This window comes from Mesoplodon mirus, assembly GCF_964341445.2.
Source record: "Mesoplodon mirus genome assembly, chromosome: 10".
NCBI lineage: Eukaryota > Metazoa > Chordata > Mammalia > Artiodactyla > Ziphiidae > Mesoplodon > Mesoplodon mirus.
In genome coordinates, this window is record NC_138986.1 from 103,626,759 (window position 1) to 103,698,847 (window position 72,089).

Here is a 72,089-nt window from a genome sequence, read left to right on the forward strand (position 1 = left end):
AAAAGGTCTACAACTGCCTGATACATGGTTGGTATTAATACTACGCTAATTCGGGAGGCACCCATTTCGCAGCGGGATTCTGTGAGCCCAGGAAGCTGAATTGTCCTGGACTCCTGGCCTGTTTTGGGAGGAGAGGACTTGTAGCTGGTACGGGGGCGGAAGGGGGTGCGGTATGAATTAGTGGGGATGGAAACACAGCCCTGGTATTTCACAGTCTCCTTTCCTTCCCCAGCCCTGGCTTCTCACAAAGCACTGCACGGAGGAAGAGGCAACAGAGCCCCACGTGAGTAGGACTTGGCATTCTTCTCCTTAAGGTATTCCTATAAATTGTAGAACGTATGAGACATGGGTAACGATGATAACTGAGCCTTGGTCACTAATTTCCATTCTAAAAGCTTTATGCAAATGAACACTTTTCCATCAGGCGGTGGCTCTGTGAATTGGTACTGCTGTTTTCTCTACTTTAAGGCTGAGGAGCTGGGGGCAGGGAACACAACCCTGTTGGCCCATCCTCACCCAGATGGTAGGAGGCAGAGCTGGGGTTGGGACCCAGGCAGTTTGAGTCCAGCAGCTGAGTTTGCTAATCCCTTTGGTATATTCTCTTTGAGCATAGGGTACTGGCTAGAATCATATCATGAAAGGAGGTCGGGACTTAATTGTGGGGACCTTGAGAGCAAGGTTTAGGCTATTTTATGAGTTTTTAAGATAGTTTTCTCAACTGGGTCATTTATTTTATTTCAAATAATATGTATATCATAGAAGTAGCATAATCATTATGGAAAAATGCAGATATATACATAAAGAAAAATTTTAATTATCTGTAACTTTAGGATGTAAAGATACCAGTTGTTAATGTTTTCGTGCCTTTGTGTCTGGTTACTCTTTGTGTATGTTTCTGTGTAGTGGAGGCTGTTTTTTGTGGGACTGATGTTACACTGCAGGGCTACTCAAATTGTGGTCCACAAACCAGCGGCCTTGGCATCACTTGGATAGAAGTGCCCAGCCTTGAGCCCCATTCGAGACCTTCGGATTTATAATTTCTGCGTAGGGGGTCCAGGAGGCTGCGTTCCAACAAGATCCCGCAGTAATTCACATGCACGTGAAAATTCGAGAAGCTCAAGAGAGGGTCTTTTCTGGAAACTGAGGCCGAGGAAATTGACCCTGCTGGATGTCACAGATAAAACTGAGCTGGACTCACCAAAGGCCTACTTAGTCCAATGATTTTATTCCCCCACTAATTATTGTCAACTGTCAGGGCCCCTTTCAGAATCCTGAATTGAGCAGAAGACAGCTAGCAAGTGTAGAGTCAAAATGGAGGTCGTTAGAAGTTGTGAAGATATCTCTCTCCCAAGCTTTGGGGAGTGGAATCATTGCCATCTTTTGTACTAGATCGAACCCGGGCCCCCTGCATTGGGAATGTGGAGTCTTATCCACTGCACCACCAGGGAAGTCTCCCATTTATTTCTTAAACTTTCCTATATTTATAATGATATAATTACAATTCAGATTCCTGTCTTTTTTTCATTTGAATTAGGTATGGACTGTCAAACTATTTTTTACTGTTGTTGCAGAATCCTGGCTTTTATTAGTTCTCTTTACCTCTGTGCATAATTGTCAAAAGGGTACTTCCTGTTTAAAAGGAAACTTAACGTCTTTTTATACCTTTTGTAAAAAGTTGTCCATGTCAATTTAAATATTATTGTTGCAGTCACAAAATCTTTAGGAAGACAAGCAGAGATTTTCAGAAGTCTATAAAGACTCTCACATAACAGGGCAACAACGTAGGACCTCCACATGTCTGACAGTCTTCTGTTGGTAGAAATCACATCTCTAAGGATAATTTCTCACTAAAATATCATCTGCTTTACCGCAGTTGCTAAGAAATAAGAAACCCTGACAGTGGTGTTCTCAGAGCTTCCTACCTTATGACGATCTCACGAGGTGGATGCCCGTGTTCTCCCCTACTGGCAGAGGACAGAACTGAGGCGAAGAGATGTGAATAACTTGCCCAGGGTGACACTGCTCGTGAATGGCGTAGCCTGATCAGAGCCCACGCATATTGACTCCAAAACCTACTCTGACTTACATGGTCTCTGTTTACACCATACCCAGAATAAGAATGACCCCTGTGGAAGCTGCAGGCACCCTGTGAGGGGGCCACTGTGTATGGATGGGCAGGTCATTCCTCACACAGCCACTGAGGGGGTTCACGGGGGCATCTGGTATCTGCGTGGGGCTCTGCTCATCAAGCATAATCAGCTGTAGCCACCCCGAGGACTGGGAGCCTTGGTAATTCACAATGAGCACCACGTGGGTTAGTGACTTCTTTTTCTTTAAACCAGTTTCCAGTTTGACTTCTTCTTTCCCTGTCTGTCTTGCTAGGACTCTGCACTGCCCCAGAAGGAGAGAGAAAATGAGCACATTCCAGGTGAGTAGAGCTTGCCTTTCTTGCTGTTAAAAACGCCATTTTTGTACTCAGGTTGGACACAGGTTTTCCTCTTTTTTTTTCTTTTTCTTTTTTTTTTTTTGATTGGAGTATAGTTGATTTACAATGTATTAATTTCAGGTGTACAGCAAAGTGATTCAGTTATACATATATGTACATGTATTTTCAGATTCTTTTCCCTTATAGGTTATTACGAAATATTGGGTATAGTTCCATATGGGTTTTCTCTTTCAAGGAGAGTCTAAGCATATGAGGACCTGAGTGTGCCATGTGTGCTTTTTTTAAAAATTCCTGTTAAATTTAATTGGTTTCGGTTTTAATTTTTGTTTTATTTCATCTTTTTTTATTTTACAAGTAAAAGAAAAATTAAGGGAAATGAAGGACATCTTCCAGTCTACTGCTTACCTGCTTACAAATTAGCTGCTTTTATATTTCTGTAATCTCTCCATCATATGTATTCATGGATGTGTATTTGTATTTATAACATAGATACAGTTTTAAATTGTTTTTTTCATTTAATACTAGCTAACGTTCACTTTTAATTGCTTTATCATGTTCCTGCAAACTTATGCACCTTTTTTTTTTTTTCTGGTATGCGGGCCTCTCACTGTTGTGGCCTCTCCCGTTGCGGGGCACAGGCTCCGGACGCGCAGGCTCAGCGGCCGTGGCTCACGGGCCCAGCTGCTCCGCGGCATGTGGGATCTTCCCGGACCGGGGCACGAACCCGTGTCCCCTGCATCGGCAGGCGGACTCTCAACCACTGCGCCACCAGGGGAGCCCTGCACCTATTTTTTAAACTATTCTTTATTCACAGACATTTAGTTTAAAGACTTCTCCTGTTTCAGGAGCACTACAGTGACGGTTTTCCTGATTTAACCTGTTTCTCAAAATATCTGTTCTGAAGAATATTGCCCCTTTTTGCCCTTAACATAGTAGGTTTAGGTATTCAGAATTTAAGAGGTATGTTTTACATGTGGTGCCTTGGATGTTTTTTGGTAGAATATCCAAATACGGCAGAGCACAGCAGGATCAAACTGCTGCTTCACGCAGAAAAAGTCATGTATTGTTAGAAGTTTTCTCACGACCAGAGTTAGATTCAGTCTTCCCCATGCTTGAGTCAGACCCTTTGTGTATTTTATTTACTGGTTTGTTTCTTTTTCCATCTTATATTTTTTTCTAATCAGAGTAATACATGACCTTAGTTGAAAAAGTCCAGTGGTACTTAAAGCACTTGTCACTGCATAGACAGCTCAGAACAATTGTATAAAGAGGTGCTTGGTTTCATCTTTGTTTTAAATATAAAGAATCGGGGTTGTGAAAAAAGGAGGAACCAACTCAGACTCACCCAGAAAACCAAGGGTCTGGAGTCAGAGTATTGCATTCAAGCGAAAGACAGGAACGGGGAAAGAGAGAGTTTTCATTCAGAGACCTGGCACGGCCTTTTGGTTAGTTTCCACATATAACACTCCTTCTCAGCTGGTTCCCACCTCAGTGAGAAAGCAGGTGCCATCAAATACTGCCAGGACTAAATTGGTAACTGTTTCTGGGGCACTTGGCAATAATAATTAAAGAGTGAAAGCTTTTTAGTTCAGGATCCAGTGGTTAGAATTCTAGGGAGTTTACTTATGAGTTGTCTGAGAGCCCCAGGTAAATACACAAAGCTTTCTCTTTCATAGCTGCACGTCCGGTGAGGCTGAGGAAAGTCAGTGTGTGGCATTGGCAGGATGGAAGGAGGGGGTGCTGGGAAGTCTGCACACCTCACAGGAGCCGGAGCAACTTCCCATCCTCCTCGTCTCCTCGGGGCTGCCCCTCTTCCACTGGCCACTGGGTATAAGATTGAGGTGGTGTTGTTTGTCGTAGGAGGCGGTGACCTTCAAGGACGTGGCCGTGGCCTTCACAGAGGAGGAGCTGGGGCTGCTGGACTCGGCCCAGAGGAAGCTGTACCAGGATGTGATGGTGGAAAACTTCCGGAACCTGGTCTCAGTGGGTGAGGACAGCCTTTCTCTGCGAGTGTCTTTGTGACCTTGGTGTTTCAAGGCTTTGGGCCTCTTGAGGTGGTTCCCTGAGTTTGGGGACCAGACTTTTGCAATTCCTGTGGGACACGAGAGGATGTCTCTGGTCTTTCCAAACAGTGTGTTTCAGGTCCTTTTCAATTATTTTGTAAAAGAACTGTAAATCGACAGTATCTTGCTGTACCTTGTGTATTCTTCTTCAGATTTCCCTCCCCGCCATTAGTGGATCATAAAGCCAATTTATTGAGCCCTACGTGTGATTTTTTAATGAAATAAAATAGTATAGAAAATATCAGAGTTTCTTAGGAAGAGTACAACACATTGCAGCAGAAACTCTGGGCGATGGCATGAGTGGTGTGAGAGCCAGTGGGAACAGATTTCATGAAAGGAGACATTGGTTAGATATAGGTCATTCAAGCTTCGTTTTAGTAATGTATACTTTTCTACCTGTGTATCTAGGTTGTGAAATAAATGCTGTTTCTTCAGGGGGTCGTGATACAAAGTTTGAAAAACACAGCTTTCAATACCTTGAATATGCAGTTGGAACTCAAATTTCTAGTAAACTTTCGCTCTAGCCCGTTCATGTGAACTTGTGACTTTGCATGTTCTCATTCTTCAAACGAGATACAAAACATATAGAAAGAGAAGAGAGGCTTTGGTTGATGAATTCAGCAACCCAGATAGAAATTTAGGTGAGAACCAAGCAGCCGTGAGTTCCTGTGGTTAGCTCTCTATCTGTTTTGCTTCTCACCAGCCCTGTGCTGTCCATCACCTGGTCCCAGTTGGAAATCTCTTTCCAGGATTATTGCATAGTCTTTGTACTGGTCACCTGTTGCCACCCTTCTCCTCCCACAGTTTGTTCTTTAGGTGGCAAAGTGATCTTTTGTAACTTTAAGTCAGGTTATGTTCTTGTTTCAAAATTCTCTTGTGGCTTCTTTTACTTAGAATAAAAACCACTTAAAGTGGCTTCTAGAGCCTTCTGTGGGCTGCTGTTCGTTCTCCACCACCTCCCTGAATACACCACCTCTCCTCCCTCTTACCCTATCTTTTCCAGACCTGCAGAGGATGCTTCTGCCACAGAGCCTTTTCCTGGTCCTTCTGTCTGCCTGGAATACTCTTTCACCTGTAATCTTTTAGGCCTCTACTTCTTTCAGTCAGTCACCTTAAAGATGAGGAGGTGGCTGTCCTCTGACCACCCTATGGAAAATACAGTCCTCTCTTTCTTACTCTCTCTGCCCTGCCTTGTTTTGTCTCTAAGCGTTTCACTCATGTACATTTTGTTCACCTGTTTCTCACCTCTCTGTCTTCCACTGGAGGGTAATCCAGGAGTGCAGGAGGAATTCGGGCTGTTATATGTTTATTGCTCACTAGCCTCAGTGCTTAGCATAGTCTTGGTACATGACAGGAACTCTTAAATATTTCTTGAATAAACGAATGAGTTAATGGATAGAGAAATTAGCGTTCCATGAAAATAGCTAGTAGGCGGTGAACAAATCCGAGTGAATAAGGGATATTGCTAAATGTTTTTTTGTCTTCAAATGAATTCCTAGCCTAATTCTAACTTCTCAGGTGCCCATGATGTGTGTATGTGTGTGTTTGCCTTTCTGTACAAGTTGGCCCTCATCAACTTGCACAAAAAATATGTATAGAACCTGTAATTATAACCAAACTGAGTAAAATGCTTTCCCTGTGACTTTCCTTGAGCTCTCAGTAGCAGAGCAAATTCATTTGGGGAGGAAATAGTGTTTGGAATGAGGATTCTTATGTCTACTTCTTAGGTAACCCTCCCATAGAAGGAAAGAAATTTCTATTTCCTTATCCCTTATACCAGGGGAGAACAGGTCTCAGAAAACAGCCAGCTGGTGAGTTAGCCTTTCCCTTAAAAGATTTGCCCCGCTGCGTCCCATTTGCCTCCTCCAAAGCCCACCTCACTAATAAGAAATCGATCTTTGTTAGCTCTACAAACATTTTGTGTGTGTGTGTGTGTGCATTTGTATGTACCTTGTAGAAGGCATTTTAGATAATGTCACCTTGAGTGCTTTGATCATTCTTCAATAGTTTCTAGTCTGTTTCTTCTCAATACTTATCACAGGCTATGGAATTTATTCCCAGCTCACTCATAAAGCCCATTCTTCACTTTGGAACTCATTCTTGTTAAAGACCAATGTATCTGTGTCCAAAAATTTTCCATGCTGTTTTTAAAGAGACAGCATTCTTCCCTAGCCTCTAAATTTTGACTCCTGCTTGGCAGGGGGAGTGGAGGAACATATTAGGCAGCACAAATGCCTGAGAAGGATCCAGTGCATAGGTCTTCATGCTCTTTTTTAACCCCACTGATTCTTAGACCCTTTTTTAAAATTAATTAATTGTTGGTTGCATTGGGTCTTCGTTGCTGCATATGGGCTTTTCTCTAGTTGTGGTGAGTGGGAGCAGCTCTTGGTTGTGGTGCGCAGGCTACTCATTGCAGTGGCTTCTCTTGTTTCAGAGCACGGTCTCTAGGAACGTGGGCTTCAGTAGTTGTGGCACGTGGGCTCAGTAGTTGTGGCTCACGGGCTTAGTTGCTCTGCGGCATGTGGGATCTTCCCGGACCAGGGCTCGAACCTGTGTCCCCTGCACTGGCAGGCAGATTATTAACCACTGTGCCACCGGGGCAGTCCCAGTTTTTAGCCCCTTTCATATCCTCCTCAGCACTAACCCCCTTGGTGTGCTGCCGCCTCGGGTGCAGCCTTTCAACTTAAGCAAAACTGTACTTTCCAGTCCTTTTCCTGTATCTGATACCTGACTTGTAAAAGCTGTTTCGCTTCTCTGACTTGGTTCAAACTTAACCTGGGATTCAGAATTGTAGAGAATCCTAGAAATCAAACTGAGTTCACCTGTGCATGCATTTCTTGAGCCCTGACTAACTGCTAGGCACTGTTAAAGCTGTGAGCACAGCAAAATGCTTGTCTTTATTGATACTGTGTTATGGTAGGAATGACATGTAATTTTTGAAAGATGATTTAAATAGTATGTCAGAGTAGTCATTTGGTTTTAAATGGGTTTCATTAATGCTAAGTATTTGGGAGTTTAACAGACCATCTCTTGGTTTCTGTTAGTATATAAACCAGAGAACTTCATTTGTCGTGCGAAAGATAAGCTGAACCATCCTGAGGCTCATTAAAGTCTCACACTGTGTCTTAAGTGTAAAATCTTGAATCTTTGAACAAAGCTTTCACGTGTCCACACCTCTGAATTCTCTGTCCTTCTAGAAGAAAACAATCAAAGTGAGTTGAGGGCCGTTCAAGACAGAGGATCACGTGAAGAGCTTTCCTGCTGGAAAATCTGGCAACAAATTGCAAATGACTTAACCAGATGCCAAGACTCCATGATAAATAGTTGTCAGTTCCACAAACAAGGTGATTCCCCCTGCCAGATTGGGGCAGGACTCTATTCAAATTTCTGAAGATGAGAACCGTATATGAAATGATAAAGCAGGTGATCCCAGTAGTACTGGAAATGCAAGGCTTGCAACTTTGAGAGCCCAGGATTCTTGGAGGAAAACTTCATTGGCTGAGTCACAGAATGATCAGAATAGACACCAGCAAATTTCCATGAAAAATAAACGGTGTCAGTGTAAAGAGGATGTTGACACCATCAGTTGGATTTCACACCACCTTGATGCTCATGGAGTACACAAGGGTCAAAAATCTTACGGCTACAGTGATTATAGAAAAGATAGCACGAGGGTTTCAACACTGGGTCAGAATACCATGATTCACACAGGACAAAAACCTTACCAGTGTAATGAACGTAAAGAAACCTTCACCGACCTCTCCACCTTTGATCTTCACCAGCAATTGCACTCAAAAGAGAAGTCTCATACGTGCAGTGAGTGTGGAAAAGGCTTCCGTTACAGCTCGGTTCTTCATATTCATCAGAGAGTTCACGCGGGAGGAAAACATAGTGAGTGTGATGAGTGTGGCAAGGAGTTCAGTCAGAGCTCACAGCTGCAGACTCCTCAGAAAGTCCACACTGTAGAGAAACCATTCAAATGTGGGGAATGTGGGAAAGGCTTCAGCCGTAGGTCAGCACTTAACTATTCATTGTAAAGTCCACACGGGAGAGAAACCTTGTAATTGTGAGGAGTGTGGGAGGGCCTTCAGTCAGGCCTCTCACCTTCAGGACCATCAGAGAGTCCACACTGGGGAGAAACCATTCAAATGTGACACATGTGATAAGAGCTTCAGTCGGAATTCACAACTTCAGTCCCATCAGAGAGTCCATACGGGAGAGAAACCGTACAAATGTGAGGAGTGTGGGAAGGGCTTCATTTGTAGCTCAAATCTATACATTCATCAGAGGGTCCACACAGGAGAAAAACCCTACAAATGTGAGGAATGTGGGAAAGGCTTTAGTCGGCCTTCAAGTCTTCAGGCCCATCAGGGAGTCCACACTGGAGAGAAATCATACATACGCAATGTGTGTGGTAAAGGCTTTACTCTGAGTTCAAACCTTCAGGCACATCAAAGAGTCCATACAGGAGAGAAACCATACACATGTAATGAGTGTGGGAAGAGCTTCAGGAGGAACTCCCATTATCAAGTTCATCTGGTTGTCCACACAGGGGAGAAGCCCTATAAATGTGAGGTATGTGGGAAGGGCTTCCGTCAGAGTTCATATCTTCAAATCCATCAGAAGGCCCACAGTGTAGAGAAACCTTACAAGTGTGAGGAGTGTGGGCAGGGCTTCAATCAGAGTTCACGACTTCAGATCCACCAGCTGATCCATACCGGTGAGAAACCATACAAATGTGAAGAGTGTGGGAAGGGATTCAGTCGTAGAGCAGATCTTAAAATTCATTGCAGAATCCACACCGGAGAGAAACCGTATAATTGTGAGGAGTGTGGGAAAGTCTTCAGGCAGGCCTCAAATCTTCTGGCCCATGAGAGAGTCCACAGCAGAGAAAAACCATTCAAATGTGAAGAGTGTGGGAAGAGCTTTGGTCGGAGTTCACACCTTCAAGCCCATCAAAAAGTCCACACTGGAGAAAAGCCATACAAATGTGAGGAGTGTGGGAAGGGCTTCAAGTGGAGCCTGAACCTCGACATGCATCAGAGGGTCCACACAGGAGAGAAACCATATAAGTGTGGGGAGTGTGGGAAGCACTTCATTCAGGCCTCAAGTCTTCAGCTTCATCAAAGCGTCCACACTGGAGAGAAGCCGTACAGATGTGACAGATGCAGTAAGGTCTTCAGTCGGCCTTCACAGCTACAGTCTCATCAAAGAGTGCACACAGGGGAGAAGCCTTACAAGTGTGAGACCTGTGGTAAGAGCTTCAGTTGGCGCTCCAGTCTAACAGTTCATCACAGAATCCATGCTGCTGATAAATCCTATAAAAGTGAGAGGAGTGGTAAGACCATCAGAGAGCCCACACACGAGAAAAGTTCCATAAAATGAGTAAAACAAAAACAAAAACAACTCAGGTGTCATGTGAATTCTTCCAGTCATCAAGTTCAAAAGAAAAAAAAATCATTTGTTTCATTAAAGTCGGTGTTTCAGCCATAGCTCAACATGTCCCAGTAGTCAGGAGGCCACACGGCAGAGAACTCTGGTAAATGGTGTAGTAAGTTGGAACTTTGACCTCTATTAAATATTAGGGGAGAAGCCTTAGTGTGAGTTTTAGCAGGCCTTGTACAAAAGTATGATGAACATGCCAAAATGTATGCCCATTACAACGTAAATTCCACGAATGCAGCGACGTTTGTTCTGAATCTACAGTCTGAACATTGTCAGCTACTTTGTAGGTGCTCGATATTTGTTCAGTTAATGAATGAGGAAAAACTTTTTGAAAATTATGTTGCAATCCCCTCCAAAATTTCATAAAAATTTGTATTCAGAGCAGTTAACCTAAATCTGGCCTTAAAAGTAATTCAGGGAGACAAAAATTTGAAGTGTTAGAAAACCACTCAGTATTGCAATTTGTAATATTAATGTGGCATCGTCCTGTTATGATGAGCTCCATTTGTCTCCCCCCAGCCTCGCTTCAAGTTGGATCTTATCTTGGACTTCGTCTATCTAATATTCTGTGAATCTTATACAGTACAAATTTAGTTATCTTTTGTGACAGTATAGACTTACTGAAAATGGATTGTTCATCTTGCAATACAGAAAGCATACTGTTGACCCTTTTTTCAAGAATGTCAAGGCAGAGGTTTAAGTGTCAGAAAGAGTTACTAATGACAGTGACAGAGGACAAACATTTCTTAGTAAATGAACTGATCGTTGGTTTCTTATTCACCACATTTCCGTCTAGGTTTTGATGTGATTGTCTCCCAAGGGTTTTAGCATTACTTTCATCAAGACTTCTTAAGTAGAGAAAAGAGGCTGTTTGAAGTAGATTACTTTTGTCAAGTTCTCTATCTCCTTACTCCTCTCTGGCCTGAGATAAAAAGAAAAAAATTATTTGTTGAAATCTGGTAATTTCATCAAACATATTTATTCAACGACTGACTTGCACACTTTTTCCTAGCGGTGGATTGAAAAATTGATTTTCAAAGTGAAGTTGCTGAGTACATATCAAAACATAGAACGTGCGTCCCTTTGATATAGAAATCACAGAATAGGACCTTATAATTAGGAAATTCAAATAGAAAAGGTGAGTAGCATGTCAATGTTACTAAATTTTGTAAAAGTGAAATATTCAATAGGAATGTCTTTATATTTTAAGATAGTTATGTAATAACAGGTCTGTTAAAATGATGGCTTAAACTTAATGACAGAAGCATGTAACAGTTTAATGTATTTTAGGTAGGTACATCACATACCTTAATCAAACATGTATGTGTGTGTGTTAATGCATCCTATCATCTGTAAAGGGATATTCACCCTTCGGTAAACAGTGGCAAGATTTTCAGGGATTTTTTCCACATGTAACTTCCATATTTTAAATTTTTCATTGAGCATCAATTTTCCAGTAAAATACTGTTACTTTTATAGTAACATAGGTAGTAAAATAATGTAAAATATAATATTAAAAATTACTAAGAACATATTAATCCCTCACAGTAAGAAATCCTATCATCATGAGGTATACATATATATGGCCAAAATTAAGGAATAGACCTCTAGAAATCAGTTATAAAAAGAAAAAAATGTATATGGTTATTCAAAGATACAGAATAGTAGTCAGTGTAACGGTCTATTTATAATTAATGCATTTGAAGTTTAGGATAAATCCATGCAGCCCAGAATATTCTGTTTTAATTCCAACAGTAGAAATTTACACATCCTAGTTCTCCTCATCAGGCTTCCTTACTGGGTGAATGGATGGATAGCTCGGGGTACCGGCTTGTCCTTTCAAGTGCTTGGTCTGACTGGAGAAGTAGCTGGGTCGCTCCAGACACTATGACACAGAGAACCATTAGCTGTGGGGAAAAAGGAACTTACCCCCCAAAAAAACTTTTTAAAATTGTTTACAAAGTAACAGTGATTGGGCAAATCCTGAAGATAGAGAGTGGAAATAGGTAAGTTTTAGAGGTAAAATTTATCAACGATTCCCTAAGGAAAAATGTGCATAGGGAAGAAACCTAGAATGATGGGAACAAGTTGCTAAGGAGGAGGTTTGCATACCATTTCCTACTTCTTAGTCATTTCACTGATGTTTAACACTTACTTGGTTAAAGGGCTTTACTCAGCAAAAGATGTATTTAATGTGAGAGGCAGGTTTCCAAGATTGGTTTCCTAGACCACACCTTCACATGTGTATGTAAAGTCCATGCTACCTCAAATTGCATTGCATTAGATGTCAGAAATCCTAGGGCTTTCTTGTTTGGTTTGGTTTGGTAGCTATCAAACCACCAACTCTCAAGGTAATTTGTAGTTTAGTGAGTTAAGTCAAGGGCTGGAAAACTACCTCCTGTGAGCCCAACCTGGCTCATTGCCTTTAAAGCTTTATTGGAACATAAAAGCTCTTTATTGGCCCATCCATTTATTTACCATCTTTGAGTGTTTCCCATTGTGCTGACAGTGTTCAGTGGTTGTGACGAGCACTGATGGCCCACAAAACCTAAACTATTTACTTTCTGGCCCTTGAGAGAAAAAGTCTGTTGATCCCCTGTGGTAAGCCCAAAAGGTTTGTCTCTGTAAGTGAAAGACCACAAGTAGAGCAGAACTTAGACTTGGTTCAGTGAGGATTCCAGAGAGGTTTCCTTTTTGATTCTCATATCTGCCCTTCTGGTTGACCTTGTTCTTTAGTTTGGTTCAAAGACAGTGGTAGCAACTAGGGACTACCTGTTTCTTTCTTCACATTCAATGAAAGAGCTGCTCTTCCATTCTTAGTGTTGAGTAGTTCACAACTCACTCCCAGTGCATGGCTTCCTCTAACCTTGACTCCCACCTATGCTAAAGACTAAATCTTTAGCTTTGTATCCAGTTCCATTGGCCTTTGTAGGGCCTTCAGTTTCAACTCCCAGTTGATAGCTTGAGCTCGAAATCTGTTTTTACCGTTGGGGATTTTCTGTCTTAGCTTTGAGCTTGGCTACATAGCAACACTTTGGGGGACTTGTTATAATCAGCATTTCTATCTTTCTTTCCTTCCTTTTTATTTATTTATTTTTTTAAGGGGATCCAAAGTCAAATTCAGTCAGTGGCTGAATGACAACACATTGATTCACAACCTTGTAGATTCTCTTATGTCCTAGGGCATCAGTGGGAAGGAGTAGAATCCTGGAAATTTGAGGTGGAAATACATGGGCAGATTCCAACAAAGCTGAGGCCTGTGACCTCTGACCTGTGACCTCTTAGTTGAGCCTGCTGTGCTATTAGAAGGAAGTCTGCCTCTACTCTGAGATAGTTTCCTTGCAGGGGTCTGTGGATCCTCAAGACTTGCCTCCACTACCTCTCGTTTTTCCAGACCTAGTAATCAGACTAGAGTCCTTGAAATGGGGACGGGAGCAGGGAAGGGGTGGGTACCCACCGGGTATAAAGGATGACCATGAGGAGACACTCTCTGCTAAAATAAGGAATTGTATAATTTATATCAATAGAAACCTGAGAAATAATGTGTGTGGATTTTGTAGGTATTGAAGCAGGTGGGAGTAATGTAATATTGGGTTAGGCTGGATTTGTTGATACGAGTGCATTCAACACCCATTCCAGACTCAGCGTGTTAGCTTGGCTACCTGGGAATGCCTTCAACAGTTTGCTCAAATGACTGACACCTGTACCCAAAGTTAGTGTATGCTAAAGTCAAAATGCCAGGACTTTCTAAGTATGTTGTAGCAAAATTTCTTGACGTTGGCATGACTGACATTTTGAACTGGATAGCTCTTTGTTGTTGGGAGCTGTCCTGTGCAATGTAAGATGGGCCAGTGGCACATACTCTTCCCTGCCACCCTAGTTGTAACAATAAAAAGTGCCTTGAGGGCTTCCCTGGTGGCACAGTGATGGAGAGTCCGCCTGCCGATGCAGGGGACACGGGTTTGTGCCCCGGTCCGGGAAGATCCCACATGCCGCGGGGCAGCTGGGCCCGTGAGCCATGGCCGCTGAGCCTGTGCGTCCGGAGCCTGTGCTTCGCAACGGGAGAGACCACAACAGTGAGAGGCCCACATACCAAAAAAAAAGTGCCTTGATACATCCGTGTGCACCAGCCACGTGGGGCTCATTCATAACACAGCTCCTTAAAGAAAAAAGTCTCAAGGGGCATCCCCGGTGGCGCAGTGGTTGAGAGTCCGCCTGCCGATGCAGGGGACATGGGTCCGTGCCAGGGCCCGGGAAGATCCCACATGCCGTGGAGCAGCTAGGCCCGTGAGCCACGGCCACTGAGCCTGTGCGTCCGGAGCTTGTGCTCCACAACAGGAGAGGCCGCAACAGTGAGAGGCCTGCATACCACAAAAAAAAAAAAAAAGTCTCAAGACACTGCCACATATTTCCTGGGAGGGGGGACCAAAAGTGTCCCCAGCTGAGAACCACCATTGTAGAAGGTTTACAAAGGCATAGGAATGCCAGACCACTGGAGTGGGTTTATCACATAAGATCTGCTCACCCAAACCCCCTATGTGCCCTGGGAGGGCTCAGAGGACACTTCCTTTGCCAGAGGTTTAAGAAACGTATTGGTGAGAGGAGCGTTAGCAGTCTTGGAATGCTCTGTAGCTGCTCTTCTCTGCAGGCCAGGAATGAGAGGGAAATTATGTCATCATAATGGGCTCCCTAAATTCAGTGAGGCTAATGGGATCGTGGGGCATCATGGGTCAAGTGGAAACACTTCATTGGCAGAGATAAAGTGAGCGTGTTTTTCACAATGAACAGCAAAATGAAAGGGCTCATTAGAATGCTTTGATACACAGAGATTTTTTATATTTGCTCATGTGCTATCTCTAGGGCTGAAATAAATGGGAAGTCTACTAATACCCTACTTGATTTGAATCAGGAGAAAAGCTCTAGGTCTGATGAACATGTCTGACCGGAATCAACATGGGAGTTGTGCTCCCTCAGCCAATTCGATAACATGAGTCAGTTCCCATTTCCAGAGCATCTTGAATGAAGGGCAGGCCGTGTCCCCTTGAGGGAGGATATACCCTGGTTTACTACCAACTATCCCGAGGGTGCTTTCTTCTCCCTGGAAGGGATAAAACAACTGAGGTAGAACAGGAAGAGACAAGAAGCTCTCCAAGATCTGCTGGTCAGGGTTACCCTCCAGCGTTGCCTTAATGCTCAGAGCCACACACACCACAGTGAGCTTGGCTCCAGATCAACTACCACGCCACGAAGGTTCTGGAACATTTCCATATCTCGGGGGACCTCATTTCCACGTGACTCTCTTTCCTATTCCCCTTTGTCACAGAAGGCTAGGTCCAGTGGTCCGGGTGAGATCTCAGCTCAGGCCCAAGGCTCTCAGACCTCAAAGTTCTGGTCCTGCAAGGGCCCCTGTCCTCTCTTGAGACCACTCCTGGCTCTCTCTGCCGAGAAGGAGCTGCTGGCAGTACGTCCTCTAAGAGTTGAGGTCCATCGTGCAGACCCTGAGAAAACTCCTAGGAAAAGGCTCCACCTTCTTGTTTAAGTCAACAGAGCTCAATTCCTTTGGAAGTGCTGGGTGTGTCCCATTTGATGCAACTTCAGAGCCATTAGGTAAACCAGCACATGTGTGTGGCCCCTTCCCTTAGACTCCTCTGGGCCCTCGTGACATAGGCTCAGAAGACTGCCAGCCTCAAGCCTTACCTCTTCCAAGACCACACCGTCTCCAGGATCTTCTGTCCCATGAATCTCAGTTGCTGTGTGGAAATCAAAAGAGAGGAAAGAGCCTGCCTACAGGGTCTCTTTGGGCTGGGGCCTTCTTGCTTCTCTTCCTCCTCCTCCTCGTCCTCCTCGTCCTCCTTGTCCTCCTCCTCGGGGTGATTTCGGATTCCACATTGCCCATCCAGTGGGCCATGTTGAGATGAAAGATACGGCAGCTGAAGCCCTCCAGGACGCCGCCCTTCACGTGCTGCTGGAGGACCTCCAAGGTGGGGAAGACCCGGCAGCAGGCCATGCACCTGAAGCCGGTCTCCATGGTCACCATCCAGTCCGGTGTCTTGGCCCTGGGTGTCTCCTCGACGGCAGGTGACCCTGATGGGCTGCCTGGCTCTGCCGTTTCCTCATACTCTTTCTCCTCCCCAGTGGGCTCACTGTCAGACAGGAGGTTTTCGGTGTACACATCAGAGGGGTAAGTGCCTACTGTGCACGCATCCTCAGGAAGGGTCACTTCTTCTATCGTCAGCTGCTTTTCAGGCAACTCCAAGGGTTTGTTTGTCTTCCAGGAGACAGCTACACCCTTGTTCACTTGTACCTGCATGTAGTATATTTTCATGCCCCTTTCCTCTTTGTCTGTGTGCAGATCGTTCTTACAGGGTGAAGAGGGTGAGGAGGAGACACAGTGTGATGGGGGAGCGGTCTCCCCTTTTTCCTGAACCTGGGCTAGGGGTGCGGTAGGCTGGGCAGTGTCTCGATGTGATCTCCGGATTCCTGAAAAAGGAAATTAAAAACATAATAACATGCATGGGCCATGCCAGAAGCTGAGGGAGCAGGTGTGGTAGACGAGAGAGGGACACTTGCATGACGTAGCTATGTCATGAGCTTGGTGTCTGTTGGCCGTAGGAGGCAGTGGTGTATCTGGTGTCATCTGTGGGCTTTTTTCTGCGTGTTGGGGGATACTGGAGCGGTGTCTGTATACACGGGTGTGGAGTACAGTGGTGAGGACTGTGGTATGTGAGGGATGCGGATGGATGCGTGTATGATGAGGAGTGTGAGTTTGGGAATATCGGTGGTGCATTCCTTGTGGAATGGGGCGGTGGTGCAGGAGGAGAGTACTGTGGATCACGTGCTTGGGGTTCATGTGTGCACTGAGAAGGGCTGTGCCTGGAGGGTGCATGTGTGTGTGAGCTGTGTGGACCTGAGCTGGATGGTGCTGCTCTCAGCCTGGAGGTCTATGATGCAGAACTCTGTCCTTCTCTGGAAGCAAAGGCAAAGAGAAACCCTACATTTTCCTCTGAAGATGCTTAATCTGGTCCCTCTTCCCTCCACCTCAAGTCCAGACCTTTCCGGCCCCTGCTCCTTGACTTCCCCACCATGGTAGTACCAGGATTGACACCCGCCCCCCACCCCTGACTCAGCTGGGATCCACGCCCTCGTAACAGCTCAGCCATCCTGCCCAGGCTCCTCCACAGAGCCCTCATCACCTCTGATGACCCTGGGTTTCCTCTCAGCCTCCCTGGGATCTGTGTGCCTCCTGCCTCACAGCCAAGCACCCCCTCACCTGAGGAGCCCCACGCCCTTACCGGCGTAGATGAGCTTGTGCGGAGAAGAAGCACAGGAGAAGTGTTTAGGGGCAGAGGAGACCTCCCCTGCCCCTGGGCTGCAGCCTTGGGCCACCACAGTGGATCCAAGCCGAGGGGGATCCTCTTGTGACTTAGAGATTCCTGAGGGAGGAATGAAAGGCTCAGGGTGGGTTCATCAGTCCTCTGTCCACAAATATTTACTGAGTGTGTGACACGTGTCAGGTGCAGTGAATACACACAGTTGAGAGTGTGGTTCCCAGTGTATACTCCAGGATTTAATTCCAATCAGTACTTACTCTGTCACTGTCTTGTTGGTAATGTCGGCCTCGGTGGTGACTGTGAGTATGTGGGAAGAGTGAGTGATGTGTATCAGTTAAGTCTTTGGTAAGTGTGGGGTTAGCATGGGGAGCACGGTGCAGATGTGTCTTATCTGTGTCTGTGGCCTTTGTGTGCATGGGTTCTGTTCACAAGTCTGCAATTCTGGGACATGTAACTTTTCCTCATTACATGGTGGGGCTTGTATTTATGGTGTGTGTTCATTCATTCATTCACCAAGATTCAGTAAGCAGCTACTTCTGTGTATCTGGCACTCTTCCATTGTTCTAGTCTCTGGTAATGCTGCACATTCTAGTAGTGGAAGACACAGACTAAACAAAAATACATTAAATATATAATACCTGAGCTGCTGGTAAGTATATAAGGGTTGCCAAACTAAGCAAAGAAAAATACAGGGCACCCAGTTAAATTTCAGTTTCAGATAAACCCAGAATAATTTTTTAGTGTAAGTATTCCCATGCGGTATTTGGTCTTACTTACTTTTAGTGTAAGTATGGCCCGTACAATATTTGGGACATACAGATACTGAAAAATTACTTGTTGTTTATCTGGAATTCAAATTGAACTGGATAGCCCATATTTTATCTGGCAACCCTGACATGGGTTACTGAGACTGTGGTTTACTGTGGTTTGTACAAAGCGGGTCTGGCATTACTCAAGAATGTGTTATAAGTGTGGTGTGTATGACACGTGACTGGTTCTTATAGAGGTATTTAGAGATGGCTGAAGTTAGCTGTGTTTGTGCGAGAGTTGAGGAGATACATGTATATATAGTGTGTGTGTGTGTGTGTGTGTGTCCTATATATATAGTGTGTGTGTCTATATACATATCTCATCTCCAGCGTTTGGTGTTGGAGGACAGGATTGTGGTACAGATGGGTTGTATGAGAACGTAGTATAGGAGGGATGCGTGTATATACCTCCATGTGCTGTGTGTGGTTTACTAAGGAAGTTATATGTGGGGTGAGTGATATTTTTGCTGTATCAGAGTGTACATGGGTGTATGAGTTACTGTCTCATAAAACACCCCTAACAAGAATTCTGTATTCACTCTTACGTACACCGAGTGTCACCCACGTCCAGGCAGGGTGACAAGAACTTTACCACGCAGACTTTATATCTGATAAGCACTCTACCCCCATTCATCCTGCTCATCTCTGCACTATGACACACACACACGCACAGACACAGTCACACACACACACACAGAAACATAGAGAAAAATATTCAGAATGGTTAGGGGCAGTCATTGCCTTCCCCAGCCTGTCCCAGCCACTGCCTGAAAATCTGCCTGCTGTCTAGACCTCCATTGCCAGGGCCCACCCTACAGTCTCCAGTGTCCTGGGCCTGGTAGGAGCTACTGGGCTCTAATCTGGGGCAGAGGCCTCTAGCTGGAACTCTGAGGTGAGCACTCCCGCCCAGGGCATGCTACTCACCTACATTTAATGCACGCAGGCACCCCGTGGCCCGTGGCTCTCAGAGCTCACCGCAGGACCATGAGGACCTTTCTCACCCCCGCCCACGTGGTCTCAGTCTCTGGAAAACCCTTCCCTTCCCTTGATCTCCTTTGGGCAATTCTTCCTGTTGAAGGAATAAAACCTCCTTGCTTTCAATATGACATCATCCCTAGACAAACACTCTTCTTTCGAACTGCCATCCACTTGTCAAGATACTTTTCAACATGGCCTTCAACTCATGGGGCTTCTCTTTCCACTTTAGTAAAAGAGGCCAAGCAACTCATGGGTCTCTCTCAGCATCCTTGCATCCTTCACATCCCCCACTTCATGACCCCAGGGAAAGATCCAAGAGCATAAGGGAGAAATCGGGGACTGAGAAAAGCTGCACCTCTAGGTCTCTGCAAGCAGGATGCAGCCTGCTGTGAGATCGACAAAGCTCCAGGCCCGCCAGCCCCAGGAGAGAGTCGCCAGACCAGCGGAGCTGACCTCCCATCTCCCAGGGACATCTGGCCGTTCTGTGCCGTCTCACACCACAGGGACGCTCCGGATGGATACGGCAGCATCAGTGAGACGAGGTCTCTCACTACCTGCTTCACAGGTGACACGTTCTCAGTCCCCCCCATCCTAGAGAAGGTTTAGTTTGGCAGAAACCCATGTGCCCCAGACAAGTTGCCCCCCACATACCTCCTCCGTTCTCGGCAGTTTCCTGGGACTCTTCATTTTCCAGATGTTTCCTCTTTTGTCGCCGTTTCATGGTACCAACTAGAAGTCTCCCTTAGAAGATGCCTCAAGAGATGTCCAACTCCTCCTCTTCCCTACAGGTTGGCCCTTCTTGGCTCTTGGGCAATCCGTTGAAATGATTCAATACAAACAGCCTAAATGGCTGAAAAACTTGTACCACTTAGTGAACCAGCAGTACTGCCTAGTGCTCACCAGGGCTCTTATGTTTGCAAGGTTGCCAGGCGCACAGTGGAATACTGTGACCTCAGTGATGACATCAGAGCATTCGGTGGACCTAGGTTGAGCACAGTGTCTGCAGTAGCACAGGCCCCATTTTCAAGAACAATTCCTTTTTCCCAGCCGAAGCTTTCCCGTGAAAGGGAAAGGTTCATACCATATCTATTATAAATTGTATCATACCATGTCTATTATAAAATTCACATTTTGATTGGAGATCTTTTAATGTCTTTTCTAGAGAGATTTAATATGAATATTTTAAATGGTCTCCAGTTTCCCTGTGGATTATTGACATTTTAAACTCTGCACTTCAATTTTCCCTCAATACGTGTAATTTTGTCACGGCCATTTCTGTACTTAAAGATGAGGAACTATATAATTGATTTCTTCATTTTTTCCCCATCTCTTTCCAAGGTACTGCATTTGATTGTGTCTTGCGACTGAGTGAAAAATGCTAGTCCTTGAGTCAGGACATTGGGCCCTTTACCAAGTAACTCAACTTATCTGGGCTTCAGCTTCTGTATGTGCGATCAAGAGGCTTGGACTAGCTGACTTTTCAAATGCTGTGTTTCTTTGATTCACTCTCACTTACTGATCTGCTCCTTAAGAAGAGGGTCTGTTCTCATAAAGTAACAACAGTCTTTTCCTAACCTTGGGTTGGGCGGACTTTAACTGTTCGTACTCAGTTTGTTAGTTATATTGCCTTCTACATATGCTTAGCTCTAAATAATTTATATGGTTCTTGTGACAATTTTTAGATCTTTTTTTCTTATTTTCTTTTACAGTTTCTAATTTGTTATCGCCAGTGTAGAGGAGCCTGATTGACTTTTAAAATTTATTGATCTTGTATGTGTGTGCCTTGATGGACCCTTATTAGTTCCTGCTAGTTTATCTGTGGGTTCTTTTGGGTCTCCTAGATAAATGAGCATATTAAATGTAAATAATGTGTTCTTTGGATAAAGTTTATTTTCTTGCAACTATATATATACAAGCAATATGTTGAATTGATTTAAATATTTAAATACTTACATACCTGTTATCACAATCTAACATTCTTTATCTTATTTTCTTTCAATCAATATTATGTTTTCAAGATTTATCCATGTGAATCCATATAGAACTAGGTCTTTGATTTTTGACTGTTTGATATTATTTGATCACATGCATATAGCATCATTTATTTTCCATTCAAGCATTATTGGACAATTGGATTGTTTCCCTCCCTTCTCTAGAACAAACAACATTTCCTAGAATATCCCTGAAGATGTCTGACAGTCGAGAAGGGCCAGGCTGCCCGAAGGATTGCTACTTGCTTTTAGCCACCTTCCAACAGGCCGTCTCCAGCCAGCAATTTGAAGCACTGCTGAAATGAGAACTGCCCCAAATGTGAAGATCTTAGGAGCTTCCTAGAAGGTGGGAGGTTAATGATAGGCATCCTTCTGGGATACCAGGGGAGTCTGAGCTGGCCTGAAGCTCATCTTCCTCCTCCACCTCTCAAGAGAAATGTGGAGGAAAGAAGACTTCAAAAACTGTGAGCAGGCAGAGGGAGAGATATTGGGGGCCGAAGCTGTAACTGAGGTCTTGGAGTGGGCTGTGAGCACGCAGAGCCTCTAGAGAGCCAGGCTCTGCCTTCTGAGGATTTCTCCCCTAAGGCTGCTCATAATTCACGTGATACCAGCCATATAGAGCCGTCTTGGCCCACACTGTCACAGAAAGCCTTATCAGAATCTCTTCTTCTTCATACACTCTTGTGTCTGTTACTTGGTTATTGCCTTTGGTACTCCACTGATGTGAACCACAGTCGCCAGGGGATGGAGGACACTAGTGACCCATCTTGCTCTGTGGCCTCAGTCCACAGCTTGAGGGTAAGGGAAGAGGCCAAATGAAGGTCTAGAAGGAAAGATGGAGTTTGAAGAGAAGACCTGAGTTAAGGGTGTCTTCTCAAGTCCTGATGACTGAAATGTATCTCCAGTACCTGAAGTCCTGCTTGTTCTCAAGGCTGACCGCGGGGCTGGGTGCACTCAGTGAAGGAACCGTATACACTTAGTATTTCCTTGCTTGCTCACACTTGCCCTCCTCTGATACACCCTCTGCAAGACTGATCTTCCCCTGAAACAACTTTCCACCTGCCACTGTCATCTCATGAACATTTGCTTCCCCTTCCTAGTGTCCCCCTAGAATGCCATTGCAGCCAATTCATAATTTGATAATCATGCTGCTTACCATATTCTCAGCAACTTCTGATAAATTTTATTCACTTTATTCCATAGTCTTCACCCATCAATAATCTTCCTTAACTTCCTAGCTGCAGGTTAACCCATTTGGAATCATTTCTTTTTCTTTCTCTTCTTTGACAAATACTTTGTATCTTTTAAGGTCTTTTTCTTGTCTCTGTACCATCCTGCCTTCCTGAACTTCTTTTTTTTTCCGTTTAAGTAACCTTTCAATCTCCTTTCCCAGTTTCCTCATAATCATTGAGAGTTTATTCCTCACACGTTAGACAGAGGTTTATGAATGCTCAGGCATAACGGACTCAGAATGAGTTGGCACCCCAGAGGTACCTGTCTTGCTGGGGAGCCACAGGTGAAGGGCTGGCTGCTGGACACATGTTTGCATGGAGTCAGGCTGAGTGGCCTCAGGGTGTTTGCCCTGCACTTGTGTGTGTTTCTCCCTAGTTGGTTTCCTTGTCCAGCCACCTGTGACCTCCCTCCATCCAGCCCAGGGAATCCTTCTCATCACAGGGGTAGGATGTTTGTCTCATTTTCCATCACATCCTTTCCCCAAAGTTTGGTTGTGAGTTGTTCCCATTCCAAAGACCTTTCCTCTTTGAAGAGAAAAGAGAAAATCTTTTCTCTCCTTTCCTCTCACTTCACTTCTGCTCTATTATCTCCTCCATCCAGAATGGCTCACTGACTCACATGGGTGTAGATCCGAAGATGGCAAGAACTGCCAGCAATTCTGAGATAATAATACAGATGGATCAGGAAAACTTGAAAACCTTTATCCCACCACATTAAAAAAAATTGCACTTCCAGTGTATTCAGAGTCTCAGTGTAGAAACACAAATGATAGAGAAATTGAATGACACTCAAGTTTTTCTTTCCTCCTTTCCTGATTTATTCTAATCCTCCATGCTAACATGATGAACTATTTGTTAGGTAATGTTTCAGACATTTTCTACCCATGCACACTTTTCTTCTTTTCACATAAGAGTGTGAACTAGGTCACTTTCAACATGCTGTGATTCTGTGATGCACTGTCTCCCACCGAGTCATCCACTGATAAAGTCATCTGTTTCACGGAGAACTATTTCCAATAGCTAATAGCCAATGTCTGTGGAGTGCTTACTCTGTGTCGGTTTCTTGTAACTATCTTACAGATCATTGGTACAACGTACCCATGGACCAGGTACAATTATGACCCCCAAGAGACAGATAAGTGCAGATAAGTACAAATAAATAGAGAGGCCAAGTGACTTGCCCAAGACACTGGAGCAAATCAAAATCCATGCCTCTGTAATCATTTTGCTCTATTGCCTCTGTCTGGGAGGCTTGATGATTTGGCAACTAAAACCTTAAATATCATGTTCCATTTTTATATCTGTGACACAAGCGTGGGGCTGTGATATGGGGTAACTAACCTGACTACTTTTGAAAACCCTTATGCACCTGGATGAAAGTAAGCCAGGGACTGCAAGCTATAGATTTAAGGTTTCCTACCAACTTTTAAAAATAGCTTCTTGAATGCAATTTACGTAGTGTCAAGTCTAGGATGTAGTCCAAATAGTAACAGAAAAATGGAGATATGTAGAAAAATACTTAAAGTTGACAAGTATTGGGAGTGTAGTATTTTTGGGGCCAGTGTGTAGACCGCAGGAAAACTTGCTGTTTCCATCCCAAAGGGAAGAGCCCTACGTTGCAACTGCCAAGGTCCCTGGCACAGCAAGTGTGCTCACTGCTTAGTAAAGAAGCATCCTCAGTTTGATAGAATCATATGGGAGCCTTACATTTGGTTAGCAGTTTTACATTCTTGATGTAATAATATTTTCAGGGTGTGGGAGGGTATCAAGCTCTGAAAATACCCTTGGAGAGATTTGCTTATTAAGTTTGGCTTTTTCAATCTCCCTACTACTTATTGACTAAACACCAGGCGGTTTCCTTCACTTTTCAGAACCATGTTGTTTTTTCCCTTGTCTAATGAACTTTGAAATACTTTTGGATGAGCTATTAAGTTTGGGAAAAAACAAACATCTCTTTAAACTAAGGAAGATAATAACAATGACAAGTAGAAAAAGCTCTAAAACAGAGAATATCCTCCATTCTAGCCAATGACTGGGAGTGGAAGGTGCGTGCTCGCTGTCCAGGACATAGAAATAAAAGCTGAGGAGGCGCTGAGGCATCTCCTGGATCTCTATGAGCCTCCATCATTTCTGAAGGGTAGGGTTGACAGATAAAATATAGGCTGTTTAGTTAAATATGAATGTCAGAAAAACAACAAGTATATTTTTAAGATAAGTATGCCCCAAATAGTTCATAGGATCTACTTATACTAAAAATAATGACTTATTATTCATGTGAAGTTCAAGTTTAACTGAGTATCCTGTACTTTTATTTACTAAATCTGACAACCCTACTGATGATCCACAATGGAGGCAGTTGAGGAGCGGTACATGCTGGCTCTCGGACAGTCAGAAATGGCTTCAGCAGATCCAGGTACAGTATGAAATTCTTTTTGGATGTAGCTCAGAAGCCATGGCCAGCCCTTGACTGCAAGTACTGCCTCGGGTTTCCCTGAGGTGGGGTAAACCTTCCTCTTAATGGCCTTTTGGTAAGTCTGGAAGACCATATCAAGGGGAGCCCCACAGTCAGTTTCATCCTCACAACCATGTTTCCAATTCCTGGAATTGGCTGCATGTGACTCACAAGAGCTGAGGAGGTTTGTGGAAATTGGGAGTGTCATAGCTTGAATCCTTTGTAGGTAAAGTTTTGCTGTTGTGAGAGTTTTAACAGGAGCAATGTGAAAGACTCCAGGTCCCCAGGTAGATAGAAATAATCCTGTTCTACCTGTGTGTATGTGACAAGTCTCTAATAGTTCAGAGAGCAAGTATCTGGTCTTAGAAAGACTGATCCAAGCTTGGATGTTTCTGGCGACAAGGCAAGGTCCTGAGTTTCAAGTTCACCTTTTATGGTTGAGGAGACAATAAGGTGGTCAGAAGGGAAATCATGGAGGAGACCTTGGCTTCATCCATTGTGCAGGCTTGTATATGTGGTTCTATGTAAATTGTGTTTCAAAGGTGGAGCTTGTTTACAACTATGAACATTCTCCGATGTGCTTTTTGGACCCTCATTCCCAGAGCGTGAGCAGTGCCGAGGCTCTAGAAATGCCATGGATATTCTGAGCTGTCAGTGGCATTTCCCAGGTACTGTTGCCTTGTGCCGCTCCTTGAAATGTCCAAAGGGTTTATCATCTGTCTTGTGGCGGGTCCTAGCATTGTGTAAGGTAGTTGCTGCACCTGGCTCAGAGGATTTCGGATGTGGTGGGACGAGTAGTAGTACTACGACTATAAATTGTATCACAGCATATCTATTCCATCTTGAGAGTGGGGTTGGGGGGTTATGAAGGGGGGCTTTTATTGTACTTTTATACATTGTACCCTTGAAACTAATTCAATTTTTTAAAATTAATTAATTTATTTTGGGCTGCATTGGGTCTTTGTTGCTGCTAGCGGGCGTTCTCTAGTTGCAGTGAGCGGGGGCTACTCTTGGCTGCGGTGCACGGGCTTCTCATTGCAGTGGCTTCTCTTGTTGCGGAGCATGGTCTCTAGGCACGCAGGCTTCCGTAGTTGTGGCACGTGGGCTCAGTAGTTGTGACAAATAGGCTCTAGAGCGCAGGCTCAGTAGTTGTGGCGTGCGGGCTTAGTTACTCCGTGGCACGTGGGATCTTCCCAGACCAGGGCTCGAACCCATGTCCCCTGCATTCGCAGGCATATTCTTAACCACTGCCCCACCAGGGAAGCCCGATAATTCAGTTTTCTATAAAGAGAATATTCCTAATATTATTCCAAAATTTTAAAAATATGTAGTTGGATAACACTATGAAAAATTAACTGATATATTCTTTTATTATTTCTCTTTGCTCCCTGGATCTTTTTCCCCATCCAGTCAGCTAGGCACTCTGAGTTCACTGCATTAGCAAGGTAAAGACACAGCAGAAATGAGGGAGATAAAAAGAAAAGTCTCAGCTTTGGAATGTTCACAACGGAGGCCACAGTAGAAGAGGTGAGAATTCTGTGAACAAAAAATAAATGTCGTCTCAAATGCAAAAAAGTATTCTCTGCACTGGGAGGCAGGAGAGGGAGGGAGGGAAGGACTGAAGGAGAGAGATCAGTGTGGCCAGGGACATGGAGACTGTGCTTGAGGACGATATGCCCAGGAAGAGAATCAGAATCTGGAGAAGATTCAGCCTGCATGTGATCATTGCCTCCAGCCAGCACCCTCATCTCAGACGTTGGGAAATTCAGAGAGAGAGTGGGAGTACGTCAGGAGGGCCACACGCATAGTCTGTGTGGCAGGGGTTGTGGCCGTTCCCTATTTGTGAGGAGTCCCCAGCAATTTGCAGGCCTCTTCTGGAAAATGCTGGCGGACGTCTCTAGTGCTTATGTGAAAGCTTGTTCACAAACCTTGAAAGATACAGATGTAGCTGACAGATAGATGCATAGATAGAAAAATGTCATTAAATAAAAGCTCCAGGAAAGGTTTGGAAAATGCCCTTTATTGCATAGGATGCTTCTATTGTCATATGATGTTAGACTGAGTGCCGGTCCCTTCATCCTCCTTCAGACCACGGCATTCTGTCTGCTACTCTCCCGAGGGTCCTTTCTTCTCCCTGGAAGGGATAAAGCAAATGAGGTAGAACAGGAAGAGACAAGAAGCACTCCAAGCTCTGCTGGTCAGGGTTACCCTCCAGCATTGCCTTAATGCTCAGAGCCACACACACCACAGTGAGCTTGGCTCCAGATCAACTACCACGCCACGAAGGTTCTGGAACATTTCCATATCTCGGGGGACCTCATTTCCACGTGACTCTCTTTCCTATTCCCCTTTGTCACAGAAGGCTAGGTCCAGTGGTCAGGGTGAGATCTCGGCTCAGGCCCAAGGCTCTCAGACCTCAAAGTTCTGGTCCTGCAAGGGCCCCTGTCCTCTCTTGAGACCACTCCTGGCTCTCTCTGCCGAGAAGGAGCTGCTGGCAGTACGTCCTCTAAGAGTTGAGGTCCATCGTGCAGACCCTGAGAAAACTCCTAGGAAAAGGCTCCACCTTCTTGTTTACGTCAACAGAGGTCAATGCCTTTGTTAGTGCTGGGTGTGTCCCATTTGATGCAACTGCAGAGCCATTAGGTCAACCAGCACATGTGTGCGGCCCCTTCCCTTAGACTCCTCTGGGCCCTCGTGACATAGGCTCAGAAGACTGCCAGCCTCAAGCCTTACCTCTTCCAAGGGACGGCCACACCGTCTTCCAGGATCTTCTGTCCCATGAATCTCAGTTGCTGTTTGGAACTCAAAGGAGAGAAAAGACCCTGCCTGCGGGGTCTCTTTGGGCTGGGGCCTTCCCCCGTGGGCTGCTCTCCCTCATTCTCCTTTTCTTCTTGCTTCTCTTCATCCTCCTCCTCCTCCTCCTCCTCCTCCTCCTCCTCCTCGTTCTCCTCCTCCTCCTCCTCGTCCTCCTCCTCATGCATGCTCTCGGATTCCACATTGCCCATCCACTGGGCCATGTTGAGATGAAAGACACGGCAGCTGAAGCCCTGCAGGACACTGAACTTCACGTGCTGCTGGAGGATCTCCAAGGTGGGGAAGACCCGGCAGCAGGCCATGCACCTGAAGCCGGTCTCCATGGTCAGCATCCAGTCCGCTGTCTTGGCGCTGGGTCTCTCCTGGACGGCAGGTGGCCCTGATCTGCTGCCTGGCTCTGCCCTTTCCTCATACTCTTTCTCCTCCCCAGTGGGCTCACTGTCAGACAGGAGGCTTTCGGTGGACACATTAGAAGAGGAGTCAGTGGCTACTGCACACACATCCTCAGGAAGGGTCACTTCTTCTATCGTCAGCTGCTTTTCAGGCAACTCCAAGGGTTTCTTTGTCTTCCAGGAGACAGCGACACCCTTGTTCACTTGTACCTGCATGTAGTATATTTTCATGCCCCTTTCCTCTTTGTCTGGGTGCAGATAGTTCTTACAGGGTGAAGAGGGTGAGGAGGAGACACAGTGTGATGGGGAAGCGGTCTCTCCTTCTTCCTGATCCTGGGCTAGGGGTGGTCTAGGCTGGGCAGTGTCTCGATGAAATCTCCGGATTCCTGAAAAAGGAAATTAAGATCATAATAACATGCATGGGCCATGCCGGAAGCTGAGGGAGCAGGTGTGGTAGACGAGAGAGGGACATTGGCATGACATAGCTATGTCGTGAGCTTGGTGTCTGTTGGCCGTAGGACGGAGTGGTGTATCTGATGTCATCTGTGGGCTTTTCATGTGCGTGGGGGGGGATACTGGAGCAGTGTCTGTATACAGGGGTGTGGAGTATGGTGGTGAGGGCTGTAGTATGTGAGGGATGCGGCTGGATGCGTGTACGACGAGGAGTGTGAGTTTGGGAATATCGGTGGTGCATTCCTTGTGGAACGGGGCTGTGGTGCAGGAGAGTACTGTGGAGCACGTGCTTGGGGTTGATGTGCACTGAGAAGGGCTGTGCCTGGAGGGCGCGTTTATGTGTGAGCTGTGTGGACCTGAGCTGGATGGTCCTGCTCTCAGGCTGGAGGTGTATAATGCAGAACTCTGTCCTTCTCTGGAAGCAAAGGCAAAGACAAAGCCTACATTTTCCTCTGAAGATGCTTAATCTGGTCCCTCTTCCCTCCACCTCAAGCCCAGACCTTTCCGGCCCCTGCTTCTTGACTTCCCCACCATGGTAGTAGCAGTATTCACACACACACTCCCAGACTCAGCTGGCATCCATGCCCTCGGAACAGCTCAGCCATCCTGCCCAGGCTCCTCCACAGAGCCCTCATCACCTCTGATGACCCTGGATTTCCTCTCAGCCTCCCTGGGATCTGTGTGCCTCCTGCCTCACAGCCAAGCACCCCCTCACCTGAGGAGCCCCGAGCCCTTACCAGCGTAGCTGAGCTTGCGCAGAGTAGAAGTACAGAAGAAGTATTTAGAGGCAGAGGAGACCTCCCCTGCCCCTGGGCTGCAGCCTTGGGCCACCACAGTGGATCCAAGGCGAGGGGGATCCTCTCGTGACTTCGAGATTCCTGAGGGAGGAATTAAAGGCTCAGGGTGGGTTCATCAGTCCTCTGTCCACAAATATTTACTGAGTGTGTGACACGTGTCAGGTGCAGTGAATACACACAGTTGAGAGTGTGGTTCCCAGTGGATCCTCCAGGATTTAATTCCAATCAATACTTATTCTCTCACTGTCTAGTTGGTAATGAAGGCCTCGGTGGTGACTGTTAGTGTGTGGGAAGAGTGAGTGATGTGTATCAGTTAAGTCTGTGGTAAGTGTGGGGTTGGCATGGGGAGCACAGTGCAGACGTGTCTATCTGTGTCTGTGGCCTTTGTGTGCATGGTTTCTGTTCACAAGTCAGGAATTCTGGGACATGTAACTTTTCCTCATTACATGGTGTGGCTTGTATTTATGGTGCGTGTTCATTCATTCATTCACCAAGATTCAGTAAGCAGCTACTCCTGTGTATCCGGCACTCTTGCATTGTTGTTGTCTTTGGTAACGCTGCACATTCTAGTAGGGGAAGACACACACTAAACAAAACTACAATATATATATAATACATCAGCTGGTGGTAAGTATATAAGGGTTGCCAGACTTAGCGAACAAGAATACAAGGCACCCAGTTAAATTTCAGTTTCAGATAAACCCAGAATAATTTTTAGTGTAAGTATTCACATGCAGTATTTGTTCTTACTTAGTTTTAGTGTAAGTAGGGCCCATACAATATGTGGGACATACGGATACTGAAAACTTACTTGTTGTTTATCTGGAATTCAAATTGAACTGGATAGCCCATATTTTCTCTGGCAATCCTGACATGGGTTACTGAGACTGTGGTTTACTGTGGTTTGTACAAAGCGGGTCTGGCATTACTCAAGAATGTGTTACAAGTGTGGTGTGTATGACACGTGACTGGATCTTACAGTGGTATTTAGCGATGGCTGAAATTAGCTGTGTTTGTGCAAGAGTTGAGGAGATACATGTATATATAGTGTGTGTGTGTGTGTGTGTGTGTGTGTCCTATATATATAGTGTGTGTGTCTATATACATATCTCATCTCCAGCGTTTGGTGTTGGAGGAGAGGATTGTGATACAGGTGGGTTGTATGAGAACGTAGTACAGGAGGGATCCGTGTATATACCTCCATGTGCTGTGTGTGGTTTACTAAGGAAGTTATATGTGGGGTGTGTGATATTTTTGCTGCATCAGAGTGTACATGGGTGTATGAGTTACTGTCTCATAAAACACCCCTAACAAGAATTCTGTATACACTCTTACGTACACCGAGTGTCAGCCAGGTCCAGGCAGGGTGACAAGAACTTTACCATGCAGACTTTATATCTGGTAAGCACTCTAACCCCATTCATCTCGCTCTTCTCTGCACTACCACACACACACACACAGACACACACACACACACAAACACACAGGAACATAGAGCAAAATATTCTGAATGGTCAGGTGTAGTCATTGCCTTCCCCAGCCTGTTCCAGCCACTGCCTGGAAATCTGCCTGCTGTGTAGAGCTCCATTCCCAGGGCCCATCCTACAGTCTCCAGGGCCCTGGGCCTGGTAGGAGCTACTGGGCTCTAATCTGGGGCAGAGGGCTCTACCTGGAGCTCTGGGGTGACCACCCCTCTCCCAGGGCAAGCTACTCGCCTACGTTTAATGCACACAGGCACCACGTGTCCCGTGGCTCTCAGCTCCCCACAGGACCCTGAGGACATTTCTCACCCCCGCTCACGCGGTCTCAGTCTCTGGAAAACCCTTCCCTTCCCTTGATCTCCTTTGGGAAATTCTTCCTGTTGAAGGAATAAATCCTCCTTGCTTTCAATATGACACCATCCCTAGACAAACAATCTTCTTTCAAAGTACATTCCACTTGTCAAGATATTTTTCAACAGGGCCTTCAACTCATGGGGCTTCTCTTTCCACTTTGGTAAAAGAGGCCAAGCAACTCATGGGTCTCTCTCAGCATCCTTGCATCCTTCACATCCCCCACCTCATGACCCCAGGGAAAGATCCAAGAGAATAAGAGAGAAATCGGGGACTGAGAAAAGCTGCACCTCTAGGTCTGTGCAAGCAGGATGCAGCCTGCTGTGAGTCCGACAAAGCTCCAGGCCCGGTTGCCCCAGGAGAGAGTCCTCAGACCAGCGGAGCTGACCTCCCATCTCCCAGGGGGCATCTGGCCGTTCTGTGCCGTCTCACACCACAGGGGCCCTCCAGATAGATACGGCAGCATCAGTGAGACAAGGTCTCTCGCTCCCTGCTTCACAGGTGACACGTTCTCAGTCCCCCGCTTCCTAGAGAAGGTTCAGTTTGGCAGAAACCCATGTGCCCCAGACAAGTTGCCCCCCACATACCTCCTCCGTTCTCGGCAGTTTCCTGGGACTCTTCATTTTCCAGATGTTTCCTCTTTTGTCGCCGTTCCATCGTACCAACTAGAAGTCTCCCTTAGAAGATGCCTCAAGAGATGTCCAACTCCTCCTCTTCCCTACAGGTTGGCCTTTCTTGGCTCTTGGGCAATCCGTTGAAATGATTCAATACAAACAAAAATAGTCAAGTCTCCTAAATGGCTGAAAAACTTGTACCACTTAGTGAACCAGCAGTACTGCCTAGTGCTCACCAGGGCTGTTATATTTGCAAGGTTGCCAGGCACACAGTGGAATTCTGTGACCTCAATGATGACATCAGAGCATTCGGTGGACCTAGGTTGAGCACAGTGTCTGCAGTAGCACAGGCCCTATTTTCAAGAACAATTCCTTTTTCCCAGCCGAACCTTTCCCGTGAAAGGGAAAGGTTCATACCTTATCTATTATAAATTGTATCATACCATGTCTATTATAAAATTCACATTTTGATTGGAGATCTTTTAATGTCTTTTCTAGAGAGATTTAATATGAATATTTTAAATGGTCTCCAGTTTCCCTGTGGATTATTGACATTTTAAACTCTGCACTTCAATTTTGCCTCAATACGTGTAATTTTGTCACGGCTATTTCTGTACTTAAAGATGAGGAACTATATACTTGATTTCTTCATTTTTTCCCCATCTCTTTCCAAGGTACTGCATTTGATTGTGTCTTGCGACTGAGTGAAAAATGCTAGTCCTTGAGTCAGGACATTGGGCCCTTTACCAAGTAACTCAACCTATCTGGGCTTCAGCTTCTGTATGTGCGATCAAGAGGCTTGGACTAGCTGACTTTTCAAATGCTGTGTTTCTTTGATTCACTCTCACTTACTGATCTGCTCCGTAAGAAGAGGGTCTGTTCTCATAAAGTAACAACAGTCTTTTCCTAACCTTGGGTTGGGCGGAGTTTAACTGTTCGTACTCAGTTTGTTAGTTATATTGCCTTCTATGTATGCTTAGCTCTAAATAATTTATATGGCTCTTGTGACTATTTTTAGATCTTCTTTTTTTCTTATTTTCTTTTACAGTTTCTAATTTGTTATCGCCAGTGTAGAGGAGCCTGATTGAGTTTTAAAATTTCTTGATCTTGTATGTGTGTGCCTTGTTGAACCGTCTTATTAGTTCCTGCTAGTTTATCTGTGGGTTCTTTTGGGTCTCCTAAATAAATGAGCATATTAAATGTAAATAATGTGTTCTTTGGATAAAGTTTATTTTCTTGCATCTCTCTATATAGAAGCAATATGTTGAATTGATTTAAATATTTAAATACTTACATACCTGTTATCACAATCTAACATTCTTTATCTTATTTTCTTTCAATCAATATTATGTTTTCAAGATTTATCCACGTGAATCCATATAGATCTAGGTCTTTGATTTTTGACTGTTTGATATTATTTGATCACATGCATATAGCATCATTTATTTTCCATTCAAGCATTATTGGACAATTGGATTGTTTCCCTCCCTTCTCTAGAACAAACAATATTTCCTAGAATATCCCTGAAGATGTCTGACAGTCGAGAAGGGCCAGGCTGCCCGAAGGATTGCTACTTGCTTTTAGCCACCTTCCAACAGGTCGTCTCCAGCCAGCAATTTGAAGCACAGCTGAAATGAGAACTGCCCCAAATGTGAAGATCTTAGGAGCTTCCTAGAAGGTGGGAGGTTAATGATAGGCATCCTGCTGGGATCCCAGGGGAGTCTGAGCTGGCCTGAAGCTCATCTTCCTCCTCCACCTCTCAAGAGAAATGTGGAGGAAAGGAGACTTCAAAAACTGTGAGCAGGCAGAGGGAGAGATATTGGGGGCCGAAGCTGTAACTGAGGTCTTGGAGTGGGCTGTGAGCACGCAGAGCCTCTAGAGAGCCAGGCTCTGCCTTCTGAGGACTTCTCCCCTAAGGCTGCTCATAATTCACGTGATACCAGCCATAGAGAGCCGACTTGGTCCACACTGTCACAGAAAGCCTTATCAGAATCTCTTCTTCTTCATACACTCTTGTGTCTGTTACTTGGTTATTGCCTTTGGTACTCCACTGATGTGAACCAGAGTCGCCGGGGGATGGAGGACACTAGTGACCCATCTTGCTCTGTGGCCTCAGTCCACAGCTTGAGGGTAAGGGAAGAGGCCAAATGAAGGTTAAGAAGGAAAGATGGAGTTTGAAGAGAAGACCTGAGTTAAGGGTGTCTTCTCAAGTCCTGTTGACTGAAATGTAGCTCCAGTACCTGAAGTCCTGCTTGTTCTCAAGGCTGACCGCGGGGCTGGGTGCACTCAGTGAAGGAACCGTATACACTTAGTATTTCCTTGCTTGCTCACACTTGCCCTCCTCTGATACCCCTCTGCAAGACTGATCTTCCCCTGAAACAACTTTCCACCTGCCACTGTCATCTCATGAACATTTGCTTCCCCTTCCTAGTGTCCCCCTAGAATGCCATTGCAGCCAATTCATAATTTGATAATCATGCTTCTTACCGTAGTCTCAGCAACTTCTGATAAATTTTATTCACTTTATTCCATAGTCTTCACCCATCAATAATCTTCCTTAACTTCCTAGCTGCAGGTTAACCCATTCGGAATCATTTCTTTTTCTTTCTCTTCTTTGGCAAATCCTTTCTATATTTTAAGGTCTTTTTCTTGTCTCTCTACCATCTTGCCTTCGTGAACTCTTTTTTTTTTTCCTTTATGTAACCTTTCAATCTCCTTCCCCAATTTCCTCATAAACATTGAGAGTTTATTCCTCACACGTTAGACAGCGGTTTATGAATGGCCAGTCATAACGGACTCAGAATGAGTTGGCAACACCGAGGTACCTGTCTTGCTGCGGAGCCACAGGTGAAGGGCTGTCTGCTGGACACATGTTTGCATGGAGTCAGGCTGAGTGGCCTCAGGGTGTTTGCCCTGCACTTGTGTGTGTTTCTCCCTAGTTGGTTTCCTTGTCCAGCCACCTGTGACCTCCCTCCATCCAGCCCAGGGAATCCTTCTCATCACAGGGGTAGGATGTTTGTCTCATTTTCCATCACATCCTTTCCCCAAAGTTTGGTTGTGAGTTGTTCCCATTCCAAAGACCTTTCCTCTTTGAAGAGAAAAGAGAAAATATTTTCTCTCCTTTCCTCTCACTTCACTTCTGCTCTATTATCTCCTCCGTCCAGAATGGCCCACTGACTCACATGGGTGTAGATCCGAAGATGGCAAGAACTGCCAGCAGTTCTGAGATAATAATATGGATGGATCAGGAAAACTTGAAAACCTTTATCCCGCCACATTAAAAAAAAATGCACTTCCAGTGTATTCAGAGTCTCAGTGTAGAAACACAAATGATAGAGAAATTGAATGACACTCAAGTTTTTCTTTCCTCCTTTCCTGATTTATTCTAATCCTCCATGCTAACATGATGAACTATTTGTTAGGTAATGTTTCAGACATTTTCTACCCATTCACACTTTTCTTCTTTTCACATAAGAGTGTGAACTAGGTCACTTTCAACATGCTGTGATTCTGTGATTCACTGTCTCCCACCGTGTCATCCACTGATAAAGTCATCTGTTTCACGGAGAACTATTTCCAATAGCTAATAGCCAATGTCTGTGGAGTGCTTACTCTGTGTCGGTTTCTTGTAACTACCTTACAGATCATTGGTACAACGTACCCATGGACCAGGTACAATTATGACCCCCAAGTGACAGATAAGTGCAGATAAGTACAAATAAATACAGAGGCCAAGTGACTTGCCCAAGACACTGGAGCAAATCAAAATCCATGCCTCTGTAATCATTTTGCTCTATTGCCTCTGTCTGGGAGGCTTGATGATTTGGCAACTAAAACCTTAAATAGCATGTTCCATTTTTATACCTGTGACACAAGCGTGGGGCTGTGATATGGGGTAACTAACCTGACTACTTTTGAAAACCCTTATGCACCTGGATGAAAGTAAGCCAGGGACTGCAAGCTATAGATTTAAGGTTTCCTACCAACTTTTAAAAATAGCTTCTTGAATGCAATTTAAGTAGTGTCAAGTCTAGGATGTAGTCCAAATAGTAACAGAAAAATGGAGATATGTAGAAAAATACTTAAAGTTGACAAGTATTGGGAGTGTAGTATTTTGGGGGCCAGTGTGTAGACCACAGGAAAACTTGCTGTTTCCATCCCAAAGGGAAGAGCCCTACCTTGCAACTGCCAAGGTCCCTGGGGCAGCAAGTGTGCTCACTGCTTAGTAAAGAAGCATCCTCAGTTTGATAGAATCATATGGGAGCCTTACATTTGGTTAGCAGTTCTACATTCTTGATGTAATAATATTTTCAGGGTGTGGGAGGGTATCAAGCTCTGAAAATACCCTTGGAGAGATTTGCTTATTAAGTTTGGCTTTTTCAATCTCCCTACTACTTCTTGACTAAACACCAGGCGGTTTCCTTCACTTTTCAGAACCATGTTGTTTTTCCCTTGTCTAATGAACTTTGAAATACTTTTGGATGAGCTATTAAGTTTGGGAGAAAAGAAACATCTCTTTAAAATAAGGAAGATAATAACAATGACAAGTAGAAAAAGCTCTAAAACAGAGAATATCCTCCATTCTAGCCAATGACTGGGAGTGGAAGGTGCGTGCTCGCTGTCCAGGACGTAGAAATAAAAGCTGAGGAGGCGCTGAGGCGTCTCCTGGATCTCTATGAGCCTCCATCATTTCTGAAGGGTAGGGTTGACAGATAAAATATAGGCTGTTTAGATAAATATGAATGTCAGAAAAACAACAAGTATATTTTTAAGATAAGTATGCCCCAAATAGTTCATAGGATCTACTTATACTAAAAATAATGACTTATTATTCATGTGAAGTTCAAGTTTAACTGGGTATCCTGTACTTTTATTTACTAAATCTGACAGCCCTACTGATGATCCACAATGGAGGCAGTTGAGGAGCGGCACATGCTGGCTCTCGGACAGTCAGAAATGGCTTCAGCAGATCCAGGTACAGTATGAAATTCTTTTTGGATGTAGCTCAGAAGCCATGGCCAGCCCTTGACTGCAAGTACTGCCTCGGGTTTCCCTGAGGTGGGGTAAACCTTCCTCTTAATGGCCTTTTGGTAAGTCTGGAAGACCATATCCAAGGGGAGCCCCAAAGTCAGTTTCATCCTCACAACCATGTTTCCAATTCCTGGAATTGGCTGCATGTGACTCACAAGAGCTGAGGAGGTTTGTGGAAATTGGGAGTGTCATAGCTTGAACCCTTTGTAGGTAAAGTTTTGCTGTTGTGAGAGTTTTAACAGGAGCAATGTGAAAGACTCCAGGTCCCCAGGTAGATAGAAATAATCCTGTTCTACCTGTGTGTATGGGACAAGTCTCTAATAGTTCAGAGAGCAAGTATCTGGTCTTAGAAAGACTGATCCAAGCTTGGATGTTTCTGGCGACAAGGCAAGGTCCTGAGTTTCAAGTTCACCTTTTATGGTTGAGGAGACAATAAGGTGGTCAGAAGGGAAATCATGGAGGAGACCTTGGCTTCATCCATTGTGCAGGCTTGTATATGTGGTTCTATGTAGATTGTGTTTCAAAGGTGGAGCTTGTTTACAACTATGAACATTCTCCGATGTGCTTTTTGGACTTTCATTCCCAGAGCGAGAGCAGTGCCGAGGCTCTAGAAATGCCATGGATATTCTGAGCTGTCAGTGGCATTTCCCAGGTACTGTTCCCCTGGTGCCGCTCTTAGAAATGTCCGAAGGGATTATCATCTGTCTTGTGGCGGGTCCTAGCATTGTGAAAGGAAGCTGCTGCACCTGGCTCAGAGGATTTCGGATGTGGTGGGAGGAGTAGTAGTACTACGACTATAAATTGTATCACAGCATATCTATTCCATCTTGAGAGTGGGGTTGGGGGGTTATGAAGGGGGGCTTTTATTGTACTTTTTTACATTGTACCCTTGAAACTAATTCAATTTTTTAAAATTAATTAATTTATTTTGGGCTGCATTGGGTCTTTGTTGCTGCTAGCGGGCGTTCTCTAGTTGCAGTGCGCCGGGGCTCCTCTTGGCTGCGGTGCACGGGCTTCTCATTGCAGTGGCTTCTCTTGTTGCGGAGCATGGGCTCTAGGCACGCAGGCTTCCGTAGTCGTGGCACGTGGGCTCGGTTGATGTGGCACACGGGCTCTAGAGCGCAGGCTCAGTAGTTGTGGCACGCGGGCTTAGTTACTCCGTGGCACGTGGGATCTTCCCAGGCCAGGGCTCGAACCCATGTCCCCTGCATTCGCAGGCATATTCTTAACTACCGCTCCACCAGGGAAGCCCAATAATTCAGTTTTTTATAAAGAGAAGTTTCCTAATATTATTCCAAAATTTTAAAAATATGTAGTTGGATAACACTATGAAAAATTAACTGATATATTCTTTTATTATTTCTCTTTGCTCCCTGGATTTTTTTTCCTCATCCAGTCAGCTAGGCACTGTGAGCTCACTGCATTAGGAAGGTAAAGACTCAGCAGAAATGAGGGAGAAAAAAAGAAAATTCTCAGCTTTGGAATGTTCACAACGGAGGCCACAGTAGAAGAGGTGAGAATTCTGTGAACAAAAAATAAATGTCGTCTCAAATGCAAAAATGTATTCTCTGCACTGGGAGGCAGGAGAGGGAGGGAGGGAAGGACTGAAGGAGAGAGATCAGTGTGGCCAGGGACATGGAAACTGTGCTTGAGGACGATAGGCCCAGGAAGAGAATCAGAATCTGGAGAAGGTTCAGCCTGCACGTGATCATTGCCTCCAGCCAGCACCCTCATCTCAGACGTTGGGAAATTCAGAGAGAGAGTGGGAGTACGTCAGGAGGGCCACGCGCAGAGTCTGTGTGGCAGGGGTTGTGGCCGTTCCCTATTTGTGAGGAGTCCCCAGCAATTTGCAGGCCTCTTCTGGAAAATGCTGGCGGACGTCTCTAGTGCTTATGTGAAAGCTTGTTCACAAACCTTGAAAGATACAGATGTAGCTGACAGATAGATGCATAGATAGAAAAATGTCATTAAATCAAAGCTCCAGGAAAGGTTTGGAAAATGCCCTTTATTGCATAGGACGCTTCTATTGTCATATGATGTTAGACTGAGTGCCGGTCCCTTCATCCTCCTTCAGACCACGGCATTCTGTCTGCTACTCTCCCGAGGGTCCTTTCTTCTCCCTGGAAGGGATAAAGCAAATGAGGTAGAACAGGAAGAGACAAGAAGCACTCCAAGCTCTGCTGGTCAGGGTTACCCTCCAGCATTGCCTTAATGCTCAGAGCCACACACACCACAGTGAGCTTGGCTCCAGATCAACTACCACGCCACGAAGGTTCTGGAACATTTCCATATCTCGGGGGACCTCATTTCCACGTGACTCTCTTTCCTATTCCCCTTTGTCACAGAAGGCTAGGTCCAGTGGTCAGGGTGAGATCTCGGCTCAGGCCCAAGGCTCTCAGACCTCAAAGTTCTGGTCCTGCAAGGGCCCCTGTCCTCTCTTGAGACCACTCCTGGCTCTCTCTGCCGAGAAGGAGCTGCTGGCAGTACGTCCTCTAAGAGTTGAGGTCCATCGTGCAGACCCTGAGAAAACTCCTAGGAAAAGGCTCCACCTTCTTGTTTACGTCAACAGAGGTCAATGCCTTTGTTAGTGCTGGGTGTGTCCCATTTGATGCAACTGCAGAGCCATTAGGTCAACCAGCACATGTGTGCGGCCCCTTCCCTTAGACTCCTCTGGGCCCTCGTGACATAGGCTCAGAAGACTGCCAGCCTCAAGCCTTACCTCTTCCAAGGGACGGCCACACCGTCTTCCAGGATCTTCTGTCCCATGAATCTCAGTTGCTGTTTGGAACTCAAAGGAGAGAAAAGACCCTGCCTGCGGGGTCTCTTTGGGCTGGGGCCTTCCCCCGTGGGCTGCTCTCCCTCATTCTCCTTTTCTTCTTGCTTCTCTTCATCCTCCTCCTCCTCCTCCTCCTCCTCGTTCTCCTCCTCCTCCTCCTCCTCCTCCTCCTCCTCCTCAGGGGTGCTCTCGGATTCCACATTGCCCATCCACTGGGCCATGTTGAGATGAAAGACACGGGAGCTGAAGCCCTGCAGGACGCCGAACTTCACGTGCTGCTGGAGGATCTCCAAGGTGGGGAAGACCCGGCAGCAAGCCATGCACCTGAAGCTAGTCTCCATGGTCAGCACACAGTCTGCTGTCTTAGCGCTGGGTCTCTCCTCGACAGCAGGTGGCCCTGATGGGCTGCCTGGCTCTGCCCTTTCCTCATACTCTTTCTCCTCCCCAGTGGGCTCACTGTCAGACAGGAGGCTTTTGGTGGACACATCAGAAGAGGGGTCAGTGGCTACTGCGCACACATCCTCAGGAAGGGTCACTTCTGCTATCGTCAGCTGCTTTTCAGGCAACTCCAAGGGTTTCTTTGTCTTCCAGGAGACAGCGACACCCTTGTTCACTTGTACCTGCATGTAGTATATTTTCATGCCCCTTTCCTCTTTGTCTGGGTGCAGATAGTTCTTACAGGGTGAAGAGGGTGAGGAGGAGACACAGTGTGATGGGGAAGCGGTCTCTCCTTCTTTCTGATCCTGGGCTAGGGGTGGTCTAGGCTGGGCAGTGTCTCGATGAAATCTCCGGATTCCTGAAAAAGGAAATGAAAATCATAATAACATGCATGGGCCATGCCGGAAGCTGAGGGAGCAGGTGTGGTAGACGAGAGAGGGACATTGGCACGACATAGCTATGTCGTGAGATTGGTGTCTGTGGGCCGTAGGACGGAGTGGTGTATCGGCTGTCATCTGTGGGCTTTTAATGTGCGTGGGGGTGTATACTGAAGCGGTGTCTATATACAGGGTTGTGGAGTATGGTGGTGAGGGCTGTAGTATGTGAGGGATGCGGCTGGATGCGTGTACGACGAGGAGTGTGAGTTTGGGAATATCGGTGGTGCATTCCTTGTGGAATGGGGCTGTGGTGCAGGAGAGTACTGTGGAGCACGTGCTTGGGGTTGATGTGCACTGAGAAGGGCTGTGCCTGGAGGGCACGTGTATGTGTGAGCTGTGTACACCTGAGCTGGATGGTCCTGCTCTCAGGCTGGAGGTGTATAATGCAGAACTCTGTCCTTCTCTGGAAGCAAAGGCAAAGACAAAGCCTACATTTTCCTCTGAAGATGCTTAATCTGGTCCCTCTTCCCTCCACCTCAAGCCCAGACCTTTCCGGCCCCTGCTTCTTGACTTCCCCACCATGGTAGTAGCAGTATTCACACACACACTCCCAGACTCAGCTGGCATCCATGCCCTCGGAACAGCTCAGCCATCCTGCCCAGGCTCCTCCACAGAGCCCTCATCACCTCTGATGACCCTGGATTTCCTCTCAGCCTCCCTGGGATCTGTGTGCCTCCTGCCTCACAGCCAAGCACCCCCTCACCTGAGGAGCCCCGCGCCCTTACCAGCGTAGCTGAGCTTGCGCAGAGTAGAAGTACAGAAGAAGTATTTAGAGGCAGAGGAGACCTCCCCTGCCCCTGGGCTGCAGCCTTGGGCCACCACAGTGGATCCAAGCCGAGGGGGATCCTCTTGTGACTTCGAGATTCCTGAGGGAGGAATGAAAGGCTCAGGGTGGGTTCATCAGTCCTCTGTCCACAGATATTTACTGAGTGTGTGACACGTGTCAGGTGCAGTGGATACACACAGTTGAGAGTGTGGTTCCCAGTGGATCCTCCAGGATTTAATTCCAATCAATACTTATTCTCTCACTGTCTAGTTGGTAATGTAGGCCTCGGTGGTGACTGTGAGTGTGTGGGAAGAGTGAGTGATGTGTATCAGTTAAGTCTGTGGTAAGTGTGGGGTTGGCATGGGGAGCACAGTGCAGACGTGTCTATCTGTGTCTGTGGCCTTTGTGTGCATGGTTTCTGTTCACAAGTCAGGAATTCTGGGACATGTAACTTTTCCTCATTACATGGTGTGGCTTGTATTTATGGTGCGTGTTCATTCATTCATTCACCAAGATTCAGTAAGCAGCTACTCCTGTGTATCCGGCACTCTTCCATTGTTGTAGTCTTTGGTAACGCTGCACATTCTAGTAGGGGAAGACACACACTGAACAAAACTACAATAAATATATAATACATCAGCTGGTGGTAAGTATATATGGGTTGCCAGACTTAGCGAACAAGAATACAAGGCACCCAGTTAAATTTCAGTTTCAGATAAACCCAGAATAATTTTTTAGTGTAAGTATTCCCATGCAGTATTTGGCCTGACTTAGTTTTAGTGTAAGTAGGGCCCATACAATATGTGGGACATACGGATACTGAAAAATTACTTGTTGTTTATCTGGAATTCAAATTGAACTGGATAGCCCATATTTTCTCTGGCAATCCTGACATGGGTTACTGAGACTGTGGTTTCCTGTGGTTTGTACAAAGCGGGTCTGGCATTACTCAAGAATGTGTTATAAGGGTGGTGTGTATGACACGTGACTGGTTCTTACAGACGTATTTAGAGATGGCTGAAGTTAGCTGTGTTTCTGCAAGAGTTGAGGAAATACATGTATATATAGTGTGTGTGTGTGTGTGTGTGTGTGTCCTATATATATAGTGTGTGTGTCTATATACATATCTCATCTCCAGCGTTTGCTGTTGGAGGAGAGGATTGTGATACAGGTGGGTTGTATGAGAACGTAGTATAGGAGGGATGCGTGTATATACCTCCATGTGCTGTGTGTTGTTTACTAAGGAAGTTATATGTGGGGTGTGTGATATTTTTGCTGTATCAGAGTGTACATGGGTGTATGAGTTACTGTCTCCTAAAACACCCCTAACAAGAATTCTGTATACACTCCTAGGTACGCCGAGTGTCAGCCAGCTCCAGGCAGGGTGACAAGAACTTTACCACACAGATGTTATATCTGGTAAGCACTCTACCCCCATTCATCTCGCTCTTCTCTGCACTACCACACACACACACGCACACACACACACACACACAGTCACTCTCTCACACACAAACACACAGGAACATAGAGCAAAATATTCTGAATGGTCAGGGGCAGTCATTGCCTTCCCCAGCCTGTCCCAGCCACTGCCTGGAAATCTGCCTGCTGTCTAGAGCTCCATTCCCAGGGCCCATCCTACAGTCTCCAGGGCCCTGGGCCTGGTAGGAGCTACCGGGCTCTAATCTGGGGCAGAGGCCTCTAGCTGGAGCTCTGGGGTGACCACCCCTCTCCCAGGGCAAGCTACTCGCCTACATTTAATGCACGCAGGCACCACGTGGCCCGTGGCTCTCAGAGCTCCCCGCAGAACCCTGAGGACATTTCTCACCCTCGCTCACGCGGTCTCACTCTCTGGAAAACCCTTCCCTTCCCTTGATCTCCTTTGGGAAATTCTTCCTGTTGAAGGAATAAATCCTCCTTGCTTTCAATATGACACCATCCCTAGACAAACAATCTTCTTTCAAAGTGCATTCCACTTGTCAAGATATTTTTCAACAGGGCCTTCAACTCATGGGGCTTCTCTTTCCACGTTGGTAAAAGAGGCCAAGCAACTGATGGGTCTCTCTCAGCATCCTTGCATCCTTCACATCCCCCACCTCATGTCCCCAGGGAAAGATCCAAGAGAATAAGAGAGAAATCGGGGACTGAGAAAAGCTGCATCTCTAGGTCTGTGCAAGCAGGATGCAGCCTGCTGTGAGTCCAACAAAGCTCCAGGCCCGGCTGCCCCAGGAGAGAGTCCTCAGACCAGCGGAGCTGACCTCCCATCTCCCAGGGGGCATCTGGCCATTCTGTGCCGTCTCACACCACAGGGACCCTACGGATAGATACGGCAGCATCAGTGAGACAAGGTCTCTCGTTCCCTGCTTCACAGGTGACACGTTCTCAGTCCCCCGCTTCCTAGAGAAGGTTCAGTTTGGCAGAAACCCATGTGCCCCAGACAAGTTGCCCCCCACATACCTCCTCCGTTCTCGGCAGTTTCCTGGGACTCTTCATTTTCCAGATGTTTCCTCTTTTGTCGCCGTTCCATCGTACCAACTAGAAGTCTCCCTTAGAAGATGCCTCAAGAGATGTCCAACTCCTCCTCTTCCCTACAGGTTGGCCCTTCTTGGCTCTTGGGCAATCCGTTGAAATGATTCAATACAAATAAAATGGTCAAGTCTCCTAAATGGCTGAAAAACTTGTACCACTTAGTGAACCAGCAGTACTGCCTAGTGCTCACCAGGGCTGTTATGTTTGCAAGGTTGCCAGGCGCACAGTGGAATTCTGTGACCTCAGTGATGACATCAGAGCATTCGGTGGACCTAGGTTGAGCACAGTGTCTGCAGTAGCACACGCCCCATTTTCAAGAACAATTCCTTTTTCCCAGCCGAAGCTTTCCCTTTGAAATAGAAAGGTTCATACCATATCTATTATAAATTGTATCATACCATGTCTATTATAAAATTCACATTTTGATTGGAGATCTTTTAATGTCTTTTCTAGAGAGATTTAATATGAATATTTTAAATGGTCTCCAGTTTCCCTGTGGATTATTGACATTTTAAACTCTGCACTTCAATTTTCCCTCAATACGTGTAATTTTGTCACGGCTATTTCTGTACTTAAAGATGAGGAACTATATAATTGATTTCTTCATTTTTTCCCCATCTCTTTCCAAGGTACTGCATTTGATTGTGTCTTGCGACTGAGTGAAAAATGCTAGTCCTTGAGTCAGGACATTGGGCCCTTTAGCAAATAACTCAACCTATCTGGGCTTCAGCTTCTGTATGTGCGATCAAGAGGCTTGGACTAGCTGACTTTTCAAATGCTGTGTTTCTTTGATTCACTCTCACTTACTGATCTGCTCCGTAAGAAGTGGGTCTGTTCTCATAAAGTAACAACAGTCTTTTCCTAACCTTGGGTTGGGCGGAGTTTATCTGTTCGTACTCAGTTTGTTAGTTATATTGCCTTCTACGTATGCTTAGCTCTAAATAATTTATATAGCTCTTGTGAAAATTTTTAGATCTTCTTTTTTTCTTATTTTCTTTTACAGTTTCTAATTTGTTATCGCCAGTGTAGAAGAGCCTGATTGACTTCTAAAATTTATTGATCTTGTATGTGTGTGCCTTGTTGAACCATCTTATTAGTTCCTGCTAGTTTATCTGTGGGTTCTTTTGGGTCTCCTAGATAAATGAGCATATTAAATGTAAATAATGTGTTCTTTGGATAAAGTTTATTTTCTTGCATCTCTATGTATAGAAGCAATATGTTGAATTGATTTAAATATTTAAATATTACATACCTGTTATCACAATCTAACATTCTTTATCTTATTTTCTTTCAATCAATATTATGTTTTCAAGATTTATCCACGTGAATCCATATAGATCTAGGTCTTTGATTTTTGACTGTTTGATATTATTTGATCACATGCATATAGCATCATTTATTTTCCATTCAAGCATTTTTGGACAATTGGATTGTTTCCCTCCCTTCTCTAGAACAAACAACATTTCCTAGAATATCCCTGAAGATGTCTGACAGTCGAGAAGGGCCAGGCTGCCCGAAGGACTGCTACTTGCTTTTTGCCACGTTCCAACAGGCCGTCTCCAGCCAGCAATTTGAAGCACAGCTGAAATGAGAACTGCCCCAAATGTGAAGATCTTAGGAGCTTCCTAGAAGGTGGGAGGTTAATGATAGGCATCCTGCTGGGATCCCAGGGGAGTCTGAGCTGGCCTGAAGCTCATCTTCCTCCTCCACCTCTCAAGAGAAATGTGGAGGAAAGGAGACTTCAAAAACTGTGAGCAGGCAGAGGGAGAGATATTGGGGGCCGAAGCTGTAACTGAGGTCTTGGAGTGGGCTGTGAGCACGCAGAGCCTCTAGAGAGCCAGGCTCTGCCTTCTGAGGACTTCTCCCCTAAGGCTGCTCATAATTCACGTGATACCAGCCATATAGAGCCGACTTGGCCCACACTGTCACAGAAAGCCTTATCAGAATCTCTTCTTCTTCATACACTCTTGTGTCTGTTACTTGGTTATTGCCTTTGGTACTCCACTGATGTGAACCAGAGTCGCCGGGGGATGGAGGACACTAGTGACCCATCTTGCTCTGTGGCCTCAGTCCACAGCTTGAGGGTAAGGGAAGAGGCCAAATGAAGGTTAAGAAGGAAAGATGGAGTTTGAAGAGAAGACCTGAGTTAAGGGTGTCTTCTCAAGTCCTGATGACTGAAATGTAGCTCCAGTACCTGAAGTCCTGCTTGTTCTCAAGGCTGACCGCGGGGCTGGGTGCACTCAGTGAAGGAACCGTATACACTTAGTATTTCCTTGCTTGCTCACACTTGCCCTCCTCTGATACACCCTCTGCAAGACTGATCTTCCCCTGAAACAACTTTCCACCTGCCACTGTTATCTCATGAACATTTGCTTCCCCTTCCTAGTGTCCCCCTAGAATGCCATTGCAGCCAATTCATAATTTGATAATCATGCTGCTTACCATATTCTCAGCAACTTCTGATAAATTTTATTCACTTTATTCCATAGTCTTCACCCATCAATAATCTTCCTTAACTTCCTAGCTGCAGGTTAACCCATTCGGAATCATTTCTTTTTCTTTCTCTTCTTTGGCAAATCCTTTCTATCTTTTAAGGTCTTTTTCTTGTCTCTCTACCATCTTGCCTTCGTGAACTCTTTTTTTTTTTTTTCGTTTATATAACCTTTCAATCTCCTTCCCCAATTTCCTCATAAACATTGAGAGTTTATTCCTCACACGTTAGACAGCGGTTTATGAATGGCCAGGCATAATCGACTCAGAATGAGTTGGCAACCCCGAGGTACCTGTCTTGCTGGGGAGCCACAGGTGAAGGGCTGTCTGCTGGACACATGTTTGCATGGAGTCAGGCTGAGTGGCCTCAGGGTGTTTGCCCTGCACTTGTGTGTGTTTCTCCCTAGTTGGTTTCCTTGTCCAGCCACCTGTGACCTCCCTCCATCCAGCCCAGGGAATCCTTCTCATCACAGGGGTAGGATGTTTGTCTCATTTTCCATCACATCCTTTCCCCAATGTTTGGTTGTGAGTTGTTCCCATTCCAAAGACCTTTCCTCTTTGAAGAGAAAAGAGAAAATCTTTTTTCTCCTTTCCTCTCACTTCACTTCTGCTCTATTATCTCCTCCGTCCAGAATGGCCCACTGACTCACATGGGTGTAGATCCGAAGATGGCAAGAACTGCCAGCAATTCTGAGATAATAATACGGATGGATCAGGAAAACTTGAAAACCTTATTGGGCTTCCCTGGTGGAGCGGTAGTTAAGAATATGCCTGCGAATGCAGGGGACATGGGTTCGAGCCCTGGCCTGGGAAGATCCCACGTGCCACGGAGTAACTAAGCCCACGCGCCACAACTACTGAGCCTGCGCTCTAGAGCCCATTTGTCACAACTACTGAGCCCACGTGCCACAACTACGGAAGCCTGCGTGCCTAGAGACCATGCTCCGCAACAAGAGAAGCCACTGCAATGAGAAGCCCGTGCACCGCAGCCAAGAGGAGCCCCGGCGCACTGCAACTAGAGAACGCCCGCTAGCAGCAACAAAGACCCAATGCAGCCCAAAATAAATTAATTAATTTAAAAAAATTGAATTAGTTTCAAGGGTACAATGTATAAACGTACAATAAAAGCCCCCCTTCATAACCCCCCAACCCCACTCTCAAGATGGAATAGATATGCTGTGATACAATTTATAGCCATAGTACTACTACTCCTCCCACCACATCCGAAATCCTCTGAGCCAGGTGCAGCAGCTTCCTTTCACAATGCTAGGACCCGCCACAAGACAGATGATAATCCCTTTGGATATTTCAAGTAGTGGCACCAGGGGAACAGTACATGGGAAATGCCACTGACAGCTCAGAATATCCATGGCATTTCTAGAGCCTCGGCACTGCTCTCGCTCTGGGAATGAAGGTCCAAAAAGCACATCGGAGAATGTTCATAGTTGTAAACAAGCTCCACCTTTGAAACACAATCTACATAGAACCACATATACAAGCCTGCACGATGGATGAAGCCAAGGTCTCCTCCATGATTTCCCTTCTGACCACCTTATTGTCTCCTCAACCATAAAAGGTGAACTTGAAACTCAGGACCTTGCCTTGTCGCCAGAAACATCCAAGCTTGGATCAGTCTTTCTAAGACCAGATACTTGCTCTCTGAACTATTAGAGACTTGTCCCATACACACAGGTAGAACAGGATTATTTCTATCTACCTGGGGACCTGGAGTCTTTCACATTGCTCCTGTTAAAACTCTCACAACAGCAAAACTTTACCTACAAAGGGTTCAAGCTATGACACTCCCAATTTCCACAAACCTCCTCAGCTCTTGTGAGTCACATGCAGCCAATTCCAGGAATTGGAAACATGGTTGTGAGGATGAAACTGACTTTGGGGCTCCCCTTGGATATGGTCTTCCAGACTTACCAAAAGGCCATTAAGAGGAAGGTTTACCCCACCTCAGGGAAACCCGAGGCAGTACTTGCAGTCAAGGGCTGGCCATGGCTTCTGAGCTACATCCAAAAAGAATTTCATACTGTACCTGGATCTGCTGAAGCCATTTCTGACTGTCCGAGAGCCAGCATGTACCGCTCCTCAACTGCCTCCATTGTGGATCATCAGTAGGGCTGTCAGATTTAGTAAATAAAAGTACAGGATACCCAGTTAAACTTGAACTTCACATGAATAATAAGTCATTATTTTTAGTATAAGTAGATCCTATGAACTATTTGGGGCATACTTATCTTAAAAATATACTTGTTGTTTTTCTGACATTCATATTTATCTAAACAGCCTATATTTTATCTGTCAACCCTACCCTTCAGAAATGAAGGAGGCTCATAGAGATCCAGGAGACGCCTCAGCGCCTCCTCAGCTTTTATTTCTATGTCCTGGACAGCGAGCACGCACCTTCCACTCCCAGTCATTGGCTAGAATGGAGGATATTCTCTGTTTTAGAGCTTTTTCTACTTGTCATTGTTATTATCTTCCTTATTTTAAAGAGATGTTTATTTTCTCCCAAACTTAATAGCTCATCCAAAAGTATTTCAAAGTTCATTAGACAAGGGAAAAACAACATGGTTCTGAAAAGTGAAGGAAACCGTCTGGTGTTTAGTCAAGAAGTAGTAGGGAGATTGAAAAAGCCAAACTTAATAAGCAAATCTCTCCAAGGGTATTTTCAGAGCTTGATACCCTCCCACACCCTGAAAATATTTTTACATCAAGAATGTAGAACTGCTAACCAAATGTAAGGCTCCCATATGATTCTATCAAACTGAGGATGCTTCTTTACTAAGCAGTGAGCAAACTTGCTGCCCCAGGGACCTTGGCAGTTGCAAGGTAGGGCTCTTCCCTTTGGGATGGAAACAGCAAGTTTTCCTGTGGTCTACACACTGGCCCCCAAAATACTACACTCCCAATACTTGTCAACTTTAAGTATTTTTCTACATATCTCCATTTTTCTGTTACTATTTGGACTACATCCTAGACTTGACACTACGTAAATTGCATTCAAGAAGCTATTTTTAAAAGTTGGTAGGAAACCTTAAATCTATAGCTTGCAGTCCCTGGCTTACTTTCATCCAGGTGCATAAGGGTTTTCAAAAGTAGTCAGGTTAGTTACCCCATATCACAGCCCCACGCTTGTGTCACAGGTATAAAAATGGAACATGCTATTTAAGGTTTTAGTTGCCAAATCATCAAGCCTCCCAGACAGAGGCAATAGAGCAAAATGATTACAGAGGCATGGATTTTGATTTGCTCCAGTGTCTTGGGCAAGTCACTTGGCCTCTGTATTTATTTGTACTTATCTGCACTTATCTGTCTCTTGGGGGTCATAATTGTACCTGGTCCATGGGTACGTTGTACCAATGATCTGTAAGGTAGTAACAAGAAACCGACACAGAGTAAGCACTCCACAGACATTGGCTATTAGCTATTGGAAATAGTTCTCCGTGAAACAGATGACTTTATCAGTGCATGACACGGTGGGAGACAGTGAATCACAGAATCACAGCATGTTGAAAGTGACCTAGTTCACACTCTTATGTGAAAAGAAGAAAAGTGTGCATGGGTAGAAAATGTCTGAAACTTTACCTAACAAATAGTTCATCATGTTAGCATGGAGGATTAGAATAAATCAGGAAAGGAGGAAAGAAAAACTTGAGTGTCATTCAATTTCTCTATCATTTGTGTTTCTACACTGAGACTCTGAATACACTGGAAGTGCAAATTTTTTTAATGTGGCGGGATAAAGGTTTTCAAGTTTTCCTGATCCATCCATATTATTATCTCAGAATTGCTGGCAGTTCTTGCCATCTTCGGATCTACACCCATGTGAGTCAGTGGGCCATTCTGGATGGAGGAGATAATAGAGCAGAAGTGAAGTGAGAGGAAAGGAGAAAAAAGATTTTCTCTTTTCTCTTCAAAGAGAAAAGGTCTTTGGAATGGGAACAACTCACAACCAAACTTTGGGGAAAGGATGTGATGGAAAATGAGACAAACATCCTACCCCTGTGATGAGAAGGATTCCCTGGGCTGGATGGAGGGAGGTCACAGGTGGCTGGACAAGGAAACCAACTAGAGAGAAACACACACAAGTGCAGAGCAAACACCCTGAGGCCACTCAGCCTGACTCCATGCAAACATATGTCCAGCAAACAGCCCTTCACCTGTGGCTCCCCAGCAAGACAGGTACCTCGGTGTTGCCAACTCATTCTGAGTCCGTTATGCCTGGCCATTCATAAACCGCTGTCTAACGTGTGAGGAATAAACTCTCAATGTTTATGAGGAAATTGGGGAAGGAGATTGAAAGGTTACATAAACGAAAAAAAAAAAGAGTTCACGAAGGCAAGATGGTAGAGAGACAAGAAAAAGACCTTAAAATATAGAAAGGATTTGGCAAAGAAGAGAAAGAAAAAGAAATGATTCCGAATGGGTTAACCTGCAGCTAGGAAGTTAAGGAAGATTATTGATGGGTGAAGACTATGGAATAAAGTGAATAAAATTTATCAGAAGTTGCTGAGAATATGGTAAGCAGCATGATTATCAAATTATGAATTGGCTGCAATGGCATTCTAGGGGGACACTAGGAAGGGGAAGCAAATGTTCATGAGATGACAGTGGCAGGTGGAAAGTTGTTTCAGGGGAAGATCAGTCTTGCAGAGGGTGTATCAGAGGAGGGCAAGTGTGAGCAAGCAAGGAAATACTAAGTGTATACGGTTCCTTCACTGAGTGCACCCAGCCCCGCGGTCAGCCTTGAGAACAAGCAGGACTTCAGGTACTGGAGCTACATTTCAGTCAACAGGACTTGAGAAGTCACCCTTAACTCAGGTCTTCTCTTCAAACTCCATCTTTCCTTCTTAACCTTCATTTGGCCTCTTCCCTTACCCTCAAGCTGTGGACTGAGGCCACAGAGCAAGATGGGTCACTAGTGTCCTCCATCCCCCGGCGACTCTGGTTCACATCAGTGGAGTACCAAAGGCAATAACCAAGTAACAGACACAAGAGTGTATGAAGAAGAAGAGATTCTGATAAGGCTTTCTGTGACAGTGTGGGCCAAGTCGGCTCTATATGGCTGGTATCACGTGAATTATGAGCAGCCTTAGGGGAGAAGTCCTCAGAAGGCAGAGCCTGGCTCTCTAGAGGCTCTGCGTGCTCACAGCCCACTCCAAGACCTCAGTTACAGCTTCGGCCCCCAATATCTCTCCCTCTGCCTGCTCACAGTTTTTGAAGTCTCCTTTCCTCCACATTTCTCTTGAGAGGTGGAGGAGGAAGATGAGCTTCAGGCCAGCTCAGACTCCCCTGGGATCCCAGCAGGATGCCTATCATTAACCTCCCACCTTCTAGGAAGCTCCTAAGATCTTCACATTTGGGGCAGTTCTCATTTCAGCTGTGCTTCAAATTGCTGGCTGGAGACGGCCTGTTGGAAGGTGGCTAAAAGCAAGTAGCAATCCTTCGGGCAGCCTGGCCCTTCTCGACTGTCAGACATCTTCAGGGATATTCTAGGAAATATTGTTTGTTCTAGAGAAGGGAGGGAAACAATCCAATTGTCCAATAATGCTTGAATGGAAAATAAATGATGCTATATGCATGTGATCAAATAATATCAAACAGTCAAAAATCAAAGACCTAGATCTATATGGATTCACGTGGATAAATCTTGAAAACATAATATTGATTGAAAGAAAATAAGATAAAGAATGTTAGATTGTGATAACAGGTATGTAAGTATTTAAATATTTAAATCAATTCAACATATTGCTTCTATATAGAGAGATGCAAGAAAATAAACTTTATCCAAAGAACACATTATTTACATTTAATATGCTCATTTATTTAGGAGACCCAAAAGAACCCACAGATAAACTAGCAGGAACTAATAAGACGGTTCAACAAGGCACACACATACAAGATCAAGAAATTTTAAAACTCAATCAGGCTCCTCTACACTGGCGATAACAAATTAGAAACTGTAAAAGAAAATAAGAAAAAAAGAAGATCTAAAAATAGTCACAAGAGCCATATAAATTATTTAGAGCTAAGCATACATAGAAGGCAATATAACTAACAAACTGAGTACGAACAGTTAAACTCCGCCCAACCCAAGGTTAGGAAAAGACTGTTGTTACTTTATGAGAACAGACCCTCTTCTTACGGAGCAGATCAGTAAGTGAGAGTGAATCAAAGAAACACAGCATTTGAAAAGTCAGCTAGTCCAAGCCTCTTGATCGCACATACAGAAGCTGAAGCCCAGATAGGTTGAGTTACTTGGTAAAGGGCCCAATGTCCTGACTCAAGGACTAGCATTTTTCACTCAGTCGCAAGACACAATCAAATGCAGTACCTTGGAAAGAGATGGGGAAAAAATGAAGAAATCAAGTATATAGTTCCTCATCTTTAAGTACAGAAATAGCCGTGACAAAATTACACGTATTGAGGGAAAATTGAAGTGCAGAGTTTAAAATGTCAATAATCCACAGGGAAACTGGAGACCATTTAAAATATTCATATTAAATCTCTCTAGAAAAGACATTAAAAGATCTCCAATCAAAATGTGAATTTTATAATAGACATGGTATGATACAATTTATAATAGATAAGGTATGAACCTTTCCCTTTCACGGGAAAGGTTCGGCTGGGAAAAAGGAATTGTTCTTGAAAATGGGGCCTGTGCTACTGCAGACACTGTGCTCAACCTAGGTCCACCGAATGCTCTGATGTCAGCACTGAGGTCACAGAATTCCACTGTGTGCCTGGCAACCTTGCAAACATAACAGCCCTGGTGATCACTAGGCAGTACTGCTGGTTCACTAAGTGGTACAAGTTTTTCAGCCATTTAGGAGACTTGACTATTTTTGTTTGTATTGAATCATTTCAATGGATTGCCCAAGAGCCAAGAAGGGCCAACCTGTAGGGAAGAGGAGGAGTTGGACATCTCTTGAGGCATCTTCTAAGGGAGACTTCTAGTTGGTACGATGGAACGGCGACAAAAGAGGAAACATCTGGAAAATGAAGAGTCCCAGGAACCTGCCGAGAACGGAGGAGGTATGTGGGGGGCAACTTGTCTGGGGCACATGGGTTTCTGCCAAACTGAACCTTCTCTAGGAAGCGGGGGACTGAGAACGTGTCACCTGTGAAGCAGGGAGCGAGAGACCTTGTCTCACTGATGCTGCCGTATCTATCTGGAGGGCCCCTGTGGTGTAAGACGGCACAGAACGGCCAGATGCCCCCTGGGAGATGGGAGGTCAGCTCCGCTGGTCTGAGGACTCTCTCCTGGGGCAGCCGGGCCTGGAGCTTTGTCGGACTCACAGCAGGCTGCATCCTGCTTGCACAGACCTAGAGGTGCAGCTTTTCTCAGTCCCCGATTTCTCTCTTATTCTCTTGGATCTTTCCCTGGGGTCATGAGGTGGGGGATGTGAAGGATGCAAGGATGCTGAGAGAGACCCATGAGTTGCTTGGCCTCTTTTACCAAAGTGGAAAGAGAAGCCCCATGAGTTGAAGGCCGTGTTGAAAAATATCTTGACAAGTGGAATGTACTTTGAAAGAAGATTGTTTGTCTAGGGATGGTGTCATATTGAAAGCAAGGAGGATTTATTCCTTCAACAGGAAGAATTTCCCAAAGGAGATCAAGGGAAGGGAAGGGTTTTCCAGAGACTGAGACCGCGTGAGCGGGGGTGAGAAATGTCCTCAGGGTCCTGTGGGGAGCTGAGAGCCACGGGCCACGTGGTGCCTGTGTGCATTAAACGTAGGCGAGTAGCTTGCCCTGGGAGAGGGGTGGTCACCCCAGAGCTCCAGGTAGAGCCCTCTGCCCCAGATTAGAGCCCAGTAGCTCCTACCAGGCCCAGGGCCCTGGAGACTGTAGGATGGACCCAGGGAATGGAGCTCTACACAGCAGGCAGATTTCCAGGCAGTGGCTGAGACAGGCTGGGGAAGGCAATGACTGCACCTGACCATTCAGAATATTTTGCTCTATGTTCCTGTGTGTTTGTGTGTGTGTGTGTGTCTGTGTGTGTGTGTGTGGTAGTGCAGAGAAGAGCGAGATGAATGGGGTTAGAGTGCTTACCAGATATAAAGTCTGCATGGTAAAGTTCTTGTCACCCTGCCTGGACCTGGCTGACACTCGGTGTACGTAAGAGTGTATACAGAATTGTTGTTAGGGGTGTTTTATGAGACAGTAACTCATACACCCATGTACACTCTGATGCAGCAAAAATATCACACACCCCACATATAACTTCCTTAGTAAACCACACACAGCACATGGAGGTATATACACGGATCCCTCCTGTACTACGTTCTCATACAACCCACCTGTATCACAATCCTCTCCTCCAACACCAAACGCTGGAGATGAGATATGTATATAGACACACACACTATATATATAGGACACACACACACACACACACACACTATATATACATGTATCTCCTCAACTCTTGCACAAACACAGCTAACTTCAGCCATCGCTAAATACCACTGTAAGATCCAGTCACGTGTCATACACACCACACTTGTAACACATTCTTGAGTAATGCCAGACCCGCTTTGTACAAACCACAGTAAACCACAGTCTCAGTAACCCATGTCAGGATTGCCAGAGAAAATATGGGCTATCCAGTTCAATTTGAATTCCAGATAAACAACAAGTAATTTTTCAGTATCCGTATGTCCCACATATTGTATGGGTCATACTTACACTAAAACTAAGTAAGAACAAATACTGCATGGGAATACTTACACTAAAAATTATTCTGGGTTTATCTGAAACTGAAATTTAACTGGGTGCCTTGTATTCTTGTTCGCTAAGTCTGGCAACCCTTATATACTTACCACCAGCTGATGTATTATATATTTATTGTAGTTTTGTTTAGTGTGTGTCTTCCCCTACTAGAATGTGCAGCGTTACCAAAGACTACAACAATGCAAGAGTGCCGGATACACAGGAGTAGCTGCTTACTGAATCTTGGTGAATGAATGAATGAACACGCACCATAAATACAAGCCACACCATGTAATGAGGAAAAGTTACATGTCCCAGAATTCCTGACTTGTGAACAGAAACCATGCACACAAAGGCCACAGACACAGATAGACACGTCTGCACTGTGCTCCCCATGCCAACCCCACACTTACCACAGACTTAACTGATACACATCACTCACTCTTCCCACACACTCACAGTCACCACCGAGGCCTTCATTACCAACTAGACAGTGAGAGAATAAGTATTGATTGGAATTAAATCCTGGAGGATCCACTGGGAACCACACTCTCAACTGTGTGTATTCACTGCACCTGACACGTGTCACACACTCAGTAAATATTTGTGGACAGAGGACTGATGAACCCACCCTGAGCCTTTCATTCCTCCCTCAGGAATCTCGAAGTCACGAGAGGATCCCCCTCGCCTTGGATCCACTGTGGTGGCCCAAGGCTGCAGCCCAGGGGCAGGGGAGGTCTCCTCTGCCTCTAAAGACTTATTCTGTACTTCTACTCTGCACAAGCTCAGCTACGCTGGTAAGGGCGCGGGGCTCCTCAGGTGAGGGGGTGCTTGGCTGTGAGGCAGGAGGCACACAGATCCCAGGGAGGCTGAGAGGAAATCCAGGGTCATCAGAGGTGATGAGGGCTCTGTGGAGGAGCCTGGGCAGGATGGCTGAGCTGTTACGAGGGCATGGATGCCAGCTGAGTCTGGGAGTGTGTGTGTGAATACTGCTACTACCATGGTGGGGAAGTCAAGAAGCAGGGGCCGGAAAGGTCTGGGCTTGAGGTGGAGGGAAGAGGGACCAGATTAAGCATCTTCAGAGGAAAATGTAGGCTTTGTCTTTGCCTTTGCTTCCAGAGAAGGACAGAGTTCTGCATTATACACCTCCAGCCTGAGAGCAGGACCATCCAGCTCAGGTCCACACAGCTCACACATACACGCGCCCTCCAGGCACAGCCCTTCTCAGTGCACATCAACCCCAAGCACGTGCTCCACAGTACTCTCCTGCACCACAGCCCCATTCCACAAGGAATGCACCACCGATATTCCCAAACTCACACTCCTCGTCGTACACGCATCCAGCCGCATCCCTCACATACTACAGCCCTCACCACCATACTCCACACCCCTGTATACAGACACCGCTCCAGTATCCCCCCCCACGCACATGAAAAGCCCACAGATGACACCAGATACACCACTCCGTCCTACGGCCAATAGACACCAAGCTCACGACATAGCTATGTCATGCCAATGTCCCTCTCTCGTCTACCACACCTGCTCCCTCAGCTTCCGGCATGGCCCATGCATGTTATTATGATTTTCATTTCCTTTTTCAGGAATCCGGAGATTTCATCGAGACACTGCCCAGCCTAGACCACCCCTAGCCCAGGATCAGGAAGAAGGAGAGACCGCTTCCCCATCACACTGTGTCTCCTCCTCACCCTCTTCACCCTGTAAGAACTATCTGCACCCAGACAAAGAGGAAAGGGGCATGAAAATATACTACATGCAGGTACAAGTGAACAAGGGTGTCGCTGTCTCCTGGAAGACAAAGAAACCCTTGGAGTTGCCTGAAAAGCAGCTGACGATAGAAGAAGTGACCCTTCCTGAGGATGTGTGTGCAGTAGCCACTGACCCCTCTTCTAATGTGTCCACCGAAAGCCTCCTGTCTGACAGTGAGCCCACTGGGGAGGAGAAAGAGTATGAGGAAAGGGCAGAGCCAGGCAGCCCATCAGGGCCACCTGCCGTCGAGGAGAGACCCAGCGCCAAGACAGCGGACTGGATGGTGACCATGGAGACCGGCTTCAGGTGCATGGCCTTCTGCCGGGTCTTCCCCACCTTGGAGATCCTCCAGCAGCACGTGAAGTTCAGTGTCCTGCAGGGCTTCAGCTGCCGTGTCTTTCATCTCAACATGGCCCAGTGGATGGGCAATGTGGAATCCGAGAGCATGCATGAGGAGGAGGACGAGGAGGAGGAGGAGGAGAACGAGGAGGAGGAGGAGGAGGAGGAGGAGGATGAAGAGAAGCAAGAAGAAAAGGAGAATGAGGGAGAGCAGCCCACGGGGGAAGGCCCCAGCCCAAAGAGACCCCGCAGGCAGGGTCTTTTCTCTCCTTTGAGTTCCAAACAGCAACTGAGATTCATGGGACAGAAGATCCTGGAAGACGGTGTGGCCGTCCCTTGGAAGAGGTAAGGCTTGAGGCTGGCAGTCTTCTGAGCCTATGTCACGAGGGCCCAGAGGAGTCTAAGGGAAGGGGCCGCACACATGTGCTGGTTGACCTAATGGCTCTGCAGTTGCATCAAATGGGACACACCCAGCACTAACAAAGGCATTGACCTCTGTTGACGTAAACAAGAAGGTGGAGCCTTTTCCTAGGAGTTTTCTCAGGGTCTGCACGATGGACCTCAACTCTTAGAGGACGTACTGCCAGCAGCTCCTTCTCGGCAGAGAGAGCCAGGAGTGGTCTCAAGAGAGGACAGGGGCCCTTGCAGGACCAGAACTTTGAGGTCTGAGAGCCTTGGGCCTGAGCCGAGATCTCACCCTGACCACTGGACCTAGCCTTCTGTGACAAAGGGGAATAGGAAAGAGAGTCACGTGGAAATGAGGTCCCCCGAGATATGGAAATGTTCCAGAACATTCGTGGCGTGGTAGTTGATCTGGAGCCAAGCTCACTGTGGTGTGTGTGGCTCTGAGCATTAAGGCAATGCTGGAGGGTAACCCTGACCAGCAGAGCTTGGAGTGCTTCTTGTCTCTTCCTGTTCTACCTCATTTGCTTTATCCCTTCCAGGGAGAAGAAAGGACCCTCGGGAGAGTAGCAGACAGAATGCCGTGGTCTGAAGGAGGATGAAGGGACCGGCACTCAGTCTAACATCATATGACAATAGAAGCGTCCTATGCAATAAAGGGCATTTTCCAAACCTTTCCTGGAGCTTTGATTTAATGACATTTTTCTATCTATGCATCTATCTGTCAGCTACATCTGTATCTTTCAAGGTTTGTGAACAAGCTTTCACATAAGCACTAGAGACGTCCGCCAGCATTTTCCAGAAGAGGCCTGCAAATTGCTGGGGACTCCTCACAAATAGGGAACGGCCACAACCCCTGCCACACAGACTCTGCGCGTGGCCCTCCTGACGTACTCCCACTCTCTCTCTGAATTTCCCAACGTCTGAGATGAGGGTGCTGGCTGGAGGCAATGATCACGTGCAGGCTGAACCTTCTCCAGATTCTGATTCTCTTCCTGGGCCTATCGTCCTCAAGCACAGTTTCCATGTCCCTGGCCACACTGATCTCTCTCCTTCAGTCCTTCCCTCCCTCCCTCTCCTGCCTCCCAGTGCAGAGAATACATTTTTGCATTTGAGACGACATTTATTTTTTGTTCACAGAATTCTCACCTCTTCTACTGTGGCCTCCGTTGTGAACATTCCAAAGCTGAGAATTTTCTTTTTTTCTCCCTCATTTCTGCTGAGTCTTTACCTTCCTAATGCAGTGAGCTCACAGTGCCTAGCTGACTGGATGAGGAAAAAAAATCCAGGGAGCAAAGAGAAATAATAAAAGAATATATCAGTTAATTTTTCATAGTGTTATCCAACTACATATTTTTAAAATTTTGGAATAATATTAGGAAACTTCTCTTTATAAAAAACTGAATTATTGGGCTTCCCTGGTGGAGCGGTAGTTAAGAATATGCCTGCGAATGCAGGGGACATGGGTTCGAGCCCTGGCCTGGGAAGATCCCACGTGCCACGGAGTAACTAAGCCCGCGCGCCACAACTACTGAGCCTGCGCTCTAGAGCCCGTGTGCCACATCAACCGAGCCCACGTGCCACGATTACGGAAGCCTGCGTGCCTAGAGCCCATGCTCCGCAACAAGAGAAGCCACTGCAATGAGAAGCCCGTGCACCGCAGCCAAGAGGAGCCCCGGCGCACTGCAACTAGAGAACGCCCGCTAGCAGCAACAAAGACCCAATGCAGCCCAAAATAAATTAATTAATTTTAAAAAATTGAATTAGTTTCAAGGGTACAATGTAAAAAAGTACAATAAAAGCCCCCCTTCATAACCCCCCAACCCCACTCTCAAGATGGAATTGATATGCTGTGATACAATTTATAGTCGTAGTACTACTACTCCTCCCACCACATCCGAAGTCCTCTGAGCCAGGTGCAGCAGCTTCCTTTCACAATGCTAGGACCCGCCACAAGACAGATGATAATCCCTTCGGACATTTCTAAGAGCGGCACCAGGGGAACAGTACCTGGGAAATGCCACTGACAGCTCAGAATATCCATGGCATTTCTAGAGCCTCGGCACTGCTCTCGCTCTGGGAATGAAAGTCCAAAAAGCACATCGGAGAATGTTCATAGTTGTAAACAAGCTCCACCTTTGAAACACAATCTACATAGAACCACATATACAAGCCTGCACGATGGATGAAGCCAACGTCTCCTCCATGATTTCCCTTCTGACCACCTTATTGTCTCCTCAACCATAAAAGGTGAACTTGAAACTCAGGACCTTGCCTTGTCGCCAGAAACATCCAAGCTTGGATCAGTCTTTCTAAGACCAGATACTTGCTCTCTGAACTATTAGAGACTTGTCACATACACAGAAGTAGAACAGGATTATTTCTATCTACCTGGGGACCTGGAGTCTTTCACATTGCTCCTGTTAAAACTCTCACAACAGCAAAACTTTACCTACAAAGGGTTCAAGCTATGACACTCCCAATTTCCACAAACCTCCTCAGCTCTTGTGAGTCACATGCAGCCAATTCCAGGAATTGGAAACATGGTTGTGAGGATGAAACTGACTTTGGGGCTCCCCTTGGATATGGTCTTCCAGACTTACCAAAAGGCCATTAAGAGGAAGGTTTACCCCACCTCAGGGAAACCCGAGGCAGTACTTGCAGTCAAGGGCTGGCCATGGCTTCTGAGCTACATCCAAAAAGAATTTCATACTGTACCTGGATCTGCTGAAGCCATTTCTGACTGTCCGAGAGCCAGCATGTACCGCTCCTCAACTGCCTCCATTGTGGATCATCAGTAGGGCTGTCAGATTTAGTAAATAAAAGTACAGGATACCCAGTTAAACTTGAACTTCACATGAATAATAAGTCATTATTTTTAGTATAAGTAGATCCTATGAACTATTTGGGGCATACTTATCTTAAAAATATACTTGTTGTTTTTCTGACATTCATATTTATCTAAACAGCCTATATTTTATCTGTCAACCCTACCCTTCAGAAATGAAGGAGGCTCATAGAGATCCAGGAGACGCCTCAGCGCCTCCTCAGCTTTTATTTCTATGTCCTGGACAGCGAGCACGCACCTTCCACTCCCAGTCATTGGCTAGAATGGAGGATATTCTCTGTTTTAGAGCTTTTTCTACTTGTCATTGTTATTATCTTCCTTATTTTAAAGAGATGTTTATTTTCTCCCAAACTTAATAGCTCATCCAAAAGTATTTCAAAGTTCATTAGACAAGGGAAAAACAACATGGTTCTGAAAAGTGAAGGAAACCGTCTGGTGTTTAGTCAAGAAGTAGTAGGGAGATTGAAAAAGCCAAACTTAATAAGCAAATCTCTCCAAGGGTATTTTCAGAGCTTGATACCCTCCCACACCCTGAAAATATTTTTACATCAAGAATGTAGAACTGCTAACCAAATGTAAGGCTCCCATATGATTCTATCAAACTGAGGATGCTTCTTTACTAAGCAGTGAGCAAACTTGCTGCCCCAGGGACCTTGGCAGTTGCAAGGTAGGGCTCTTCCCTTTGGGATGGAAACAGCAAGTTTTCCTGTGGTCTACACACTGGCCCCCAAAATACTACACTCCCAATACTTGTCAACTTTAAGTATTTTTCTACATATCTCCATTTTTCTGTTACTATTTGGACTACATCCTAGACTTGACACTACGTAAATTGCATTCAAGAAGCTATTTTTAAAAGTTGGTAGGAAACCTTAAATCTATAGCTTGCAGTCCCTGGCTTACTTTCATCCAGGTGCATAAGGGTTTTCAAAAGTAGTCAGGTTAGTTACCCCATATCACAGCCCCACGCTTGTGTCACAGGTATAAAAATGGAACATGCTATTTAAGGTTTTAGTTGCCAAATCATCAAGCCTCCCAGACAGAGGCAATAGAGCAAAATGATTACAGAGGCATGGATTTTGATTTGCTCCAGTGTCTTGGGCAAGTCACTTGGCCTCTGTATTTATTTGTACTTATCTGCACTTATCTGTCTCTTGGGGGTCATAATTGTACCTGGTCCATGGGTACGTTGTACCAATGATCTGTAAGGTAGTAACAAGAAACCGACACAGAGTAAGCACTCCACAGACATTGGCTATTAGCTATTGGAAATAGTTCTCCGTGAAACAGATGACTTTATCAGTGCATGACACGGTGGGAGACAGTGAATCACAGAATCACAGCATGTTGAAAGTGACCTAGTTCACACTCTTATGTGAAAAGAAGAAAAGTGTGCATGGGTAGAAAATGTCTGAAACTTTACCTAACAAATAGTTCATCATGTTAGCATGGAGGATTAGAATAAATCAGGAAAGGTGGAAAGAAAAACTTGAGTGTCATTCAATTTCTCTATCATTTGTGTTTCTACACTGAGACTCTGAATACACTGGAAGTGCAATTTTTTTTTAATGTGGCGGGATAAAGGTTTTCAAGTTTTCCTGATCCATCTGTATTATTATCTCAGAATTGCTGGCAGTTCTTGCCATCTTCGGATCTACACCCATGTGAGTCAGTGAGCCATTCTGGACGGAGGAGATAATAGAGCAGAAGTGAAGTGAGAGGAAAGGAGAGAAAAGATTTTCTCTTTTCTCTTCAAAGAGGAAAGGTCTTTGGAATGGGAACAACTCACAACCAAACTTTGGGGAAAGGATGTGATGGAAAATGAGACAAACATCCTACCCCTGTGATGAGAAGGATTCCCTGGGCTGGATGGAGGGAGGTCACAGGTGGCTGGACAAGGAAACCAACTAGAGAGAAACACACACAAGTGCAGAGCAAACACCCTGAGGCCACTCAGCCTGACTCCATGCAAACATATGTCCAGCAAACAGCCCTTCACCTGTGGCTCCCCAGCAAGACAGGTACCTCGGTGTTGCCAACTCATTCTGAGTCCGTTATGCCTGGCCATTCATAAACCGCTGTCTAACGTGTGAGGAATAAACTCTCAATGTTTATGAGGAAATTGGGGAAGGAGATTGAAAGGTTACATAAACGAAAAAAAAAAAAGAGTTCACGAAGGCAAGATGGTAGAGAGACAAGAAAAAGACCTTAAAATATAGAAAGGATTTGGCAAAGAAGAGAAAGAAAAAGAAATGATTCCGAATGGGTTAACCTGCAGCTAGGAAGTTAAGGAAGATTATTGATGGGTGAAGACTATGGAATAAAGTGAATAAAATTTATCAGAAGTTGCTGAGAATATGGTAAGCAGCATGATTATCAAATTATGAATTGGCTGCAATGGCATTCTAGGGGGACACTAGGAAGGGGAAGCAAATGTTCATGAGATGACAGTGGCAGGTGGAAAGTTGTTTCAGGGGAAGATCAGTCTTGCAGAGGGTGTATCAGAGGAGGGCAAGTGTGAGCAAGCAAGGAAATACTAAGTGTATACGGTTCCTTCACTGAGTGCACCCAGCCCCGCGGTCAGCCTTGAGAACAAGCAGGACTTCAGGTACTGGAGCTACATTTCAGTCAACAGGACTTGAGAAGTCACCCTTAACTCAGGTCTTCTCTTCAAACTCCATCTTTCCTTCTTAACCTTCATTTGGCCTCTTCCCTTACCCTCAAGCTGTGGACTGAGGCCACAGAGCAAGATGGGTCACTAGTGTCCTCCATCCCCCGGCGACTCTGGTTCACATCAGTGGAGTACCAAAGGCAATAACCAAGTAACAGACACAAGAGTGTATGAAGAAGAAGAGATTCTGATAAGGCTTTCTGTGACAGTGTGGGCCAAGTCGGCTCTATATGGCTGGTATCACGTGAATTATGAGCAGCCTTAGGGGAGAAGTCCTCAGAAGGCAGAGCCTGGCTCTCTAGAGGCTCTGCGTGCTCACAGCCCACTCCAAGACCTCAGTTACAGCTTCGGCCCCCAATATCTCTCCCTCTGCCTGCTCACAGTTTTTGAAGTCTCCTTTCCTCCACATTTCTCTTGAGAGGTGGAGGAGGAAGATGAGCTTCAGGCCAGCTCAGACTCCCCTGGGATCCCAGCAGGATGCCTATCATTAACCTCCCACCTTCTAGGAAGCTCCTAAGATCTTCACATTTGGGGCAGTTCTCATTTCAGCTGTGCTTCAAATTGCTGGCTGGAGACGGCCTGTTGGAAGGTGGCTAAAAGCAAGTAGCAATCCTTCGGGCAGCCTGGCCCTTCTCGACTGTCAGACATCTTCAGGGATATTCTAGGAAATATTGTTTGTTCTAGAGAAGGGAGGGAAACAATCCAATTGTCCAATAATGCTTGAATGGAAAATAAATGATGCTATATGCATGTGATCAAATAATATCAAACAGTCAAAAATCAAAGACCTAGATCTATATGGATTCACGTGGATAAATCTTGAAAACATAATATTGATTGAAAGAAAATAAGATAAAGAATGTTAGATTGTGAGAACAGGTATGTAAGTATTTAAATATTTAAATCAATTCAACATATTGCTTCTATATAGAGAGATGCAAGAAAATAAACTTTATCCAAAGAACACATTATTTACATTTAATATGCTCATTTATTTAGGAGACCCAAAAGAACCCACAGATAAACTAGCAGGAACTAATAAGACGGTTCAACAAGGCACACACATACAAGATCAAGAAATTTTAAAACTCAATCAGGCTCCTCTACACTGGCGATAACAAATTAGAAACTGTAAAAGAAAATAAGAAAAAAAGAAGATCTAAAAATAGTCACAAGAGCCATATAAATTATTTAGAGCTAAGCATACATAGAAGGCAATATAACTAACAAACTGAGTACGAACAGTTAAACTCCGCCCAACCCAAGGTTAGGAAAAGACTGTTGTTACTTTATGAGAACAGACCCTCTTCTTACGGAGCAGATCAGTAAGTGAGAGTGAATCAAAGAAACACAGCATTTGAAAAGTCAGCTAGTCCAAGCCTCTTGATCGCACATACAGAAGCTGAAGCCCAGATAGGTTGAGTTACTTGGTAAAGGGCCCAATGTCCTGACTCAAGGACTAGCATTTTTCACTCAGTCGCAAGACACAATCAAATGCAGTACCTTGGAAAGAGATGGGGAAAAAATGAAGAAATCAAGTATATAGTTCCTCATCTTTAAGTACAGAAATAGCCGTGACAAAATTACACGTATTGAGGGAAAATTGAAGTGCAGAGTTTAAAATGTCAATAATCCACAGGGAAACTGGAGACCATTTAAAATATTCATATTAAATCTCTCTAGAAAAGACATTAAAAGATCTCCAATCAAAATGTGAATTTTATAATAGACATGGTATGATACAATTTATAATAGATAAGGTATGAACCTTTCCCTTTCACGGGAAAGGTTCGGCTGGGAAAAAGGAATTGTTCTTGAAAATGGGGCCTGTGCTACTGCAGACACTGTGCTCAACCTAGGTCCACCGAATGCTCTGATGTCAGCACTGAGGTCACAGAATTCCACTGTGTGCCTGGCAACCTTGCAAACATAACAGCCCTGGTGATCACTAGGCAGTACTGCTGGTTCACTAAGTGGTACAAGTTTTTCAGCCATTTAGGAGACTTGACTATTTTTGTTTGTATTGAATCATTTCAATGGATTGCCCAAGAGCCAAGAAGGGCCAACCTGTAGGGAAGAGGAGGAGTTGGACATCTCTTGAGGCATCTTCTAAGGGAGACTTCTAGTTGGTACGATGGAACGGCGACAAAAGAGGAAACATCTGGAAAATGAAGAGTCCCAGGAACCTGCCGAGAACGGAGGAGGTATGTGGGGGGCAACTTGTCTGGGGCACATGGGTTTCTGCCAAACTGAACCTTCTCTAGGAAGCGGGGGACTGAGAACGTGTCACCTGTGAAGCAGGGAGCGAGAGACCTTGTCTCACTGATGCTGCCGTATCTATCTGGAGGGCCCCTGTGGTGTAAGACGGCACAGAACGGCCAGATGCCCCCTGGGAGATGGGAGGTCAGCTCCGCTGGTCTGAGGACTCTCTCCTGGGGCAGCCAGGCCTGGAGCTTTGTCGGACTCACAGCAGGCTGCATCCTGCTTGCACAGACCTAGAGGTGCAGCTTTTCTCAGTCCCCGATTTCTCTCTTATTCTCTTGGATCTTTCCCTGGGGTCATGAGGTGGGGGATGTGAAGGATGCAAGGATGCTGAGAGAGACCCATGAGTTGCTTGGCCTCTTTTACCAAAGTGGAAAGAGAAGCCCCATGAGTTGAAGGCCCTGTTGAAAAATATCTTGACAAGTGGAATGTACTTTGAAAGAAGATTGTTTGTCTAGGGATGGTGTCATATTGAAAGCAAGGAGGATTTATTCCTTCAACAGGAAGAATTTCCCAAAGGAGATCAAGGGAAGGGAAGGGTTTTCCAGAGACTGAGACCGCGTGAGCGGGGGTGAGAAATGTCCTCAGGGTCCTGTGGGGAGCTGAGAGCCACGGGCCACGTGGTGCCTGTGTGCATTAAACGTAGGCGAGTAGCTTGCCCTGGGAGAGGGGTGGTCACCCCAGAGCTCCAGGTAGAGCCCTCTGCCCCAGATTAGAGCCCAGTAGCTCCTACCAGGCCCAGGGCCCTGGAGACTGTAGGATGGACCCTGGGAATGGAGCTCTACACAGCAGGCAGATTTCCAGGCAGTGGCTGAGACAGGCTGGGGAAGGCAATGACTGCACCTGACCATTCAGAATATTTTGCTCTATGTTCCTGTGTGTTTGTGTGTGTGTGTGTGTCTGTGTGTGTGTGTGTGGTAGTGCAGAGAAGAGCGAGATGAATGGGGTTAGAGTGCTTACCAGATATAAAGTCTGCATGGTAAAGTTCTTGTCACCCTGCCTGGACCTGGCTGACACTCGGTGTACGTAAGAGTGTATACAGAATTGTTGTTAGGGGTGTTTTATGAGACAGTAACTCATACACCCATGTACACTCTGATGCAGCAAAAATATCACACACCCCACATATAACTTCCTTAGTAAACCACACACAGCACATGGAGGTATATACACGGATCCCTCCTGTACTACGTTCTCATACAACCCACCTGTATCACAATCCTCTCCTCCAACACCAAACGCTGGAGATGAGATATGTATATAGACACACACACTATATATATAGGACACACACACACACACACACACACTATATATACATGTATCTCCTCAACTCTTGCACAAACACAGCTAACTTCAGCCATCGCTAAATACCACTGTAAGATCCAGTCACGTGTCATACACACCACACTTGTAACACATTCTTGAGTAATGCCAGACCCGCTTTGTACAAACCACAGTAAACCACAGTCTCAGTAACCCATGTCAGGATTGCCAGAGAAAATATGGGCTATCCAGTTCAATTTGAATTCCAGATAAACAACAAGTAATTTTTCAGTATCCGTATGTCCCACATATTGTATGGGTCATACTTACACTAAAACTAAGTAAGAACAAATACTGCATGGGAATACTTACACTAAAAATTATTCTGGGTTTATCTGAAACTGAAATTTAACTGGGTGCCTTGTATTCTTGTTCGCTAAGTCTGGCAACCCTTATATACTTACCACCAGCTGATGTATTATATATTTATTGTAGTTTTGTTTAGTGTGTGTCTTCCCCTACTAGAATGTGCAGCGTTACCAAAGACTACAACAATGCAAGAGTGCCGGATACACAGGAGTAGCTGCTTACTGAATCTTGGTGAATGAATGAATGAACACGCACCATAAATACAAGCCACACCATGTAATGAGGAAAAGTTACATGTCCCAGAATTCCTGACTTGTGAACAGAAACCATGCACACAAAGGCCACAGACACAGATAGACACGTCTGCACTGTGCTCCCCATGCCAACCCCACACTTACCACAGACTTAACTGATACACATCACTCACTCTTCCCACACACTCACAGTCACCACCGAGGCCTTCATTACCAACTAGACAGTGAGAGAATAAGTATTGATTGGAATTAAATCCTGGAGGATCCACTGGGAACCACACTCTCAACTGTGTGTATTCACTGCACCTGACACGTGTCACACACTCAGTAAATATTTGTGGACAGAGGACTGATGAACCCACCCTGAGCCTTTCATTCCTCCCTCAGGAATCTCGAAGTCACGAGAGGATCCCCCTCGCCTTGGATCCACTGTGGTGGCCCAAGGCTGCAGCCCAGGGGCAGGGGAGGTCTCCTCTGCCTCTAAAGACTTCTTCTGTACTTCTACTCTGCACAAGCTCAGCTACGCTGGTAAGGGCGCGGGGCTCCTCAGGTGAGGGGGTGCTTGGCTGTGAGGCAGGAGGCACACAGATCCCAGGGAGGCTGAGAGGAAATCCAGGGTCATCAGAGGTGATGAGGGCTCTGTGGAGGAGCCTGGGCAGGATGGCTGAGCTGTTACGAGGGCATGGATGCCAGCTGAGTCTGGGAGTGTGTGTGTGAATACTGCTACTACCATGGTGGGGAAGTCAAGAAGCAGGGGCCGGAAAGGTCTGGGCTTGAGGTGGAGGGAAGAGGGACCAGATTAAGCATCTTCAGAGGAAAATGTAGGCTTTGTCTTTGCCTTTGCTTCCAGAGAAGGACAGAGTTCTGCATTATACACCTCCAGCCTGAGAGCAGGACCATCCAGCTCAGGTCCACACAGCTCACACATACACGCGCCCTCCAGGCACAGCCCTTCTCAGTGCACATCAACCCCAAGCACGTGCTCCACAGTACTCTCCTGCACCACAGCCCCATTCCACAAGGAATGCACCACCGATATTCCCAAACTCACACTCCTCGTCGTACACGCATCCAGCCGCATCCCTCACATACTACAGCCCTCACCACCATACTCCACACCCCTGTATACAGACACCGCTCCAGTATCCCCCCCCACGCACATGAAAAGCCCACAGATGACACCAGATACACCACTCCGTCCTACGGCCAATAGACACCAAGCTCACGACATAGCTATGTCATGCCAATGTCCCTCTCTCGTCTACCACACCTGCTCCCTCAGCTTCCGGCATGGCCCATGCATGTTATTATGATTTTCATTTCCTTTTTCAGGAATCCGGAGATTTCATCGAGACACTGCCCAGCCTAGACCACCCCTAGCCCAGGATCAGGAAGAAGGAGAGACCGCTTCCCCATCACACTGTGTCTCCTCCTCACCCTCTTCACCCTGTAAGAACTATCTGCACCCAGACAAAGAGGAAAGGGGCATGAAAATATACTACATGCAGGTACAAGTGAACAAGGGTGTCGCTGTCTCCTGGAAGACAAAGAAACCCTTGGAGTTGCCTGAAAAGCAGCTGACGATAGAAGAAGTGACCCTTCCTGAGGATGTGTGTGCAGTAGCCACTGACCCCTCTTCTAATGTGTCCACCGAAAGCCTCCTGTCTGACAGTGAGCCCACTGGGGAGGAGAAAGAGTATGAGGAAAGGGCAGAGCCAGGCAGCCCATCAGGGCCACCTGCCGTCGAGGAGAGACCCAGCGCCAAGACAGCGGACTGGATGGTGACCATGGAGACCGGCTTCAGGTGCATGGCCTGCTGCCGGGTCTTCCCCACCTTGGAGATCCTCCAGCAGCACGTGAAGTTCAGTGTCCTGCAGGGCTTCAGCTGCCGTGTCTTTCATCTCAACATGGCCCAGTGGATGGGCAATGTGGAATCCGAGAGCATGCATGAGGAGGAGGACGAGGAGGAGGAGGAGGAGAACGAGGAGGAGGAGGAGGAGGAGGAGGAGGATGAAGAGAAGCAAGAAGAAAAGGAGAATGAGGGAGAGCAGCCCACGGGGGAAGGCCCCAGCCCAAAGAGACCCCGCAGGCAGGGTCTTTTCTCTCCTTTGAGTTCCAAACAGCAACTGAGATTCATGGGACAGAAGATCCTGGAAGACGGTGTGGCCGTCCCTTGGAAGAGGTAAGGCTTGAGGCTGGCAGTCTTCTGAGCCTATGTCACGAGGGCCCAGAGGAGTCTAAGGGAAGGGGCCGCACACATGTGCTGGTTGACCTAATGGCTCTGCAGTTGCATCAAATGGGACACACCCAGCACTAACAAAGGCATTGACCTCTGTTGACGTAAACAAGAAGGTGGAGCCTTTTCCTAGGAGTTTTCTCAGGGTCTGCACGATGGACCTCAACTCTTAGAGGACGTACTGCCAGCAGCTCCTTCTCGGCAGAGAGAGCCAGGAGTGGTCTCAAGAGAGGACAGGGGCCCTTGCAGGACCAGAACTTTGAGGTCTGAGAGCCTTGGGCCTGAGCCGAGATCTCACCCTGACCACTGGACCTAGCCTTCTGTGACAAAGGGGAATAGGAAAGAGAGTCACGTGGAAATGAGGTCCCCCGAGATATGGAAATGTTCCAGAACCTTCGTGGCGTGGTAGTTGATCTGGAGCCAAGCTCACTGTGGTGTGTGTGGCTCTGAGCATTAAGGCAATGCTGGAGGGTAACCCTGACCAGCAGAGCTTGGAGTGCTTCTTGTCTCTTCCTGTTCTACCTCATTTGCTTTATCCCTTCCAGGGAGAAGAAAGGACCCTCGGGAGAGTAGCAGACAGAATGCCGTGGTCTGAAGGAGGATGAAGGGACCGGCACTCAGTGTAACATCATATGACAATAGAAGCATCCTATGCAATAAAGGGCATTTTCCAAACCTTTCCTGGAGCTTTGATTTAATGACATTTTTCTATCTATGCATCTATCTGTCAGCTACATCTGTATCTTTCAAGGTTTGTGAACAAGCTTTCACATAAGCACTAGAGACGTCCGCCAGCATTTTCCAGAAGAGGCCTGCACATTGCTGGGGACTCCTCACAAATAGGGAACGGCCACAACCCCTGCCACACAGACTCTGCGCGTGGCCCTCCTGATGTACTCCCACTCTCTCTCTGAATTTCACAACGTCTGAGATGAGGGTGCTGTCTGGATGCAATGATCACGTGCAGGCTCAACCTTCTCCAGATTCTGATTCTCTTCCTGGGCCTATCGTCCTCAAGCACAGTTTCCATGTCCCTGGCCACACTGATCTCTCTCCTTCAGTCCTTCCTACCCTCCCTCTCCTGCCTCCCAGTGCAGAGAATACTTTTTTGCATTTGAGACGACATTTATTTTTTGTTCACAGAATTCTCACCTGTTTTACTGTGGCCTCCGTTGTGAACATTCCAAAGCTGAGAATTTTCTTTTTTTCTCCCTCATTTCTGCTGAGTCTTTACCTTCCTAATGCAGTGAGCTCACAGTGCCTAGCTGACTGGATGAGGAAAAAAAATCCAGGGAGCAAAGAGAAATAATAAAAGAATATATCAGTTAATTTTTCATAGTGTTATCCAACTACATATTTTTAAAATTTTGGAATAATATTAGGAAACTTCTCTTTATAAAAAACTGAATTATTGGGCTTCCCTGGTGGAGCAGTAGTTAAGAATATGCCTGCGAATGCAGGGGACATGGGTTCGAGCCCTGGCCTGGGAAGATCCCACGTGCCACGGAGTAACTAAGCCCACGCGCCACAACTACTGAGCCTGCGCTCTAGAGCCTGTGTGCCACATCAACCGAGCCCACGTGCCACGACTACGGAAGCCTGCGTGCCTAGAGCCCATGCTCCACAACAAGAGAAGCCACTGCAATGAGAAGCCCGTGCACCACAGCCAAGAGGAGCCCCGGCGCACTGCAACTAGAGAACGCCCGCTAGCAGCAACAAAGACCCAATGCAGCCCAAAATAAATTCATTAATTTAAAAAAATTGAATTAGTTTCAAGGGTACAATGTATAAAAGTACAATAAAAGCCCCCCTTCATAACCCCCCAACCCCACTCTCCAGATGGAATAGATATGCTGTGATACAATTTATAGTCGTAGTACTACTACTCCTCCCACCACATCCGAAGTCCTCTGAGCCAGGTGCAGCAGCTTCATTTCACAATGCTAGGACCCGCCACACGACAGATGATAATCCCTTTGGACATTTCAAGGAGCGGCACCAGGGGAACAGTACGTGGGAAATGCCACTGACAGCTCAGAATATCCATGGCATTTCTAGAGCCTCGGCACTGCTCACGCTCTGGGAATGAAGGTCCAAAAAGCACATCGGAGAATGTTCATAGTTGTAAACAAGCTCCACCTTTGAAACACAATCTACATAGAACCACATATACAAGCCTGCACAATGGATGAAGCCAACGTCTCCTCCATGATTTCCCTTCTGACCACCTTATTGTCTCCTCAACCATAAAAGGTGAACTTGAAACTCAGGACCTTGCCTTGTCGCCAGAAACATCCAAGCTTGGATCAGTCTTTCTAAGACCAGATACTTGCTCTCTGAACTATTAGAGACTTGTCACATACACACAGGTAGAACAGGATTATTTCTATCTACCTGGGGACCTGGAGTCTTTCACATTGCTCCTGTTAAAACTCTCACAACAGCAAAACTTTACCTACAAAGGGTTCAAGCTATGACACTCCCAATTTCCACAAACCTCCTCAGCTCTTGTGAGTCACATGCAGCCAATTCCAGGAATTGGAAACATGGTTGTGAGGATGAAACTGACTTTGGGGCTCCCCTTGGATATGGTCTTCCAGACTTACCAAAAGGCCATTAAGAGGAAGGTTTACCCCACCTCAGGGAAACCCGAGGCAGTACTTGCAGTCAAGGGCTGGCCATGGCTTCTGAGCTACATCCAAAAAGAATTTCATACTGTACCTGGATCTGCTGAAGCCATTTCTGACTGTCCGAGAGCCAGCATGTACCGCTCCTCAACTGCCTCCATTGTGGATCATCAGTAGGGCTGTCAGATTTAGTAAATAAAAGTACAG

At 45.8% G+C, this 72,089-nt stretch overlaps 1 protein-coding gene across 1 annotated transcript; it reads right to left on the reverse strand.

Moving 5' to 3' along the window:
- Positions 1 to 27,532: 27,532 nt before the first annotated feature.
- On the reverse strand, positions 27,533 to 30,986 carry LOC309811215 (protein FAM170A-like; the record flags this gene model as incomplete). The annotated part of the gene is made up of 3 exons (XM_082633803.1): positions 27,533 to 27,549; positions 27,599 to 28,201; positions 30,923 to 30,986. 3 exons carry the CDS (start codon positions 30,984 to 30,986, stop codon positions 27,533 to 27,535), a joined length of 684 nt encoding a protein of 227 aa, XP_082489929.1.
- Between the last annotated feature and the right edge of the window lie 41,103 nt (positions 30,987 to 72,089).